At 37.0% G+C, this 51,701-nt stretch overlaps 1 protein-coding gene across 1 annotated transcript; it reads left to right on the top strand.

Moving 5' to 3' along the window:
- The first annotated feature begins 8,041 nt into the window (after positions 1 to 8,041).
- On the top strand, positions 8,042 to 44,966 carry LOC113507748 (zinc transporter ZIP11-like). The gene is made up of 7 exons (XM_026890694.1): positions 8,042 to 8,338; positions 8,429 to 8,663; positions 11,047 to 11,234; positions 12,179 to 12,372; positions 30,190 to 30,288; positions 36,914 to 37,072; positions 42,601 to 44,966. Exons 1-7 carry the CDS (start codon positions 8,231 to 8,233, stop codon positions 42,677 to 42,679), a joined length of 1,062 nt encoding a protein of 353 aa, XP_026746495.1. The 5' UTR covers positions 8,042 to 8,230; the 3' UTR covers positions 42,680 to 44,966.
- The last annotated feature ends 6,735 nt before the right edge of the window (positions 44,967 to 51,701 follow it).

Genomic DNA, 51,701 nt, shown 5'->3' with positions numbered 1-51,701 from the left:
TGAGTGTGATGTAAAAAACAATGTTTAGAAACAGTGGTGCTAAATTTTACTCGTTATTGCGATCCTAACAAAAACTCATACCGATACAAAGTGCAATCTATCTATAATCTAATATAATATAAATACATAGCCAATACTATGTCAACGTAATCAACAAGTTGTCAACAAAGTGCGTTGATTAATTGCAAGCAAATTATTCCACAGCAGTCTAGCCGCTTATGAATAATGCAAATTATACTGTAGTTTGCAGGAAAACATGTTAGAAATAGCGTTTTCTGTAATCTGAGGATTCGATTGTTTACCTCATACGTAATAAGCAGATTAATTTATCTAAATATATTTTTAAGATCGGAATTTATTTTTCTTAAAGCGAATGTAGATATCTGCGTCGAAAGCAAAGTGGTCTTAACTATGCCAATGAGCATTATGAGCAAAGTGTGCGTCGTGATATCAGCATAAGCCGACTACCGATGGATCACAAAAGGGCAAGTTCATCACTGCACGGATAGCTGAGTAGTCTGTTACCATGACAAACCTACTGAGAGTGACGTAACGCGGGTAAGATCCCGCGTGGGACAAGCGTTTGTATGATCAGCGAATGCTTTTTCTGAGCTTTTGTGTCTTTGTGGATGTGACTTGAATTTTTCTGAAAACCCTTGCGACACAAGGATTAAATTCCTTGGTGCAGTAGTCGTTATAAAAAGCTTAATTATGAAACAAAGATACTTATTCATTTATGTTTCACGTTTATTAACATTTTAGTTCACTATCTCGCTTCCACACTGACAAAAGAGCTTCAATAAGGACTCATTTAACTGGAATTGTTAGATCAAAAGCCTCTATTTACCTGTAAAATAGATGGCGTGTTCCCATTGCTGACTAGGAACCTAGGGTTGTCCCACACTCTGTCGCGCACGGTGGCCGCCAACCCTGCTTCGATCGCCTTCCGTAACGCCACCATGTCTTGTGGTGATGGCGCTTTGAAAGGAAACGGTTTCTCGCCCATGACCGCTGGAACAAATTAACTGTCGTTGTTACTTTTGCTATGAAAGTAATAGATAGATAGAATACTCTTTAATCTTTATTGTAAACCATAAGGAAAAACAAATTAGGTCAATACAAACAAATATGATGGGTACAAAAGGCGGTGATAATAGGGTCTAGCCTTTGCTTGTAGTTGTGCTAGACCAGCTGACGATTATCTTAGCAGCTATTTATGATTAAAAGTTAATCTCTTAACAACGTACCAATAAATATCAGTTTATACTTGGTTGTGATCAAGGCTATTAAGGGTGAGTAACACCTTTAGAACTAGTGATCAGATTCCAACATGGAGCCCATGGAAACATTCAACGAAGTCGGCAAGCCTATGTGAATTTACAGTGGTTATTCCTTATTGTAAAGTATTTACATGAGACTACTGAATATTTGGGCTTGAGTTATTATAGTGAATAATGAATCTCCAGATGCCAATAACAATAAATAACTTTCCCACAGATTTTATTATGATAAATTAACATAATTGGGTATTCACCGTTTTCGTCCACAGCGGCATATTAAACCGTGTCACAAATGGCCGTGACATCAAATTCTTTAATTAGGTGATCGCGTGCTAATGCGTTTAGTCCGACGCCCATTTTATGAGTTCTAGTAATAAAATAAGGCTAATTTTTGTCACACACGACTGCTTACCTATGAAAGTTAAATAGGCTAAAACGGCTTATAGGATTGTTCGTTGAATAAACTTACTTTTCTTTTATTAAAGCGGAGAAAGTAACTAACTCCGTATATAGAACGGCAACTTAACTTAAAAGCGTTCTGAAATTTCGGCAAGTACTTAAATCTAAGTGATGACATTATAACAGATACTTAAAACTGTCATTTTAGTATTAAGTCATAATTGCGGTGAAGACATTTGGTAAATTAAAAAAGCCGTAATAAGTATTTCCTCTGCAAAAAATATTTTCTTTAAAAAAGGCGATCTACAAAAGGTAATCTTGAAAGATAATTACGGATACAATCGACATTCGACATTACTTTCGCTATTTAATGAAAATTACAGTCGCGCTACATATTTGTAGAACGAAAGTCTGCTGTCTGGGTCAATGGCCTCATTATTATCGAGTTACTAACCCGTACCTACATATAATACTACCTACAATTACATTAAGTGGCCGTGCCACGTAGTTTCCTCTATGGGAGTTGTCTGGGTGTGAAAAGACGAGTATTCAAAAAAGTGTTTTTCTTTCTGTAACACTAGCCCCTACATCTAAGTTTCGTTATTTTAACATTAATAAGAAACTCAATTAAGAAATTTCCAATAAAAAAAAATGATTTTTCTATCATACAAATAAGATTTTTGAATTCCAAAAAAAAAACAAAACCAGAAATTATCGATACATCTTGTAAATAATCCCCGTGTGTCATTCATCAACTAGAACCAATATTCGCGATACAAAATCTTAACATAACAGGAATGCTTCACATCAAATACGACCTTATTCTTCACTTATCTGGTTGTAAACAAAAGGAAAGTTAAACAATAGCCGTTGCCTCGATGTCGTAATTAAAAAAAAATACACGTCAATCTGTCAAACGTCAATGTTTTCTTTTCCCGCGCAAATGATTGCGTCGAACATGGAAATTGGGTTACTGTGACGATTGTTAGAATCGAGCTGGCATTGTGACAACATTCTCTGGGCATGGGCATATTATTATGCGTCATTATTAAGTCCAATGTTTAATTGAGCATCCATCAAATCTGATTGCGGCTCGAAGATGGTCGTTCTATTTTAGTATTGAAAATAGATGGTTGATAAACTCTGTAGAGAAAGGCAATTGTGTCACCAAATACGAATGCAGCAAAAGGGCTAATACATAAATAACATTAATTTAGCCAACAAATAATCGAGCGGTCTTGATACAAAATATTTGGATTCTAGTTAAATATGCTCAATGAACACTACATTCTTGGGCTTTAGTCTTAAGTTACAGAAAATAGTACGAATCCAAAATTAAATATCATGTGTTTGATAACTAGATAATAATAAATGCAAGTGTTAATCCCGTAAGCTTTTTATATCTTGCAACAATAATTTTATTGATTTGCGATGATAATTAAGTATTAATCCCTATTGCGTGATGCTCACGTTTTTCTATAGTCTATATAAGAAATGAATAAGATTGTATTGCATTCCGGTTTATTGCAAAGTAATTGATCTTTTTTAGTTCACGCTTAAACCAGGACTTATTTCCCTGTACGAACGAGATTTCACAATGACAATACACGGCACAGAACAGCGTCCTGCTTACGTGACGGATGCACATAAGAGCTTTTGGTCAGTGATCGTATGTTTGGGCAATAATAGTAACTAACGGAAAAAGATGGAATCCTGTAACTAAGGCTACGCTGTCTGTCCATCTGTTCGTCCGTCTGTCACGAGGCTATTAGCTAACGGTTGATATACAAATCTAGTATTTCAGTACCTCTACCATGAGTTGCCATCGAAAACGTCAATGACGTTACTACAGTCGATAGCGTATAAACGCGGTTCGAATAGTTTACAATCGGACTCATACCATGAGTTTAAAAAACCTTGACGCGCTCGCTATCGAGAGCTCGATTGTTATTGTAGTATTCGTGTTGTCATACTTGTCATGTTGTCAAACGTGCCTAACTTCACGCCTAATGTAGTTGTTTCTTTCTAACGTTGCTTAAAAGACAGAGTAAGATATATATTCCCGAAAAAGCTTCAAATCTACATTAATAATTTCATGCAGGACTACGGTAAACTCGATCGGAACCTTATACGAATAACAAAACATAAAAAAAATATTGATTTTGACTCGACAACATATATCCGCAGATTTCGGATTATGGAGAATTTCGTTAAATTCCGATGGCAAAAAACAAACCGCTCAAGTCGCCATCTTTGCCGTTGAAGTTTCGCAAAGTGTTTTTTTTTTAAATTATGCGGTTGATGTAGATATACGAACTCTTTTGATATCACAAATAGATAGACACTTTTCTTCTTGCCCTTTTGGGTTTTAGTAATTTTTCATTATTAAATTGAAAGCGGTGTCGTGGGTACCTAGGAATGGTTATGTGGCGCAACTTTGGGGAGTACCTATGTCTTGCGATTGATCGCGATAGTTTTGTTGAATTGTTTCATATACCGATAAACTGTGCATCTATTGAAACTAATATTATGAATGCAAAAATTTCTCTGTCTGTCTGTCTCGCTTTCACGCCAATCCTACGGAACCGATTGTATTGAATTTGAGAGATAGCCTAATGGAAACGGGGACCGAACGCTATAAAAAGTCCACGTGGACGGAGTCCTGGGCTACAGCTAGTGTTTGAATAATAAAATCGTAGTTTAAAATCCTAATAATTTTAAACTTCATAGAGCATAAAATATTCAGTATATTTTAATATAATGTAATATTACTTAATGAACTATTGGTTGGGGTGGAGCCCTCTGTGAACGCTGACTTATTTCCAGCGTTTCCTTAATAATGAATTTATGTGTGTATGTTTCATTGTAAAAAAGTGACAGCGTGTATTCAATGTAAATTGACTTTTAACTAGTGCTACTTGATTTTAAATACTCTCTTGCCGACATGATTCTCACAAGAAATACTCAAAACTAAACAATTACTATAAACCGAATACCGTTTCACACCTTGTTTAGCAAGTGAGTTACTTAACTTCAATCGTAATGGTATTTGTCGATACCATCTGTCAAATTTGTGACTCATGGTACCGTTTTCTTAGAGAAACCACCGCAAAACGTTACGCGCTCGCTACTCGCTGTCGAAGCCGTTTTGAATGTTTCGATAGGTTTTATTTGTCAACTCATACTACCGATTTTAGTTTGTCAAGTGATCGCTAGGGGCGCTGTACATTTTGTCATAGATATTTTTTACGCAGACGCTAGCGAGCCCGGTCGCTCAAAACTCATGGTAGAGGTACAGGTCGGTATTGTCATATTGTTTTTTTACTATCACGTTATTTGAAATTACCGAATAAATATTAAAAGTACTCGATAAATACAATCGGTGTTTTCATTTATCACTTCATAAGCACCACTTAGTAAGGCGTTAGATAAAAACGTGAGTGTAATACTAAGAATGACGCATTGCTACGTAATCCTTGAATGGATCTGCCCACAATCACGCCACCCACAGATACAGTTTAAAAATAGCCCTAAAGTACTACAAAATAAGGTCGTTTATAACATGATAGGTAATAAAACGATAGCCGGACATTTCACGATGCAAACAAGCGGAAATCTTACATTTTCTCAAATTAGGTTACAAGTACTGGTATATAAAGTTCAATTTACATTGCAATAAAAATATATCCGCAAAGAATTTGGCACGGAACGGCAATCACTTTCCTCTGCACACTCTTCAATACTTGGCTTGACAAGATGGATTGTTTTGCCAGAAATAGTTACCTGAGTATTTTTATGATAGTGATAGTAAACAATATTTCAAAATAAATGTAAGGTATAATAACTTTTGTTAGAGGGAGACACGCACTGTACTGCGTAGAGCGGTCTTTCTTCTAAACCCTGGGAACTAACTCAGTTGCTAATGTCTTTGTCCAGTTACAGCAAACCTCTTTTTTGTCTCCCGCTTTCTGTCGAGGGAGTGGAAAAAAATCCTACTCCTACTATGTCTACTACTTCTGATTAATTTCGATGCCGGTTCCACGACGGTAAATCGTTTCACTGGGATACACCGACGTTAAGTACGGGTTGTTTATCATTTTTGATCCTGGTTTTCAGGTATTGCAATGTGTAGCGAGCTTGACCCATAAAAGTCTCGATAACCCCTAGACATTGGTATATTGATGTACAATCAATAACATTATGACGTCACTTGATCCTGAACCGCATACACTAAGATTACCATCTGTTACACTACAAGTGCAAATACTTAACAATTATTATTGTTATAAGTAACATGTGTTTCATCGTTACTCTAATATTATTGTAAGAAGTAGAAAGTGTTATCTATACATTTAATTTTAGACCTTTCTCAAATAATGGAGTTTAAATAAAGTGTTAAAGTTTCTCTCTTAGACCCATGGGTAGGTTACTACATCTAGTTAGGTCGTAAGCTAATAAAATGTTAGAAAAATAAGAATAAAAAAGAATAGCTAAGAAAATAAACATACCTATAAGAAGAGTTATACACGATAAAACAAGTCTTGTTGTTATACGATATTGTGATATTTTGAGTAAATAATTGCAAACGAAATACAGTACCTAATAAAAAGTAGGCTGCTAAGGAAACAGCGATGTTCAGTAGCTATTTGAGTGCACATATTTATTTATTTCTTAGAGTGGTCATAAAAGTGACTTATTTGTAAACCCAAGTTTCAGGCATTCAGACGCCGCGCCGACGTGACTGATATCTCATACCATAAAGTAAATAGGTAGGTTTACTGAAGGACTTACACGAGTGATACCATGTTTTAATTAATGCTATCTCATTATAACGGCAGTCGTTGCGACTGACTCATAATAACTTAACTGTTAAGACGGTTAAGTAGATGTGTATGAAATTCTGTAGGTACATAGTTCGGACGAAAATACACACTTTAGTAAATGATATCTGTGTACGTGCGTTACGTATTTAATTTATTTAGTTTACCATTATTAACATACTTTTTAATTTACAGTAACATTGTCATGTATGTACCTTTATAAAAATACTTTAGGGTTTCATAATAATGCAGATAAACGCACCCATAACATGCGGGTTTTGAATACGGTAAAATGAAATGGTATGTAGCTTTGAATAAATCGTAAATAACTTATGGAATACACTCTTGTCGCCTGTTTTACCCACTGACCGGGTTTATATGCACGATGGCATACCAACTCGGGCAATTACCTGCCAATAAGTAACGTTTCCGACGTCAAATGAACTTTCTTAGTACCTAATTCTCAGCAGACTAATTAAGAGTTATAAGCGATAAATGAGTATGATTTTGCTATTGGTGACATGCTGTTCGGAGAAAGGTTAGATCTCACTTACAGTTGACCTGATGGCTGATGGTAAACAGTGGTAGCTTAAACTATTAATAAGCCAACCAAATTATTATAAGGCTTTGGGTATGATACTCATAGCTAGCCACCTATCTTTCCAACCTTATAAAATTAATCACTCTTACCAGTTACTGGAAGTAAAATTAGACGTCGAATCACAGGGACAGTAATTATGTACCTATAATATCTGAATTTCTCAGGGTAGGCACATGACCTTTCCCTCCACTAATTATTTTAAATCTATCTGTAATATGACTCCTTAAATAAATTAATATTAAACACAATATCAATATCCAAATGTGTCAACCTGATACTTTTAGGCACTCTCAACATACCTAATATCAAATATCAGTCAGGATCGTAACAAAAATCATGTAGGTACTTATATGACCTTATAAAGTCATGTCATCTAACCGACCCTTCGGCATAAGAGTCATTGCCCTTTCTTTCAAATAATAGATACCTACTATATTAGTAAATACCTACTATTTCCGTGCGTTTCATTGAATAGAAGTATTGTGTTGAAAGCCAATTGACGAGTACTTTCGTTAAAATAATGTTCTATGAATCTTGCTAAAACATAAAATGGTTTGGCGAATGTCGGGCCGCATGCTCTTCTTTGACTTAAAGTCAGACTTTGAGATTTGATTTGAGATGTTCTAAAGTTTTGAAAATAGAAACTACAATTTTATATCAAAGCGGGTAACTATTAGTTATATATATTATTAATAATTGATAATAGTGACTATGGTGTATTCAGTGGTCGTATTGTCATTCATTGAAAAACGAAAAAAACGTTCGCAATCTAACAAACAATTTTTATAACATTTATTTTATCTCTAACAAGCTAAGGTTCAAGCGTGGTCTCTTTATAATTTGAAGATTGAAAAACATAATAATGAGTATTTAAAACTCAAGGATTTTTATGCTGGCAGCACTCATCCGTAGTGTCATATTTTATCTGTAAAATTCTGACAGACACAAGGTCACTACTACGTACGATAAAAACATGTGGAATGTATAAAAAGATTTAAGTAAGTCGTGACTCTTGTCGATAATATGATGGTGAAGTTTGTGTTACTTTAAGGAGCATTGTGCAAATATAATGTTTATGTGATAAAGAGTACTTAACTTGAAATCATTTACTTAGGAATATATTATACAAAATGATAGAGGGATACGGTGCTGTTACCCAAGCCCTTTTAGGGACTCTTTTTACATGGGGTTTAACTGCTATTGGGGCCGGCTGTGTGTTTTTTATCAGAGGAAAACATGTAAGTTTGTTTGGTATATCAGTTTCGATGTATTCAAACTTGGGGAACTTCCAAATAGACTTTAATTTGTTTGTTTTTATTTTTTTGTAGAGGAAATTACTTGACGTGTCATTGGGTTTCGCTGCGGGTGTGATGACCGCAGCGTCATACTGGTCTCTGCTAGAGCCAGCTATTAGCATGTGTAAAAGTTCAAGTAATTATGGATCTGAGGGGCAGTATGCATTTTTACCAGTTGCATTTGGATTCCTGTTTGGAGCTGTGTTTGTTTTTGGAACTGACAAGTTCCTGGATTACTTAGGAATAAACTCGACCAACATGATGATTAGTGAGTACATTATTTTACATTGTTTATTTTTTAAAGTAATTCCTTGTTATAAAACTAAATTAACTGAAAACCATGAAAAATATCTGAATTTTCTCAGGCAATTAGAACTACTTTGTTAAGTGTTACTATTTTGTATATCATTAACAATATATTTATTTGAGTATATTTCTATTTTGATATTTCTGGCATTTCATATTTTTCTAAGTCTAAAAGCCTGCAAGATTAGTCTAAAAACTTTTAAATTATCTAAATTGTACATGAATAATAGCTCATATTTAATTTTATCGCTAAATAATAGCTTTTGAGAAGGTGTTAAAATATTAAGTTAATAATGATGAAAGAAATTCATTTATTTGCATACCACATAAAAATTTTGATATCAAACAATCAAGACTGGAATGTATAAAATAATTACAAAAAAAAATGCTACTGAAAAAAATATTTATTTTCAAATCAACAAGTCATTTTTACTTAATTAATATCTATATATTATATTAGGATACATAAATATATATTATATTAGGATATATTACTTAATTAATATCATAAACATTCTGTAATAAATTCTTATTATCATTGCCAGACTTTATTAATTTATGTTCAATTATTTGATGAATGAGCTATTGAAATGAGAGAAATGTATGGATACAATCATTGCTGTAGTGATAGCTTTTATTACTATTGATGTATGCGACTATACTGAATATGGATCATTAAATCAAATATAAATAATCATATAGTATAACTCTGTCCATAGTGTGTAGGAATCTCTCCTACACACTATGGACAGAGTTATACTATAAGACTTAGATTAAGAACACTTTCAGTTCCAGTTTTGAGTGGTTAAGATGTTTTAATTATACTGGGTAGTAGAATTTTGAAATTATTTGATCCAAAATAATAATCTGACTTTTTAATTCATATTATAATAATATTTTTTGTTATTTATTTCTTTCATTATTGATAGCTAAAAACAATGTTTGAGCTGCTTATTCCTAATCACAATTTTTGCTACAATATTTTTTTAGATGTTTTAGTCTCTTACATTTTTATAAATAATAATTATGTTAATTTGTTTTAAAATAGTTTTTTCTTTTTGTTAAGAGTAACATTGTTTATCTTAACAGCGCTTTACAAAAATTGGCAAAAGAGTATATTAGCAATTCAATAAAACTTGGCGAGTGTGACTCTGAGGGATTCCGACGGCTCCAATACAAGTTTATTATTCTGCAAACTATTCCTTAACTGTAATTTAGATTTCGTTATTTGTTGTAGTAGGGATAACAGATGTACATCAACTGTGAAAATTTCAACTATAACAGTTCATGAGATGGAGCTTAGAAATATTACATTTTCTCATTTCATTTTAATATTTTTATCATTTCAATATCAGACTATCAAACACAAAAAAATTCAAGGCCACATACATGATAGCATTTTCTAAGACAAGGTAAATTTTTTGACAAAATCCACAGCTAAGAATTAAACAGTTCTTCACATTCAATACTTAACCAATACTGGTTTAACAGATGTCAATGATGTTCCTTATTTTTATGGAAATTTATTGGAAACCACAAAATTTTAATGCTATTTTAACACAAGTTTGTATTCTAGGAAGTATTTAATTAAAAACCTTGTTTATAGTCGCGTATTTGTTATCTTATACTCACCGTGCCTTTTCGATTATGTGCTCTCATTCTTACTTATAGGATTTGAATGTTATCTTGATGATATCTGAGAGACTTAGCTACTACAGCAAGTAAAATACATATTTAACATAATAATATACAAATTATAGTATGTATATTATGTCTAAACTCAATGGTGTTTCGTTATCATGTTTTACAAACAAGCTATTTATTTTATTTATGTAGGATTATATAACTTTAGTTAGCACTAAATACAGGCGTAATGTAATAGTGACTTACTTAACTTAATTACTTAGATGCACGTGAACAAATTAAATGCCTTGAGAGTTAGTACTTTTATGATAAAGTATATAATTGTAAGAACATGTTCAAAACCACGATTGCAGAGAGTTAAACAAAGGAAAACGATAACAAACTAAATGAGTAGGTACTTGTATGCAAATGTTATCAATAAGATGCATACGTTTTGTAAATATTTTTAATTAATAGCAATTCTTCACATTTTGATTTGTATTTCAGCTTACCTTGAACTATCAAACATAGAAAGTGTGTTGTAATGAATTCAAATTCTACTTCTAATCAACTCATTGAATGACATAATCCTTCAATTTTATCGCATTTAAAACTCTAAATTACATATTATCCTTATCCATATCTTTATCACAATTATCGTAAATAAGTTAACTGAATAAATTAAACGTTTGTGATCTAATCTTAACGATGTAACGTTTCAGCGATAACGAAAAGTAAAGATTCTAAGGAGAAATTGGAAGACCTGGAGATGATGACAGCTCTGAACAGGCGGCCGTCGAATCCGACCAGCGTGGTCACCATGGAGCAGCCCGCCGACTTCGCGGACTGTATCAGCAACCAGCACACTGCGCAGCGCCGCAGAGGACATCACCACTCACATCACTCGCTGGTCCGTCACTATACCATGCTATTTCATACATATGCTTAAAAGACATACAGACACAAATGTTATGCAACTTGTTATTGATCTACATTGGAGGGGTTGACTGATATAATATTTACATAAACAGATTTAAAGCGACTTAATTCGTTTAAAGTTGTTTACATAAATCTTTTTAAGTGTTTCTTATGCAAGCTAGGCAATTCGACAACAATTCGTCTTTTATAAGTCGCACTGAGAACTTAGGTAAAAACGTACACTTCAAATTAAGTTAGACGTGTTGAAACTCTTTCCTAGATGCAAAAGTCTAGTCTGGTTACAAAAGATCCTACTGAAAACAAAATAAATTAATGCGTGGTTAGTGAAACAATTTTAAAATATGCATTTTATGAGTAACTATAATAGTGATTAGTTTCAGTACTAACCATTAATTTTGTACTGGTTTATGACAAGTTTTAAATTTAGTCACGACAACCTTATCTGGTACCCTGGTACTGGTTATATAATATTGCCGTATTCTTAACCTTTTCGACTACATAAGTAACACGCAATAAACATCGAGTCTATCCAATATTTATTGTTTGGTCCAAATTTTTTTTATACTTGCGCCTCAATATAAAGGCTTGATAGAAAACGAGGTCGTAGACGGTAGGAACGTTATACATTATTGTAAAAATAAATATAAACATAATAAATATTGTACACTGGCTGTTACCCGCTCGAATGTCGGCTATTGCTGGAAAAACATTACCCTCTTTTCCCGACGCAAAAGGATTAGCGCACGTGGTCCTCCAAGGTGTCACTTACCTTCTTGCCAAATTTCATCGAAATCGGTCTATCAGTTTGAGTTTCAATGGTAACAAACATACACAGTCACGTACTTTGGTTACATTTAAAATATTAGTGTGAGGAATCAACGGTTTGCCGTACTTATAAATTAATATATATTTCAGAAAGTGGGTGAGAATGGTGAAGGTGACCGTCGTGATAGCGTCACGCGGTCGCTAGAAGCGCGGCAGTCGCAGTGGAAGCGAATCATGCTCCTCGTTGTGGCGATCACCGTGCACAACATACCTGAGGGGCTCGCCGTCGGAGTCTCGTTCGGAGCCGCCGGTTCATCGGACGAGGCGTCCTTCCACACGGCTAGGTAAGTAACAGGCTATTTATATAACTATTGAAAAAACCTCACACATAAGGAAAAAAAGTCAATATATCAACCTTATTTGAATTTTGTACCCACAGCGCCATCTACCGGTGCGGCTTTAAATTATCAACCTCGTTGATGAATTTGCATTCTAAAAGCAAAATCTAAACATGCTTCCATCTAGCGGGATCCACAGTAACTTATATCACTCGTTGTGCTCTTGCGTCAAGTAGACGTTTGTAGAATATTTTAGTTCTATTTAAAGTGGTATAGGTGTCGCTACTAGTAACGAAAATATTTTAGTTAATGTGATAGGTAAAATAAGGTATCAAAAGGAACTTCATAAAGAGATAACCATGCCTTGACAGACTGTTTTTTATTAAAGTGATGCATTTGGTTTTTTTTGTATTCAAATGTAACTTCTACGTATTTAAGTCTCTATCGAAACAAACCAATGTTAGTACATCATCGATTCCTAAAAATCGATTGTGTTGTGTAACTGTTCTTTCAAACGACATTTCGTAGTCATGGCACTTGATATTCAATACTTCTTGGAAATTATGTTTATTTAACGGCTTATATTGTGAGCCGTGTTAATTCTGCTAGCAAATTATTCTATAAATACTTAAATAGGATAAATACCTACGTATATGTGCTGTCCGCCATTTTGTTACGTCAGAAGAAGGAACGCGAGGCACCGTTGCGGCGGCGGCTGCGCAAGCATTTCATTGATAAGTTGCGGGCGCGAGCGGGATGCAGCTAGCCGTCTACGGCTGCACTATGGCTTGTGCATCAGACCCGCTAGCCGAGGTTAACAATACAAGCTTGCGCCAACTTTACTCTAATTTATTGCGATCTTAAACATCAAATACGTACCTATCTAGACCGGTGCTTTTATTAGTCGAGTTTGTCACTGATCTGTATTTAGTTTTTTCAAACTATAAATAAATACAATTTCGTATAAGATAAACATCGTCGAGAATTGTCTCGTTTCGACTCAACGAATGTTTGGCATGAGTCGTCACACGCCTACTTGCCTTTTGGCATGAGGATTGCAATTTAAATTAAAGTAATATTGCCAATTCATTATGAAACTTTTGTGTCTCGTTTATGTTAACGCCTTTTGTCCCTATGCTGTTTTTTGTATGTCTTGATCATTAAGGTATAAATTACTGCTGACTCTAGCTCTGTAGAAATCAGTCGAGCTTCAGACTGATATCGCAGTTATGGGTGTTAGGTTAGGTCCCTCCAAGTTTAGATTAAGCGAAGCAATGAAATGCAAAGCCACGGTGTTGGCAACGTCGTTCATTTGTAGTTGCGTCGAGTGGAGCCAAATCGCGTGGCCGCGGGGGCATCGACCGGCGCGCCGGCGCAGACGTTGCCGTCACCGCCGCCGAAACTGCCCGATGAAACTATTTCACTGAAAAATTCGGCGGCGCGCGCCGTATCATTGAAGTCAACCTTGGCGATTTGTCGCGTCGTCTATACTGACGCGTGGGTGCCTCTCGAGCATATTCATAACTGTTAAATATTGGCACCTCTCACTAATGTACGCGACGCTACCGATGTCTTCGAAAGATTCCAACTACTCTCATTTGTTACAGTTTCCCAGAATGTTTGGTAAATTCATCGTTGATGTCTATTACGGTCTATGATACTATTTTTGTCAGTGTTTATGGACACTCATAAAAAAAAATCAGTCCAAGGAATTACCCATATTAATTTCGTTTGTTATTGCTAACACTTATAATTTTTGGACAAACATAAACTATTGATGACAGATTTTAAAATTCACCAAAATTCTTTTTGATAGAATTGATTTTAGAAGTATTAAACTAGATGAAAGAATGCGATTTGTGTAAGTCTGCGCGCGAAGAAGTTCAGTTGGTCCGAGCGCTCCGCGTAATGGCAGGTAACGAGGCTTCGAGATACCACTCAACGATTCCTTTGTTCCCGCTTGTTATGCAGATTGCCCTCCCTCTTATTACGCTTATAATTGCGCTTTCTTTAACGATCTAACGTTTATTTATTTTTTGTACTTTTTTACAATAATATTATTGACCCCAATGAACTGTTGTTTATATTGTATAACAGTAGACATCGTTACTTGTAACATTTGTCTTCCATGGTAAAATTAATTTCTTGATAGCTGATAAGTACCTAGGAGGTTGTCACAATGGGTAGTATGGAAACTCAAAATGTAGGGCTGATCTAAACGGAAAGCCAGTTGGATTTATGTACTGTTAATGTAATTGACAGCTGCCTTTACAAACCTTTCGTAAAGTGCATGTTCAAGTAGATGAAAATACTACTCAAGGCCCGATTAAAAAAATTAAACGTTATCCATCACTTGATATTTTCATAAATAATCCGTATGAAAAGTGTGAGCGGTCGTTCATTACGATGGCAAGCGATAAGGCGTTGGATTTAACACCGTAGTTGGTGTGGGTAATCACGTATAGGTATTCGGGCGCAGAGCGCGGTGTGCCTGCAGGTCCGGGGCGAGGCGAGACGGGGGGCGCGCGGGAGGGGTGGCGCCCGCGCATAATGGGAGTCGGCAAGCGCTTTGTATCCGCCGCTGTTATTATGCAGATTAACACCGCCGGGAATTTGTTCAAATATCGTAACAAGCGCTCCTCCCGGCGCCGGCGCCGTTCGCAGCGCCGTAATTTACGATTCAAGCCTCGGGAATGTGTCGGCGTTCGCTCCTTCCACGGATACAGAGCTGTTTTGTCGATTTTATATTACCTCCTCCTTGCCAGAAAACGCCTTAACACGCTTCATATCTGATTAAACCTCATTTTAATTTTCACCTTTTGGCCGTTAACTTTCTGGTTTAATAAACATTAAAGTGTTTGTAATATCGTGTATCACCTTCCTCCTCTAAATAATGATAGAGTATACTACTTCGTAGTTATATTATTAGAAATATTCATTCATGTAAAGCTTTTAAAAATATTTATAGCGAACTTGTCAATTATTATTTTTAAAATATTAATGTCTATAGTTAGTTTTACTATAAAGTTACAAAAATATATTTCTTCATTATTTACTTACGTACGTTACTCATCAAATCGTGTAATTTTGAGCATGAACTCTCAAATTTGCGACAAAATGTTTCTGCGCATGATTCCTTCTATTAGATGTAAAGCAGTATATTTCAAGGAGTTTGAAAGTTCTGAGGTTGTGATTAAAGTTTACAAAGTCCATAAATAATGTTTGGCGCGGCGGTCGGTCGGGGGTGACGCGCGGGGCGGGCTGAGCGCCGCATTCCTGCGGAGCCTCCGACCCACCGCGTCCCGGCTCCTGCCGCTTTCCCTATTATAACCAATGCTATCTAAATACAACAACACACTACTTACATTACCTACAGCACTTCTTTCACTTCACTATCGCATACTTCCATTAATCGTAGTTGATTTTTATAGTATTTTGTTGGCTGTTGATTAACTAGGAAAACTTTGCAGGAAAATGGTAGCTAGGAAAACTTTTTTTTTCAAGTAAAATTTAATGGAGATCGCAAAACGTGTTACCATTAGGTAATTTCTAAGTTGCGAAACACTAAAATCGATTACGTTACGACTTTTTTATCTCATTAAGTTTCAAGTAGTCTGCTTGACAAATATATTAATAGAATGAAAGCAAATTATAATCGAGATCACCTTAGTTCCGTGCGACTTACAAGATCTTAGTACCATTTAAGTCGAGCTTATATCACGTTTCAAAAGAAGAATTTTTAAAATGGAGTAAAAAATTGAATTTTCCTTTTGGCTTTCAGTTTTGTTTGTGCTCTCATTGGTAATATTATTCAAATCAAATCTAATTTTTTAACGCCAGTAAGGTAAAGAAAGGGGGAGGTCTTTGTCCAGCAATAGCATCAGAAACAGGATGTACATATAAAAAAATAAAATTTCCCTATTTTCTTAAGGTTTTAATACGATACTAAACGATTTTCAGAAAAAAAAAACCAATTTGATCCGCAGCGGGCTTGGTTTCGGTTTCACCTGATTCTAAAAATCGATTTAAATTTGAATTTATCTTTCGAACGAAGCGCCACACACCATTAATCTTACGCCGTTCACAACCGCGTCGCTTAAAAGGTAGAGTCTTGTAGTTGGCTCACTTTTTTTGCGCATTGTGCAAGTACCATTCTAGTGTTAGTAAAATGATACTATTTCATTGAAAGACGTCGCGTTGGACTTACTGGGCTCGTTTCGGTAAAATGTGCGAAGGCAGTAGGGCCGGACGTTGCACTTGTTTTACGCACGCGCGCACCGTGTGGTGCATGACCCCATTGGAATGTACCACGTGCACTAGCCAATGGAATGCGCAACTGTTTGCTTTTTCATTTTTTCTCCGCCGCAACAAACAATACCTTTTCATACTATTTCATAACGAATTCTTTTCTAACGCGATACTTTCTAAAACAGTGTTCGCCTATACGTATTAATATATTTTTTTTTAGAATAGACTTAGTTTTTACTTTTAAAAGCTGGAAGATTAAAAAAGAATAGAATTTAGATTATTTCAACAATATTGTTTTGCCGCGTCTATAACCTATCCTAAAAGTTTCAATATGGATTGATATTTTTTATTTATAATTGGAACCTGCAGTTAAAGCTTGAGTATCAGCTATTAGAATTATATTGATCAGTCTCGGTTAGCATGGACTTGCAGTTAAAATATTTCTTCTTGTAAAATTGGCGCTCTTTATGACAGCGCCAAGAATTCACCGTAAAATTGTAATCCGAAACACTATTCCCAAAACAACGGGGCTTAAATCGGAATGCATGTCTAGCGTAATGTGAAATTTTGTAACAATGTGTGACGTAACGCCAGATTTTTATATTTTGGCTCTTAGCAGCTTTGAAGGGTCCCGTAACGATGTAGTTTTCTCAAAATAGTTGGGTTCAGTAAACGTTGCCCTCAATCGTAAAGTGAGCGATATGAGGCGGAAGTGTGCGCGAGACGTCGGAAAGCGCCTTAACGGAAGATGCGCTCGCGCCAATGATGCTCTATATGAGCTTTTACGATTTCCTGCCGGCCGTCGCCGCCGCCCGCTCGCCGCCCGCCGGACATTCGGCTCCTGAACTAAAACTGCTCGTCCAAGCACCGACTGATGTTTGTTTTGCTTCCATCCTAAATGTTTTTCTGTATGATACCTATTCGTTAACATTTGCAATATTATGTTTACAAGCATTTATTACTTTGCTCTTCAATTATTTATTGTTTTCATTATCCTAACATTTTAATTCCGGCTCTTTAAATATCTAATCAATCTCAACACACGATACCTTCAGCAAGGGCGTCGCCAAGGGGGGGCAGGAAGGGGCAGCTGCCCCCCCCTAGAGATTCTAAAAAACTTGCCAAATATCACGCAACCAAAGTCCTAAGTATTTGACTAGATTCGCTTGAAGTTCAAGCCTTGAACAATCATTCCCATGCGTTGAAACACGAATGAATTCACCAATTCCACTCTTAAGAGCCATTTCACAAAATGATTGCGCTCAAGTTTAGGTAAAAGAGTGCGTCATTGTCTATGTGTGCGTAGCGAATCACACGAATGCAATATAAACAGTGTAACATCAGTAACATGAGAGTCAAGACCGACGAAACAATCTTGAGCCGTTATTGTAATATGTTTTGGTAAAAATTATAGATTATGAAAAATTGAATATTTTATTTAGCGTAATGCGTTTACACATTACGCTAAATAAAATAAACAAAGAAACACTGATAGGTATTATGTAAAATATTTATAGCGAATGATACTTATAAAAAAATGGTTAAATAGAACACGGGGTGGATGTACAATGGGGCCGGTGTTTCCTTGTCGTCTACGTCGGATCAGATACAAAAGTGCTACCCTCTTCCATGCGGTTTAGACAGTTTCTCATTCTAAAATGCTAAAAAAATAACTATTAATTTCCGATATCTACGTATAAATCAATGTTAAATAGAAAAAAAGAGTATAAAAATAAATATATTTTACCAGACAACTGATATACCGACTTAATTATTGCAAACAATTAATAAAAAAATATATATAATTATTTTACAAAAAAAAACACATCTTAACAATATGTGAAAACAAACAAAATCTAACTTACGAAAAAAAAAATACAAAGCGGATCAGAATTATGTGGTCGTAGTATAATATTCACTTTATTTCGTGAGCGCTCGTAAATCGGGACGACGGAAAAAATTGCACGGGTCCTTCCACGACGGGCGCTCGCGCCGTTCTGATCGGTACACACTTACGTTTAGTAATTTATTGTGATTTAGACTGATGTTCAAATTGATATTTTGACAAAATTTATGCAAATATTGTCAAAATAACTATAGGGTTCGATTTTCTAAAGAACATAAATTATTTTGGAATAATTTTATTTTCACAATTACTTCGTATTTCAACTAAAAAACACGTTTAAAAAACAAAATAAAAGTGAAAAATTGGTCGAAGAATTTATTTTTTTACTCATTAATGGTAATAAAATTCAGGAATCTATTTCATTAAGCGACTACAAAAATACATGTCTGACCCTGTATGTATTTTTTTAAACATGGTTTAAAAAATGGTTTGGCCATGATGAGTGTGCACCGAAAACTTATACATGGAAACTTACAAGATTTTAATAATAAAGTGGTCGAGAAGTTTACAATGAATCCCCGAAAATTATATTTTAATTAACCTAATATAAACAAACAACGACCATTATAATATTAAAATCTGATAATTAAACAAAATACGCTGTACGCTGTACACTTATTCAAATTCAAACTCCTTTTTATTCTATTTTTCTAATAAATATTATTATAACTTATTTACAAGTTTTTTATTGCATAGTCAAGAGCTCGTGCTCCTGTAGCTTTACACATTGGACTCTGTACTGTCACAGAATACCTACAATTCATACCTACTTTTCTCATTCATAGAGAATGAGAAAAGTATGAATTGTAGTAAGTAAAGTCAACTTGCCCCCCCCTGCGCCATCGGCTGGCGACGCCCTTGACCTTCAGTATCTTGATGTAAATAATTATAACGAAGCTTGCTGCATATAACGTTCGCAATATGTTCTAGCCCGTTTCGTGCTAACATTGCACAGTGCACTTGATCATGAATTACATAAATTCATTGCAGTTTCTTACGCGGCATTGTTTAACTGAATCAATTAGTTGGTGGTTGGTGCGCGGGCGCCGGACGTCAGGCACGCACGCGCATGCGTTATGCTGCCCGCGCCCGCGTCACACGCCAATCTAATTGCCTATTAAACACACCGGTAACAAACAATTTATACTCTAGCATACAAGCATGACGTTACGAAAGTATTCTTTTTTTTTAGATATGTTATGTTACTCAACCAAAAAACGTTTATTTTATTACACTGTCAAAATAAAAGAACGAGAAATCAGTAAGTCACGACGAATGTAAATGCAGCGCCAATGCTGTCGTGTCGCGCACTCGCGCCCGGCTAAGGCGACTGGAACAGGAAAATCCGCAACTATTCTTATTATATGAATAAGTAATTATTTACTGCAGATATGCATGAGTCATTATTGTTTACCATCTTGGACCGGTTCTCTTCATATACACAATTTTTCCAAGTATGGTATGAATAAGTTGTATGATTATTCAGAGTTATTGGTATAAAATAAGCCTTTAGATAACTTAATGATGTTAGTGCTTGCCATCTTTGGTAATATGAATGGATGAATCACTTAAAGAAATATGCACATTGCTACAATAAATTCGAAAACCATTACGTTCTTACGTATTTTATGTACTATGTTCTCTATTCTAAGTACAAAAAACATTGTATTGAAATAATGCTATGGAAAAACAGACTATTGGCATTTGAAAAAACAAGTTAGTAGAAATTGTTGCGATTTAATTACTAAGATATTTTGGCACAGATAGGCACAATGCTTAGGTATGGATTTATTGATTCACACCAGTGTTTGTAGTAATTAGTAGGAGGCAGTGAAAATTGTTCATCAATATAATTTAATCGAATGTCGATGATGATGGTGTAGGCGTGCAAGCAGCCGGTGGCGCCTGTGTCACCCGCGGTCCTCGGACACGCACGTGGGCGTAATGACGTGTCCCATTCATAATTCACCTGTTCAACATGCGAACGATTACCTTCGCGCGATTATCGGTAAAACGCGGTGCTGACTAACGACGAAGGCTCGCTAGGAATGCTGCACCGCCGAAGGAAATCCGCAATGGCGCCTTCGCTCCTACCTACATACTCTGTATAGCTAGTCTCGTACTCGTCAGATACCAATGCATATTTCTCAGTTATGACATCATATTCGTTTGCATAGGTGATGTGATCGACAAAGGGCCCTGACATGAACGTTACGAAATTAGGTTTGTAAATTGTCTCTGTCTCACGATAACGCACCTAGAAGGTGGGAACATTTTACATATTAGGAACACGAAGACTAGGTAAATGGTGCATATCGGATTTTCTTAGTTTACATGTAAATGACTGATAGTCTAAACTCCGTGAGCAACCAAGCACATACGTAGACATTTTACGTATGAAAGAACAAATGAAATTCAAGATAATTGCGAACGCTATCTGCACGTTAAGTGTAAGAGACAGCTTTTTATAATTGTGTGAATACCGTGTCGCGGTATGCACTAGTCTCAATATATTGTAGAGCATTAGTCTTGTCGTCTGAGAGCATTCGAGTATTTATAAATGAGTCTGAACAGAAATAATCCCTGCACTCGTAGGTAACACGAGTTTTGTTTTGGCGAGACATCCTCATCTCGTTCACGGACAGGGAGACGAGACGACCTTATTTTTGAATTAGAATGCGGCTGTGTTTACATTTTTCTCCTTATTGTGACATTTTTGGCAACAATCCAGGTTGTGATATAAAATAAACTGCCCATCACACATAGTTTAAAGTGCAACCCACAGACAATACGTTTGAAGTGGTCACTTATTTTAATAAGCTTTAATTATGCTATTATGTTAAGTAGATAACTGCACTTGAAGCCAAGTTAAATTAAATAAATCTTTGAAAGGCTGGCAGTTGTCATTTGTTTAAAAAATATCTCCAATCTGCTGTTCAAGATTCAATAGATTCGTGAGCCGTTACCAAAGATTACAGAATTTGCTTGGTAGGTTGTTGGATGTACCTTGCCATTTAAAACAGCATTAATTAGCCTAAAAATATTATTTGGAGAGTCACAAAACGGAAACAGTTTCTTAGAAGAAAGTCTCATTGTTCATTTTGCTCCTATTTTTAGAATTCTCGCTATTGTATTGTGTACCTATGTTTATAGGCGGATGTGACTAAGCGTAACTGTATCGGAGCGACAATACTCTATTCTTGTATTGCTCGACGTTTCATGTTTCTAGATATTTGGAGCTGCTAAAAATTCTTGTCTAGTCCTTTTGGATGTTTACATCATTCACTCTTCCCGTAATTTTTCTTTTACTTGTCGTGTTGGGTTGACACCACAAAGGTTTCTTTTTCTACAGAAATAAGTTAAACGGAATAGTTTTTTTGTCGAAATTATCAAGAGCTTAGAATTGCCCATTTTAACTTGTGTAGTTTTGTGTCATATTGTATATTGTAGTTTTATTGCATTCATTGTCTATTAACAAAATACAATACCAACGTAACTGTTAGCCAATGAGGTAGGTAATGCTGGATATTGTTTGGCTGCCAACTATTGTTTACGTAACAAAGTTTATTGCATATAAAACGGTAAAGCAGACAAATCCTTATAGGCTAGGTGCAGTGCGTGCGGTCCGGACACACACAAAGAATTAACGGTAACGCACCGCACCACCTGACTTGACAAACAACCTGTTTTCTCACAGGAAACCAGCGATCGATCAAATCACACCGCTAGAGTATGCAAACAGATGCATCGGTAGATACTGCGCCGAAAGGATATTCTCCCAGTGAGTGACAGGGACACTGATATGCTTGGAAACGGGCGTGAGATGGAACGCAGTAAGTCTGGTAACAAATACGTGCGCGTGCGTCTACGAATTGCGTTCCCATACTGGGTAAAGCCGCTCGTCGCCTTTCTCGTTCCGTCCAGCGATCATGTGGCGACCTCTCGCTCATACATAGGGATTGCAATCCTATGCTTAATCTAATCTTGAAGAGCTAGATTAGCAAATAGGTTCTGATGAATTAGGTTGCGACTTAAACATACTTTTACTAACTTATAGCTAGTAGCTAGCTAGGCAATAGAACTTGTCTAGAATTCGATTTGACTGTAATAGGAAAATCCCGTATTACTTAGCGCGGGGATTTGATTTATTTTTATCAGATTGTATTAGTTTTTGCGTATCACCACTTAATTTCACCAGAGGTCATAAAGGACTATCTTTTATTTGAGGTGTATTCAAGTTGCGCTAGTGGCAGCCCTAGCTTCACGACATGAATGAAGGCGCCCGCACCATGGAATGCGGTCGCGTGACGCGAGCGGCGCCGCCGATCTCGATGCACTTCACCAAAGGGTTAGTTTTAACACAAACTGTTTTACTGCAAACATGGTACCTTGCCTTAATTTGATCGGAATCCAAGACTTCAAATGTTTATCTTATGCAAGCTCTTGTAATAGTAGAATTTGTATGATTTCCTTAAAATATGGCAAATGTATGTAAGTAATATACAAATTTTGAACTATTCTGATAGTTTATGTCGAGCCAAGCTGGGTTCTTAAATGTAGTGGATGGTGATAATCATGTATACCCAAGTTTTTGTTGTACCTGTAGGGGCTGAAGAGATGTTGCAATTACACATACATATATAATTGTCCATTTTCAAAAGGTTTAATACAGCTCAATAGCCCAAATGTATCGTGTCTTTGCCGGCCACACTAATACCTAATTAACCCTCTGGTTTTCTATCGTCAGTATTGTATAGCCTAATTTCGGGAACTTTTTTGATGCCATCAATGATAGAAATCTGTCAAAACTTTCCATATAAACCTACTTATGCTTTAGAACTGATTGTTTATATACATATTTGTGTTAATTGGTTATCCTTTCATTGTACTGGTATGCTGTGCTCGTCCTAAAGTCTTCAGACCAATAGTCAGTAGTACAGTTGGAAGAGCAGAGCTTGCAAGCGATTCGAGCGCTTACCAAGCACCGCAGAGGTTGATGGACCACTTACCTTAACCGGTCCGTGGGAGCCTTCTACTTCTCCAAAACGATCGAAACCTCTCTTTTACTAAATATCACAACAAGAATTAATTTTATTTCGAATAATTTCAATAAATTCCGACATATAATTAACATTTACTAGATTCTTGAGCGTCGATCGTTTGATTAGTCATTTTAATGATGCTTTTTTACAGTTAGTGATCTGAATGCGGTGTAAATTTTCTTTGGCAATCGGTTTGTCGTTATTGATGCTTCTCATCTGTCCCGCGGTGAAGTTGGTTAATATCCTGCTATTGATGATCGCCGCAACTGAATGCGCGTTGTAAAGGAATTCGTCGGCTCTCGTGTAATCTTTTACGCTTTCGAATGTTGATTATTAATTGCTCTCTCATTCAATAGATATTACATTCCTATCATTCCTAGCATATTATCGTATGGAAATAGTATGTTTAAGTAGGCAAGTATGGCAACATTCGGCATGCGCATCAGTGTCTGTTACGACATAGATTGTATGCGTATGTTACCGTACCACATGTACTACTCTTTCTAAAATATCTTTGCGTTTTGTTGAAGTTTAGGACAGTCACTTTAGAAAGGTTTAGTTCAAGTATTATTACCTAACAATAAATACAATGCATGTAAGTCTAACCGTCCCTTTCAATTCCAAGAGTATGAAAACGAGAACTATTACAAGAGAGAGTAGAGTTAGTCTATAAACAGTCTACTGGTTTACAAAATCGATTTCGATTTTTTAGATTATAAAACACATAGAATCTACTTACATTTATTTACAAATAAAATCGAAGTCAGTAAACGATATATCTATGAGATCATGATACTTGTTCAATCACAATTAAACGAACTATTTCATTTGAATCCGGATTATTTGTTCATTACTAAAGTCTAAGGCTTTGAAGTTTCATAAAAAACCTTTTATTCTTGAAGTAGCTTGAAGTATCCACTATACTTCTATCAGCATAGTATACAAAGCTTTTTTCTTTAAAAGTTCTCAGACATACCGTGTGAAGGTTTACGTGCGATATATCTTAATTACCCAAGTTACTGTATATCGGTATGCTTTGTTGGTATTCGTATTAAGTATGTTATTAATTGATTGCGCCTGTAGTTTACTTATTAGTACTTTACCTGGTTATAGGGAGAATATGCTGTTGCAACTTTTTGAACTTTACTATTTATTTTCTTTTAAACATTGAGCTGATCTTAGCCTGCCTAATCATGTTACTATCTTATAATAATACTTCAATTGTACATACGATGCAGAACTATGTCGAGCGTAATGTGCAAGAAGTATTTAATTCTCTTAGGTCAACAATAATGTTTTCACAAGCTAGTTAACACGTTCCTCGCTAAACTATCGTGTAAACGTGGCTTAATATGCAATTTTAATCAAAGTGGAGCAGCCTTTGCGTGGAGCTGTCGCGACGGTGAGCAGCGAGCGATGCAAGAGGCTGGTGCTAGCCTCCCATGCGGAGCCCCGCTGTCTGGCAGCCACACGCCCCCCCCCCTCGCGCGCGCCTCCATCCGTCCCGCCGCGATACCTAGCGCAACCACCTCATATTGCTAATTCATCTACCACCTTATGTTCACTAGGTACTGTAAAGATTCGTCGACAATTCTCTCATTGCCACTTCCCAAGGTTGACTAGAAACATCACAATATCGTTTCGAATAAGAATGTTTAGTCTTATATTCTAACCTACTTGCACTACTATTTGAACGTTTCTCTAGAGCTTTTGTATAATCTTATTTCAAAATCAACATTAATAATGTACAATTAAGAAATAAAGAATTCGTATAAACATCACCAACAATACTGTATACTTTTAAAGAGGAACCAAAGTCCTTAAAGTTTGAAGCTAATTTGACAATTGTTGTAATTGCAGGCTGGGATTTTGTGTTTTAAGATGGAAGGTCAATGTTATGTGATTAAGAGTCATGCATGAACGTGCGAATTTCACACATAAATTGGGGAATAATTATGACGGCAGAGACATGCTATTCACGCACGGACACTTGTAACTTGTCGCCTCGTCAGATGATCCTTAATCGTTGTAAGATGTTTAATAACTTTTTTATTTAGTCATCAATTAGGATTTTATAATTATCACTAGTTCTGAATTTTCGGATAAGTACTTTTATTTTGTGATAATTCTCTTTGGTTTATTGAACATAGATATTATTGAAGGCTCTAATTGAACAAGTGTGATGATGGTGGAATGACCTCGACCAGTCGCAGGTTCGATTGCGACAACGTCTGACACGAGTTGTGTAAGTAGTAGATGGAAATTCCGGTGTCGCCGTAACAGCGGCAAGTGTGCGGGCTAGAGTCCTGTGCGTGCGCACCGCTTGGCGAGGCCACGGTATGAATGGAGCTGCGGTATGTAGGTCACGGTGTCGTCAATGGGCCGTCGGCAGGGCCCCGCGCAGCCGCCTCATGCGCCCCCATCGTGCCGTGAAAGTTGCCACTACTTTCGCGACTGTCGCTCTCACATACACGACAAATTGCACTTTAGTGCAACACAACTGAGTTACTTTTGGAGCGACGCTTGCTTACGATCACATCCGCTTCGTCGTTTCGTGCGTGCCTCGAAGACTTTCTGCGTTGGATTGTTGCGAGAACTCTATGGTAGCCGTAAATAAGGTCTAGTTTCGTTCGGGTCGTTGAAAATTCGGCCGAGCTGTATGCTCGTGCTTAGGAATTCACTTCCGGGTAGGTCGGAAAGTGAAATGGACCCGTCTGTGATGTAATTGGAATTCGGATGTATCCGGAGTCAGCTTTACTCCATTCACTTATAAAATTCTATAGGTATTGGTTGACGTAATAGGCCGCGAACCGCAGCCGTTTCCGTGACACAGTAAACAGTTGAAGCGATGAAGCGTAAGATGACTTTTTCTACCGCCTGCATAAGTTATAACTTTTATTTTACATACCACACTATGGCTTATAGCCAAGCGCAAGCTAGAAGATACGGTACATGGCTAATTTGAATTTACAACTACTAACTATCCACCGTTTGTAAATGAAAGATAAACTACTCACACAAATATTCAGTAACCAGAGTTCACATTTACAGCTTTGTTACTTATTTATATAGAGCTGTATAATACCAACATATAAAGAGACTTATTTATTTATGAATTTTACTTAACTAATTAATTTAACCCTTTGGTATTTAATCGTAAATAAAATGAACACTGAAATCGTCGCAGCATCATAAATCCGCGAGAATATTTGTAGTCGTCGAGTCGTTTGTCTCTATAAATATAAATTGATGAAATATAAAATGTTAAAATTCTTATGTATAAAAAGATAATTGTAGGTTAGCTGTTAGAGGTTACAGGTACACCTTTACCTTTTGGTAAATAAATACATGGCTCTTTACCAAGAATTCCAAATTACATCAACAGCTTTCTGTTAATTTTGCAATATTGCTTTTCATCCTTTACGGTTTTTATAGAAATACACCCCCTATAAAGTCTAGACCGTAAATTCATTCAATTCTAAACAACTCCCGCACTAGTATACGTTATCCTTGTATAGCGGGAGGTTTTACAAATATTAAACTACAGTTACAAATAACAGAACCTCAAGACTTCGGTACCAGAGAGTTTCGGCTCAGTTAGGTAGGTACGCTCTCTCTGTAGTCAATGGTAATTGTCTGTATATTCTACTTGCTGTCAAACTGCACAGTAATGCACAGTAGTGAGAAGAAATTGCATTTTTAGAAACCCCAGATATCTGTAAATGTCTATGACAGAAGTCTTGAATATCTGCGGAAAATTCTATTGTTTCGGGTCAAATAGCAATTGGGTAATCCTAAATCTATATATAAAAATCAATGCCACTTTTCGTTGTTACTTTATAACTCAACAATGCCTTTACCGATTTGGCTAATTTTGGTCTTGAATTATTCGTTGAAGTCCAGAGAAGGTTCATACATAGAGAAAATTAAAAACAGAACTTGCAAAAGTGTAAAGTCAACATCTTTCTATACTCCCATATGCAAACAATTTGTACTAATACACAAAAGCCAATTTGACGTTAGTGCTGTTAAACAAATTTAATGTCATTTCATTTTATCAGCGATAATAATTATGGCTTTGTTGTGTTTATTTTTTCCAAAATATTGTTGAGTTATTGCTTTATATGTTTATATTTTCCAGAATTGTTGTTCGTTAGTCTTGGTAAAACTCGAGAACGGCATAATTTTAGTCTTGAAATATTGGAAACTATCCAGAGAAGGTTTAAACGGTGAGAAGAATTCAAATAATTGCCGGGAAAACCTTAAAAACAGCCCTTTTCTTTCCCATGCCAACGTTCTCTAACAAAAGTAGTAAATTTCAAAATGAGGATGGTACGAGGAGAGCAGGTAGTGTACACGAGGGTGATTTTGGGATGTCGATCTTGCGGAGATGCGATTCCCCTTTAATACGACGATGTAAGAAGACAGGCGGTACGGAGCCCGCTGAGAAGCTTAGCTGACAATATATATAAAAAAAAAAACTGTAGCAGAAGAATATTATGGTAAGATAAGTACCAGGAAAGCAGATAGTAGTAGTTCATCAGAGTGATAGCAGGAGAGCAAATAATAATAATAATACATGAGGGGTGATGAGCAGGAGAGCATGTATCATGAGAAAGTGGTACATGAGGATACCATTAAATCGGGCAGAAGAAGTCACAGTAGCAGCTAGATGTATGTGAAGGTGGTTTCGATCTTGCAAAAATGACGCGATTGGCAGTAACTAATTTATTCTGGTATTTTTGTCTGCAATGCTGTTATCGACTCTTAAGCGATACGAAGTTCGCCGGGAAAGCTAGTTAGTATCATAACGACGGAGGGTATAATAATTCCTTGAAGATTATAACTGTATAATAAGCTCGCAAATAATTATATTTATTCCTCTGAAACTCGGGCTGAAAGCGGATAGTTTCTTCCGATATCGGCATCAACGACGATTTGTCTTTCGCTTGCATCTTGCTATTACTGAAAAGGCAGTTATTTATTATTATTTAGTATGAGAAAACTTGATACATAGTTAATTGAAAAGTTAGGTTTAGAAACCAAATATTTTGCAAAAGCAAAAATACGTTGTCGACTTTCTCATTTCTGACACATTCCATTAGACTTTGATCTAGGACATGTTTCCTCGTTGAAATACTTTGGGCATTTCTATATAAAGTTATTAGATATAAAAGCGTATTTGTAAAGTGCCGTTCTAATATCGTTCAATACACCGTTCCTTGTTAGTACCATAAAGATTAAAACTCAGTTGATGAGCGGTATTCAGTGTGCGGCGTGTCTGCGCACGCGCAGCGCAGTTCGTAGCGGCCAGCTTTCACCGAGCTCAAAGGCTCGCGCCGCCATGCATGTTTATTAAGTTAACCATTTTAACAGGAATTCCAGAGGCTTCCGTTTACGTCGCTATTAGTACTTTTAGTTGTCATGGTGCTTCAAGGTGTCCCGTTAAAGTCACTTTAAATGAATACTTTTGTCGTCTTCTCTTCTTGTTCATGCGCAATGTTCATGACACGACATACTAGTCAATACATGTTTACAATAGTCATAAATCTTATTTTTCTGTACGTTTTATTCTATTACTATCCTTAGCATAAATGCAAATCAACAATCACGATATTATATTAGAAGTTATTCAAGGTAAAAAGTTGGTCTTAGCGACATGAAACCCTTACAATAAATCTAAGAATAGATCATTCTATAAACAAAAGAATGTGTGATTAAAATGCCAACATAGTAAACCTTGAAACGAGTACGCCTATACAAATACTGCGAATCGTGTATTATTACGTCATTAGGTAATACACGAATAGAGGTAAGTTTAAGCTGCATCGCGGGAACAGTTGAGCTTAACGGTGACCGAGGCTGTAGAGTACAGTTAGTCGCATTCCTAGAGCGGCTCGCGGAGTCGCGGCCAGGGTGGCAGCTGCAAGGGGGACGCGGCTCTCAGGAATGTGCCAGTGTCAGCACATATCCGCTATTGCTTGTATTTGTTACGATATGCATTAAGTTTAGCAGCCAAGTCTCATTATTGTGCACTTTGCTTGCTATATTTTATATTCGCTCATATATACTCGAATTTAATTATAAATCGTATAAATCTTGAATTGTAGGACAATCTGCTTATGGATGACTTAATAAGTATTATTTAAAAAGTTATCATTAACTTATATCAGATTTGATAATAAAGATAACTACGAGCGTTGTTTTAGGTACAAATTATAACATTCACATTCTTTATTATATTTGTAGACTTTAGAAATTTCTTCTTCAATAGATTTGTTCGTTTTCCATTTATAGACTTGCTGCGCTTCTACAAAAAAAACAAAAAGCGATGAGCCTGTAACGCTCGTGTATGCATTATTATTCTAAAATGTCTAGATCATTGCAAAATTTCAACAAAAAGGAAAACCAATATCTCGTATAGAAACCGCGATTACCGACACTAGGCTAATAGTATTTATTACGTAGGTCACTCTTTTTATACAAATCGACTATAATAGCCAAACTGTGGGCAGACAATAGTGAGCGCAATGTTTAAATGATTTTAGCATTTCTATACGAAATGTCTTGCGAAAGTGACAAGACATTGCTTAACTTTTTTTAATATAAAGTTATATTTGTCCACAGAAATCTGGCGCTGGGTATTGGCATCCAGAACTTCCCAGAGGGTTTGGCTGTCAGCCTCCCGCTACAAGCTGCCGGCTTCTCCGTATGGAGGGCATTTTGGTAAGGATAACTACGTAATTTTTCATGTATTTGCTCATATTTTTCTCTAATAGTTGTCCTTAACAGATTTTCGTGAAAATTGACGACTTTTCTCCTTTGTACCTAAAGAACAAAATATAATTATACCAATTTTGCTTGTCGGCCTTTAGGGAATTGACTTGTAGGTAAATGTATTCGCATGTGAAATGATAAACCCAATACACGAATCAAATCTATGTTATTCGTTCACAGTGCGGCTTTGTGGCATCATAGCTCGGTATTTTCAGGGGCCACTTAGCATGTCGTCAAAGTTGTAATTGATCAGTTTGACAACATTCCTCGGCTGATTCGTAGAATAGAGTTCACATGGTGGCAGCAAGTTTGCCAGTCGGCAGTTAGAGCGTGGCGCGCGGTTAGAGAATGCGCCCGCTCGTCGTTAGGCCGGATGCCAACGCAACCAGACTGGCCGACCCCATTCCTGTTCAGGCTAATTCATTTAGCGACTGTTGCTGGCCCGAGCAACTCGACTACATATGCCGAGATTTGTGATGCCCCTCCAACAGCTAGATGGCTTTGCGGTCATATCACGTCAAATGCTAAATTACGTAGAGCAGTACGTTTTGATATCCCTGCAACATCTTTAAAACATACTTTTATGAAACGTTTCATATCTAAATTATACTTGTGTTATTTATTACATTGTATGCTGCTTCATATTCAGCGGTCTTCAAAAGCATCCGTTTGTTAAGTGAACACACACTTAATAAGTTTAAATTGTCAGAGTAAAAGGTTACTTAGGCATTGTGCTACGTGCACGCATTGTAAACGTTACCAAATAGGTAAAAGTTGTAAATAGTCGCATTCCGTCGTGTTCTCGGAACCGCTGCCCTGGCGCCGCCTCGCCGGTGCACAGCCCGCGGCTAACGATCTACGAAAATGAACTGACTTCGTAATGGATATGCTTATGCGAAACTTACAAATTGTGTTTGGAATTTTGGATGAGTAGTCGTTCTGCATAAATTAAGATTCCATTCTAAAAAAGAAGCGTATTCCAAGAACTCGCAATTTTTTTTAACTTACAGTAAATTTGGCAACTCTAAAGCAGATTCGAGATTAGATGGCAACAATTATTCAAAAATTAAGTTATCTGAATCTTTTAAAGGGCGAAAAAAAATTTGACATAAGCCTCTGACATGATCACTAAATATACCAAAATAATCGAAAAATATTGAATTAGTTCACATACACAAGACTAGCTGATATCAAATTTAACGCATCCATATGCATATGAGCAGCATTCAAGTCTAGTGGCTACTTCGTAGCTCCTTAGCTGGCAGTGGCGGTAAGAATGTGCTCGAGTGGGAATCCTGGGCCGCAGAGTAGGCCGGGAATGTGCGCCGAGCGACGACCCCGCCTTGCCCGCTCGTGCCGTGTACCCCAACCTTAGTCACACACTAGGTACATACACTACACACGATGCACGCCACTACGGGAAATTAAACGATCATACTTTTTACAAGTAACCACTTACATTTCAAACGCAATTATGCTACAATTCATTAAATTCTTCTTGTTAATTAATTCCGACCAAGCTTACATGCTTCGGGTATTTGCTTAAAAGGCACATCAATTAGATATAGAGAAAGTTTTTTTTGCACTAAATAAATAACGATGTTTAGGGATAAGTATAAAATCGTTATTTCTATTATCTGATCATCTGAGTAAATAATTTAAATCCGATCGCTCAGTAATCTGGTTCGTCAATTATAGTTATTGTCATTGATATTCTGCGAACGCATAATATCAAGACATTATTTTTGAAAGGAATTTCCTAAGTAAGTCTCATCATAAAAATGATTACAGTATACGTAAAGACGTGTACGATAGGGTCTGCGGAATTTAAGGGGCGAGGAATGCGGACTGAGCAAGAAGTGCTCCGGCCAACTCGCATGCCCGATACGGGATCGCATTTGCCACCGTTTCGTGTATGTTAAGCACCTTTCGAAATCGTCTGTGCCAACTGGTTCATCACAAAGGTACACAGCATTGTTTAATTCAACTGAAACTTTGGTGTAGAATTAGGTTCTCGTAGCTGATAAAGTTTCTATTTTTGTAACATTCGTAGAATACAACCTTTATTTTCCCTTCATGGTTTAAGATGTAAAAGAACTGTGTTGATATGAAGCATAATATACATAGTAAAAATCTTTAACAGTTAGATAATAGGAGAACTTAATTTCAACCACGAATTATCATTGATAGTATTGTGAAATGTTTTAGGTGAACGTAGATGTACAGACAGCATTGTCAAACAAAACCGATTGATCTTTCTTCATCGATCAACATACCTACGTTAGATTACGTTCATGTTTTCTAAAGCACAGTTACGATCAACCTCAAAGTGGCTTGTGTACTTGATGAAATGGAATGTCAAGTTGTTATGCACCAATATTATTGGGATGCTTCATTTTAAGCAAGCATGAAAAATTTTATGGGTTTAAAAAAATGTTGATTCCTTTTACGTTTAAAAAAACTTCCCTCGGTTTCATGTATACCACTATACATGGATGTCTACGAAACGTGTGATAAAAATAAGTGGAATATACTCTTTTTATAAATGAAACCCACATGATTATCCTGTAAGTATCCTGGGGTCGTTCAGTAGAGAAGGATGGGAGTTAGATAAATTTATGGCCTTTGCCGGGGTATCCCTAAATAGACATACGCATAATGTGCATCTATCTGGACCACAGTTAAAGGACCCTGATTCGGAACATGAAAAATGCTACAGAATGTAATTGATTTCTAACCATAGCACTTTAAGATTTTTTATCTAGCATTGATTTTGCCAATTTGTCAATATATTTCTCTAAATATTCAGACACAAAGTCACTTGATAGGAGGTTTTTACATCTATTATTAAACAAATTCTCGTCATTTTGTCGAACCTAATTTGACGATAGTTTTTTGCGGCATGATATAATAGTCCAAGCACTGTAGTGATCCATTGTTGTAGACAATGCGCCTAGTCAACGTTTCTCACCGCATGCATATGACTCATAATGACGTAGCCAACATCATATTTACGCACCGTGCAGGTGCCTCATCCGTTAGAAAACCTAATCAATGAAATCATAATTGATTGGTTAAGTTTTGACTAATTTGAAAGCTACATTAGAGATTCTGCTATTCTATTTATAATATCGATGCTAGCAATAGTCACGAAATCGATTAACAAATATTAAATATGTTACATCGATTAAATTTTTGTAAAGTTTTCGCAAGTCCGGTGGCTACGGCGGTGTCGAGGCGGTGGTCGGCGGCCGGGGCGGCTCGGGCCCGAGTCTGCGTGTCTGGAGGTCGCTCTCGACGCTGTTTGGTCAGATGCTCATTGCTAACTGGACCCGAGAAAGTCGTCTATTTCGAAATTTGAGTGTTGCGTGAGCTCGGTGTGCGATGTGTCGCTGCGGTGCCGCGGAGTCTGGTGCGTTGCGCGGCAAGCGGACGGCGGCGCGCTGTCTGCGCGTTCTTCCGGACCGCACCCGTCGGACCAGTCGCAGCGCACCGCCCGCTGCCCGCCTCGGGCGATCGGCCTTCAGAGTTAAATAATTAAATCGAGAGAGCGACGCCGACCGCAGCTACCGCCGCGCCGCCGCCACCGTCGCCGCCGCGCGGGCCCCGAAGAAGTCGTCGCGGAAGGCGCTGCCAGCCTTGGTGGCGCTGTTCTGCGCAATCGAGGCCGGTTTGACCGCCACATATTGCGTTGTAGCCGCGCCTAATCTTCTGAGAACACCTTCCTGAATACTCGAACATACAGCAGCAAAGTTTAAAACGATGACATCGTATAACCACAAGATGACTAATGTGGTCTTAATATAACGTCAAGTCATACTGTTTGAAATCTAATAAGCTTTGCTTTGTTAGTTAACGGTCAAGTATTGTTAACATAAGTTGTAACAGCGTATGCACGTCTAGTTACATTTATTTCCTTCTGTCTACGAAAACTACAAAAATGTACTTATCGTGCCTGTGTTATCAAATAATGATTTCAAAATACCTTTTAACACAAGCTTGTAAACAAAGTTCTAGTAAGGAACTCAACAAAAACTTATTACCTGAAAGCTATACATACTTACTTAACACACAGACGATAAATTTCCAAAAATTACAATATAGGAACACACATTCGTGAGCTTTTATTTAAATTCAACGTAGTTATTGAGTGACGGGTATCCTGTTTTATGGCTTGTCGGCGGCTCAACAGTCGGCGATTCTGCGAATCAGTGGATATTGTCGCAAATTGCCGCTTTCGCCACCCGCTGAATAATGCATGCGATAACATAACATCACGTCGCGCACCCGGCGCGCCGCCGCAGCGCAGTCGCCGCCCGGCGCCCGCCCCGCGCACCTCACAATTTCATCAAACTCGTTTCCCCCTCGCATTCCGCCTAGCTATTGCCACTACACTTCTTGTTATCTAATGCTAATTCACCTCCCTACGTGCGTGTTATCACATCCTTATACAACAAACAAACTTTCAAATGTATGAACATTTCTTTCCGAGCTACTTTCTATTCAATATCTGTCCAACGTATTCCGCTAAAGTTGCCAAATTCATGATTAAACAGTGCCAAATAGGATTGAATATCTAGGTGGTGTTTGAAAGCGTCTCTCGGTGTGGTCCGTCTGAAGACGTAGGGCGTAGCCGAGTATTAGATTATCTCGTTGCATGTAGAAGCGGTGGGCAACATTGGCAGTCAGATACAGGCTGGTCGTCGTGTGGGGTGGCCCTGGCGGCGTTTCCCACAGCAGCGGCTCCTCGACCAGTTCGTCGGAATGTGGTCGCGGCACTGGCCCGCACTTTCACCAAAACAATTCGTTAGCGGCCTCTTTCGGCATCGCACCGCGCGCTTGCCTGTACCCCTCCACCCCGCCACCCGCACACGTGAAAATTAACAACATACTGATACATGACGTCGTGATCAGTATTTTGAATACACGGCCCTTTTGAAGTTCCGAGTACCTAGATACGGTGTTCATTACAGTTATGCTTTGAAGAATGCTAAAAACAAGATTTACCTCGAGCACAATGTGCTTTTCCATACAGGAAAAAGCTTTCAGCTTTCCTTTGTGCATATCAATATAAATTTAAAAAGTCAGGCCGTAGTACAGGACAAAGCCTTATTATTGCGTCATGAAATACTTGCATCTTTCCTGTTACACATTTTGTCACTTTCTCTAATTACGCGTATTCAGACTTTGAGGTATTTTAATGCAATCACCACTCAGTCTACGACGGCGTCTACATTTTCAGTTTATCGAGATTCCGACAATGTTAGGTACATTGATCAGCAGGTTTTAAATAATTTTTATTTATAAATTCAAAAGTTTTACAATCTACAAATCATATGATTTAATTATGAGCTGCCTGGTTTTCATTGCAGCAAAAAAGCTTTAAAGAGTTTTCTGTTTGAAGCGCGCACTGAACATGATACGACTGCCGCGCTTGCGCATGCAATGAGAGGAATTCGTTAGAAGTGGTCTTTGCCTAACGCATGTTAGATTTATTTGTCTGGACACACTACTAAGGCGAACATAAACAATATAATATGCTCCTAGATCAATAAAATGGCGACAGAAAGATTAACGAAGAACAGATAAATTATGTCTTCGCTTGGTCTAAATTTCAGAGAGCTTTCCAAGTTTTTCTTTTTAATCAATAATTTATTATAATTTGATTGTATGTGTCATTCTGTCAAGTATTGCAATATCACGATTACCAGATTAGCAAACTTGGACAGGATGCTGTGAAAGTTTTAGTGAGAGGCAACAATTGACCGCCAAGAAAGCATGACACCAAGCTAAAGAAATGAAAGATGAATCGAGCCATTTTCTATGTCCGTCTACATGTCCGCAAACTAAATATTTTAGTGGGATATGGTTTTAAGTTTTAAGTTTTTAATCTTATTTAATTTGACGTAAGAATTACACCGCCGAAATATACAAAGTACTATCATTCTATTTACTGGACTTTCGTATACACAGGCTTCAGCCTCATCACCAACGGCTAAGCGTTAGAACTCTCTGATCAAAGGTTCTTTAATAAAACATAACTAAAGACATTTCGTTTCTGAAAGGCTGATCAACACAAAAATAAGAAAATCATCTATAAAACTATTAAGCACTGTGGTTACTGGTATTATTTCAAAAACACTCAATCGATCGCCTTCCATTGACTAAGAGTTATTTAGATTTACAAACATACTAGCTTTTTCCCAACTACTGGTATGTTGAGGTCGGCATCCAGGCTAACCAGATTCACCTAAAGACCAGTGTTTTACAAGGAGCGACTGTGTATCTGAACTCCTCAACTCGGTTAACTAGGCAACATGATACCCCTTAGTCAGACTGGTTGTCAGGCTTTCATGCTTCTGACTACCCGTAAGTCGAATATGCGTAAATAACAGCCGAGACCCACAATTTAATGTGCCTTCCGGAGGAACTCGTGGACATAGATGATCGCTCATCCACGAATCGATCGTATCAAGTGTAGCTAAACCTGCAATCAGTCAACTGGTGCAGTTATAAGTTAGACATTAGCATTATATATATTGGGGTTATATAACAGATTGTTCCTTGTCACCAGGTACGGTCAGCTCTCTGGCATGGTGGAGCCAGTGTTCGGCGTGCTAGGTGCGGTTGCCGTGGCGGCGGCCCAGCCCGCGCTGCCCTACGCGCTCGCCTTCGCTGCTGGCGCCATGATATACGTCGTAGCTGATGATATTATACCAGAGGCTAATGCTTCGTGAGTATTATGGTTTTTTTTGTTTTTTTTTTTCTTACATTCCTGCCTCATGGCCTATTTGTTTGAGATCGGCAAAATATGTTTTACATGCATTCTTTCCTAAAGCTCTTTAAGTTGTCATTGACATTTATACATTATTTATATCCGTCTGATCTATCCTCAGACTGACTCTTCAGCCTTTTTTAAATTTTATCAATTGAAGAAACTTATCTCTTCTGGGTACTATCCTTAATTTTGGAGTTACAATTATTTAATACCTTTCTAGCAAGTTGTGTAGCACAATGTGTACTGTGAAAGAGCATATTATTGAGTACCTGACAAGCTTTTGTTTCAATAGATAATCAACAAACCGATAAGCTGTCTCGCTTTGATTTTTCTTTGCAGCGCTTTTTATAGGTCCAGAATGTACGTAATTGGAAGACGCGTTATAAATATTTGATCTTCTTTATTTAAGCTTGTGAAGTGTTCAAATTTGTTCATAATATCAATGATCTGATACAGTATTTACATATCTGAAAATGACTCATTTCGGCTTAAATATTGACCTATGAATATAAATATCCATATTTAAACCCTCTACAAAAGAATCACATGTAATTAGCCGGTTGAGGTACCAACTAGCCTTGAAATCTTAATAAAAGATAAAATCTTAAATTATCTTTTCATACTGTCTGGAAGAAATAATGGACCGTTCTGCGCACCGGTCTCACATTTTCCCCTCCAAACGCCGCCAAATTAAAAAGGTCGTCCTTGAAATGACCCAAAAAGATTCTAAGTACGAACGATTCTTTGTTATGAACCCTTGTGAAAAGATGCTTTACAATTATCGGCGGTAAAGATGACGATTCCCCACATTACACGTCTGCACATGTCCGTATTATCTGATTCACAGCACTGATATACCCTTTTCTAATGGGTGATGATAATTATCCATGTAGGTACAATTTATTGTTAACTAGTTATGTGGTATACCATTAATTTTGATCAGAAGTATGTATCCTGGATGCTGAAGCTAAGTGACAAATGTAAATGTTGTAGAAGAAACTGCATTCTAAAATGTAAATAAAACTAGATAGACAAAGGTAGAATGCCGCTATGGATTTAAAACTACATGTAGTTCGCTTTCTAGCATGGGATTCGCAAATTAAGGAATCAAATTATTAATATTGCATGTCTACTTTGTATTATGTCTTACGGCGTCAATGGACTGGACTCCATCAGTTCCATGACACGTGGCCAACACACGTGTACTTTATTGCCGTGGTACTCCAATATGTACAGAATGAAGCAGTACATTAGGTAACGTTACACATTGATATGTAACTGTACAATCAGCGTGCTCTTGACATAATTGGATTGACGAGGGTCGTCTTGTTTGGTTGTTCTGATTCACGTCAGTATTTCGGCCGATATAGATTGTTAACCGTCAATATGTGTGGACTCGTTAGTGTGAGAGCCGAGAACGCTTACTTCCCCTTAGTGATAGAAGGACTATTGTCCATCTGAAGCATTGTAGAGACCGGTTGCGACTCCCTTCCGGATTCGAGCCTGTCTGTCAAGTTACGTTATTGGCTAATTGTTCTCAAGTCCTGGGAGCGACCGAAAATAACAATATTACAACATGGCAACCACTTTGAAAGCGTTATTGTTTGTTATTGAACTTTTTTGAACCTTGAGGCTAGACAGAAGACACAATAGATAGATTTGCCTAAAAAAGTTTTTGTAGAACATCTTATCGATTGAAAGAGCTTGTTTGCCTGGCACTCAGCTGCAACATCTTCGTCGCTCAATAAACTTGTTATTTTGTTGTAAAGCTATATTCTAGCTTGTTCTGTTGTCATAGTCGTGTCCGTCGAGTCTGGCGATGTCTGTTCGTCTAGACTGATCTGCTATCAATAGAATGACAAGAATAACATGCAGATTTACTGAAAAAGATTTATCTGTCTGCACGGTTTTATTTCGTTTACTTTTATTATAACGATATTATTATTTAGGTATGTGGAGTTGAGAATCATGTCTTGTAGTTTTGTAAAATCAATAGTTGAATAACTTCCACAATCTATTAAGGTATTAAGCCTTTATTTGCTTATATTGAAATCTTAAATCCATCTTTCTATATAGGGAACCTTAATTAACCCTAAGTCCGTTGTATCCTGGTACTTTTTGCTTCTTCTAAGGAGAAAATGGAAGCACGGATAAGATATTAAGTCTTAACTAGCTTACAAGTACTATTAAATTTCGTATCCAAATCAAAATCGCGAATTCAATCGAAAGCTGTCCCAATTTTTCATATATTGAAATCTAAACCTTCATCAGTGGTAAGGTAACAAAAGCAAATAAGGTATGTGTACTGACTGACAGTGCGCGCCCGCAACACCTGACACTGCCCCGCGAAGCACGCGCGCGCATCTCTAAGCCTGATTAGCATTATCATCGGATACGACATCTGTTTGCTCTTTACGAGTGCTCTTTATACCTCTTACGATATTTAAAAAATATTTTCATAAAATCTGATCACCGCTCAAGAAGAAATCCTTTAGATATATCTGAATTTAAAGATTCGTTTGATCTTTTTCAGTATTTTAAGGATAGTTAACATCTCACAAGGATTGTTGAGACTTTAAATGATACCATTTTGTTAATTCAAGATTTCGTGCTATCTATCTGTAATTGACATAGAACGAAAGATCTTATATTTTACTTGAACACTCTTTGTAACATATTAGTCTGCAATAATAGCGAGTGAGACAATAGCGTTTTGCATTGCAAGCGGCACGTGTAGTGTAGGCGCGCGGCGTCGGGCGTCGGGACGCAAATACCCCGCCAGAAATAGCGGCGCGCCGTCTAACACCCCGGACGCGATGCCGCCGTGCGACGCGACAACACAGCCCGACATTTATTACCTACCAACCATGTCCAGCTATTTGTTACTCCACATAATAAAATTAAATTATAGCCACCTACTATCCAGACGACCGAATTTTTCACGATTCAAATTAATTCGCAATGTGCGTTCGAATTTGGAGCGCCACTAATGTAGATTAATGGGTTTAATGTTTAATTATTTGTTATACATTGTCGGGAGTCTGTGTTGTACTAAACAGTATCTAACACTTGGCACGATGGTTTATTCAGTCAGGACAAAGAGTCTCGGTGCAATTTGGAGACGAATGACTATGACCATAATAAAAGCTCAAATGAAATTTAGGACGCCCAATTTCCGTTCAGTACAATCTTCTGCATCATTAATATATTGAATACATTTACGTGATTCAAGATGTCTAAAATTATAAGGTCCTTCATAATAAAGTCATACTTACTGTCATTCTCTTTGAAAAAACTATTCTTAACCAAAACTCGCTGTCGCATTGCTGCTTTAAGCTTGTGTTGAATATATACAGGATCAAAATCAACAAAGTTTGTGAAGTATTGTTGTTAGTTTGAAAACTATTTATTAAATTTATGATGTCCATATTAGTAGACAAGGGGACGTAGAGGAGTACGTACCATTAGTAGGGTTGCGGGTGGCTCGTGATTGACGTTTGCGGTGTCTATTTGAAGCGGGCGGGCGGCGCGTGCGCAGGGCGGCGCGGCGCAGCCTCGCTCTTTATGAAGTAAATTCGGTGCGCCGCCGCCGCGCGTGGGCTTGTCACCGTCTCGCCACTGTCAATAACAATAAATATAAGAAATAACGCGTTTGTTGCTGGGATAAAGACGGTGACGACGCTCTAGTTTGTCTATGCGCTGACGTCACCGTCTGGGAATCCAGTGCGCTGCCGATCGACACTCCCTGATCTACCTCCAGATGTCACGGTGGATATAAACCCTGTATATCCAGTCCACCACCGCCGGATTCCACTCAATAAGCAGCTAGCTAAGTCGCCGCTCTCAACAACACTTATATGTCTAGGTTTAGCAGAACATTAAGTACTCTACGAGACCTAACTCAACAACAACTTAATTCATTGATTTGTATTCCATAGTTTACAACCTCAAGTAGTTCTATGGGATACCTTTTGAACATAAATGAAATTTATGGTAAAGTTGACGCTGATTGAAATTTCAACTACAAAATGAGTGAATTCCAAGCATACAGTCATCAATTAGTTTTCACATCAGCTTCGCATTCGTCTTCAAAATTCCTAAGATTTTGTGCGTGATGTCAGCGGTATTTAGGTGCATGTCGTGTCCAGGCGGGGTTGCCCAGCGCACGTGAACAGAATGTACGATGAGCTGTCATACTCGTTAACAAGGCTTAGACCGTACACCGCGATACAAGCCGGATGTCAAAAACTATACTCTGCGAAATAGATTTGATAAAGTTAGCTTCCAACAGTATTCCGCCTATTCCCGATTAAGTAAGCATCTATTAGGAATCATGTTCCATTTTGGAATAACCCGCCTAACATAAAGCGCTCTTTAAATTCGTTCGGCATTAGGTCACCTACAGACATTGAAATACACACGCAAACAGAATAATATGAATGTATTGAACAAACAAACATACGTTTACTTGAATACAAGGAACGTGTTCAGATATAAAGAAGATTCGTTATTAAGTGATTGAATTACACAGGTATTCATAGTTACATCATATCCAGCGTTTTGCATAAACGACATGTTTCTTAGTAAATCAATCTGTTTTGATTTCGAAATATTTATTCTGTGATACTTAAGTAACATGTGAATAATAAAGCTGGTTGCATTCAGTAAAAGGTTATTAATAAGAAGCGATGTGAGATAAGTATGTTCAGTTGACCAAATTAATTGTGTATGTACACAACGTATGGTTAGTAGGTAGGACCTAAGTACTAAGAATCGTTTTAATGTAATGGCCCGCAATTCCAGTAAGCGTATTCCGGACGGGCATTTTCTGTAAATCCGAGTGCGTGAGACGCAAGCGCCATCGGCGGCCTTTCCGATATCGTAATTTTGCTACCTATTTGATATTCAAATATCGTTTACTCGTTATTTCTCAATGGTTGGCATCGTATGACGACAGCATTTTATAACGGACCCCTATATGTTATTATGTACATACAATTATGTATATCACAGTCAAAGTGCGTCAGTAAACGTATTACCGCCTCCTTAACACGAGACATACATTTTAATGTGTTTATGATGTGTCCGTTTAAATCGTAAAATAAATTTCCGGCCGTCAAATTCAGTTTCGGTCCTTTTTTGTAGTGATTTAAACTTTTGAATTTGGAATTATAAATATATTAGCCGATTGAGATTGCAAATATTTTGCCGATTGATGAGAACTAGCTAAGACGCGACCAACTCTTGAAGTTGTTACTATCTTCAACATATCATATGTTTTCAAAGTTCTTATGTCTAATATGAAATTATATTATTCATTATGGAGACTTACTGATATTAAAAACGCACCTTCTTTAAGCATGTGTAAAAGCGTGAAGAATCCTACCACACAAGCCTTCTCACTATATATGATAGGATAAGGCTTAGGAAAGACAATGATGTTTGTTCAACGTGTAAGTATTAAGTGTGCGTTTCTTTCGCAGCGGTAACGGCAAGCTGGCGACGTGGGGCTGCATCATCGGCTTCGTGGTGATGATGTGCCTGGACGTCGGGCTCGGGTAACCGCCCCTCGCCCCTCCTCACGCCGTGCCTTCATCGCCGACTTATGCTGACTAGTATTACCGATCTAAGATAAACCCACTACCCCTGTAAGTTAATGTAGATATTTTTGTATAAACTCATGTGATCATCAACCTCTCAACTTTGGATACACGAATATCTATATATATTCCAACTGAACCAAATCAAATGATTCCCAACATGTGATATTATTTTAAAGTAATTCCATTACAACCAAATTGTTTTAACGCAGAATCTATCCATAATTCAATTGCATAATGAAGCGATCTCAAGTTGTTTTAACCGGTCATTAAAAGGTTAGGAATCCATCGGTCGAAATAGTTACACGGTACGCCGAGTGTGTACGTGTCTCAAATTTTGTACGTTTTCTATAATTGGTTGTATTCAGTACTCTAATTGGCTCGCTACAGGTAGCGGCGGCGTACACATGCCGATGATACTTAACTAACAAGCTAAGCTCAGTACCTATCAAAAGAAAAAGTTCCCATGTTTGTCATGAATGTCAATTGTATAAAAAATCATTTAGAAACGTCATTCTGATTAGGAATGGAATCATGCTCTATTTATGTACAGGTTGATGTAGCAGTAAATTTTATTGTTGAGTAATCTTTACTTAAATATGAATATTAAATAAAGTTCCAAGTATCGCCTTACGATCGCAACTCCTGGGGATCGTATGACGAGTCGTGTTCACTGTGTTTTATTATACTTAACGGGATCTTATGTTTACCATATTTGTAGGCAATACTTCATAAACCCTTAGAAATTATCTCTGAAATGGTAAAACATAATTATGTAATAATTTGTAGCTATGGAACTTAGCTGTCGCCAAATTATTTATATACATATGGGTGGAATTCATTGTAAATATGTAAAGTGTAATATATTGTGCGTGGTCCGGTGATCGTGCGTCGCCGCGGCTGCTCAGATGTACTGACATCCGTATTATACACGTGTCAATTGGTTTGAATGTAGATTTATTTCTATGAGAGATAGCTTCTGCTTGAATACAGTAGTTGTATTAAAAATATACAAGAAATGATTGTTCTACCAAGTGTTCAGACTGGGAGATGTTTGCGATTTATTTTGCAGTGCACGTAAAAGCAGTTGTACCTACCAAATAGGTACTATTAGGTGCCAAAACACATAATTTGTGTTTCCGTGTAAGTACTAAACGTACGCTAGAAATGTCTTTGCTAAACAAACAAACCCTCAGAAAGTCTGCTTATTTACGTTTGTTCGTCGTTATACCAGAACGAGTATCTAGTTAAACAAAAAGTGTTTCAAATATTCCAAAAATGATATTAATGTTATATATAAAAATATTGTATAATTAGTACTTGTAAGATATTATTATGGTATTCCGGTGATTATGGTTATAATAGTTAAATTTATGCGTAGTTACGAATTCCACCCGTTTCTGCGTCCCAAGTGTTGTTCTCGTGGTCTCGCATTAGTTGTTGTCTTGTCACTTTACTACGAGAACAACACTCGGGGGTAATTTAGTTGAATTTAAGCTAATACTTTAAGGCCTTTGTTCGTCAGTTAGCCGACAGCACATAATGTCATCTAAAGTTTCCCTGATACAAGTTAATACTAATTTGTTATTGGAAACATCGCTATCGATAAATATCGGTTAAAAACAATGAATTAGTTCGGTCATACATAAGTATCAACAAGGGCCTTAGATTAATTTTGTATCGGAATAGATAAAAAAGACAATATCAATGTTTTATAGAAAATAACATTAAATATTAATGTATAATAAATTAATTTGGAAAATGTACGTTTGAGTACATACTGCATGCATTTAGAGGTAAGTACCTAAGTAGGTAGTGTGAGTTTTCGGTCAATTTTAATGTAAAGCAGTTGAATTAAAAAAAAATCGTTAATAATGTAACAGTGGACGTTACTTTGCCTCGAAATATATTGAAGAAATGAGTACTTAAGTCTTAATCGTATTTAATACAATGGTATACAAAAGGTACCAGAATAGTACCAAAGTGTTGGAGCCCACATGCTTGTTCAAAACTCGCACTACTATATCTAAGAATACGCTTCGGCCATAGATTTCCCAAAAATATATTTTTAAAATGATAAATTGAAATCAATATTATGTTTCCCAAAGTTGAATAGATATAGTTTAATATTTTTGCATTTATTCAATAATGGTTGAATATATTGTCACAATAGCACAATATTTTAGTTTTGGTTTCATTGTTACTTAAAATTAATTTAATTGTTTTATATTATACAAAATGCAGTGTCACTTTGTTGTATTATTTCGAAATTAAAAACTCCTCTTAATACCAGTATCAATTGAAAGTATTATATTTGGTTAGAGAAACCGTATATTAAACGCGAGAAACCTACGAAAAACAACCTTACTGCCTTGAAATAAAAGCTGTGACAATTCGTAATGACGACTTGAATGTTTGTGAAAGCCTCGTAGCACAAGGATACAATTCCTTAGTGGCGGAATTGATTAGTTAAAAAAAGACTATTATTAAAGGCATCACACATCACTTAGAAACGACCAATTATCAAGCTATAGGTAGTATCCTTGTTACTTTTGAACTCGATTCCTATCCAAATGTGGCGTATATTCCATAAACGGAATGTGATTTTACCTCGTAACAAAAGTTTTCCTTATCGAGTGTATTTAAATGGAACGGGAGCAGCGATAAACGGGGCCCGGCCGGGTCGTTAATAAACCTGAGCGCAGATATGTACCCGTTACACTTCCTCTAGCGTTCCTCGTCACATGTCACCAAACTATTTTGTTGAGACACACTGGCACACACACAATCTGTATATGTATAGGTGTCTATATGTATAGGTACATACTTTAGACTATTGTTCCTGAGAAGAAAATTGAAATGCTTTATGGACCTACTTGGTTATTTTGTAAGGATGTCCAAGAGAATGTTCCTCAGATTATAAATATAGAACTTTGAAAAAAGTTCTTGGCGTCTACCGTGACATCTAAAGGTGATATTGTGGTGGTAGGTTTATTTAAGTAAATACATACTTGTTAGTGGTTTCCAGTCAGTGATTGAAATATCCATTTATTGTTTCTTGACATCAGTAGAGGTAGGAATCAAGGTTCAGTGCCGTCGGACACATTAAGAAGGATATTCCAATCACTGACTGGACACTACTAACTAGTATAGTAGAAGCGAATTTTAGCAAACCAAACATGAAATAAAACTAAATAGGCTGGGGCGCTAATTTGACGAGATTTTTTTCAATTCGTGACGCTACTTTTCTATAAAAAAGAACTAATTTTACAGAATTCATGCAATATTATTCTAATTTATTTATTTACTGACTAGTTTTTCGATAAAGTTCCTTTAGAAGCACTTATGGGGATGACTTCAGTCATATAAGATTTATGAAAAAAAAAACAAAAGCAATAGTCAGAATATAGATAAGAGTCGATGAAAGACATGTTCAGCCTTTCTGTACTACTTTTGCCCTACCCTTTACTAGAATAGGAGTTTAACATATGATGATGATAATTTCACAAACATTCAATGTAGCGTAAATAAGCAGCCAACGAACACCGCATACCCAGTAGCACAATCACGCTACAGAAGACAACAGATTTGAGTCAGCGGAAGTCCTAAAAAGAAAATTCCTTCGTAAAACATTACACTTTTCATTACATTTCATAATGGCGATGACAACACGTTCAGTTCACCTTTGTTTTCTGTTCCTAATAAGGTTTTTCGTAAACTCTACAACTCTACCATCATATTGAATGTCAAAAGTGCTTTGTACCGGCCGCTCGCGCTACAACAATGTTATATGGCCTTCTTTTTTAATTTTTCTATGGCACAGTCACCACTGACAAATATTGGAATCTGCAATCGCCATCACGCAGTTGGTAAGCTTCCTTGGTGATCAGAGCTCAAAACTTATGAGGGGAAGACTGTGCCCGACATCTAGAGAGAGATGCTCCAGATGCTCTCCATAATTTTAGCAGCACTCCGGAGATTGTGTAAATGAGGGTACTTTACAGTAAAATCAATTTACCGTTACTATAGTTTTATCCACTGTATTTAAATTGCTACACTATTTCAATATTTTTGGCATCCTTTAGTTTTACATTATTAAATTACCAAAATATTTAAAGAGTTGCATTACTTACTAAAATAATAAAACTTATTTCCACCCCGTTGCAGACATCGCAGTTGAATCCGCAGCGGCGCGGGCGCAGTAGCGACGCAGTACCTACAGTCCTTGCAACGTCGTCGTCTACGCATTAGAAAAATCGCTAAAAGGGCGCGCGGCGCTATACGGTCGTCGACCCCTCAGCGCGCACCCAAACACCCGAATACTTGCGCGTACGCAGCTCCTCTCTCCGCCGCCACCGATAAAACCCTCTCAATGGAATCCGAGGCATGCCTACATGTGGCGGCTGAGCACGCGCGCGCACTTATTTGTTTTGGAGGATCACACTTACGCCCGCATCATGTAACTCGCCGTCATGACTAAAATGAAATGCACGCATGTATACATACCTCTTTCTCTTTCAGTAACATGCAATACGACTCTGCTTTGCGATATCCGAAAAATATTGAGATGAGATTTTTTGGTCATCCTAAGAGCAAGTTCTGCAAACAATTAATGTCAATGCGAAAGCTTTTAGTTAAAAAAAAACTTTTGATTAAAAACCAAACAATAGTTTTGGCAACAATGACTTTATAACAAAACTTGCAAATATTTTGCCAACCTTTTGTCTATTTAACTTTATACGTTAGTTTTGATGCCCAAAACGGTTTATATTGTATCACGTATCAAAAGTGACTGCATTTGGAGATGGGACGGAAACATTTATGGGCGATGTAACGTGAAGAAGCCCATTCGAGTGATTTCCATTCATTTGTTGACAATGTATGGTGGTGGCGCGGTCAGAGGGCGCGGGGTGCCCCGCGTGCAGTCAGCCTCGCGCGCCCGCGCCCCGCGCACGCTGTACGCTGCACCGCGGGCCTATGCACCGCGCACGCGTTCTACACCCGTTTAAATTCCGACCAACTTCACACGACAACCCGGCAAACTAAACTCACCTCTATTTACTACGTGATAAGGACTACATCACCAGCATCTCCGAGCTCCACGAACTGCATCGACACAGCGCCACCATCGATCACTAGGTTCCCTGCACTCACCGATCGATGGACTATTACAGCTTTGTTTACGTACCGTCGCCTGCGCATAAACACGTAAGTTATGCATGTGTTACATGTCCCGTGTGTGCATTTCACAATGCGCTCGATTCGATGCGTGACTTGTTTGTTTGTTTACATACTGCGAAGCGTCGCTCCACGTCCTATTAGTTAATGTCTTGCGTAATACTGTGTTCGAACGTAAAGTGCTATCAACTATTCTCTGATTTCGGTTTGTTTTGGGATACATTAAACATTAGTTGCTTCATTAAAATTAAATCTAAAACCGTTAACGTAATGAAAACACGCGGTGACAATTAAGAATTAATAGTGGACTTTATTGTGATGGGTCGAAGGTCGGTTTTCGCGTCGACTAGTTGCTGTGAGAGTAAGTCGCAATTCGCGTTGCAGTCGGCGCTCGGCGTCGGAAGTGGTCGCCGAAGCAGGCAGGGTAGCTGAGGGGCTGCGCCGGCGCACACACCTGCCTGTCCCGCCATATTTGCCTTACAACGTGGATTATTTCGTTTATATTGTATACTAAGCGCTATCTGTTGCAACAGATGCGATGCGCCATTTGCGTCACTGCATATTTAGTGACGATTGCACATTCTTGTATACTTAGTAAGGTTATCTAGTTACTTTATTATTCTGCAATGCATGCATTAACTATAATATATAAATAGACAATCACTGCCTGAATGCGTCAGACAAACAACTTAGAAAACATCTCGTCTATTTTCGCTGTACTTTAATAAATATTACTATAATGGTACACTACTTAATCGTTTGTCTTGTTCGACTTAATTGAATGTCAGATTACACCCCTTAATGCACATCAATGTTAATTACAATAGGTTAATCATACTATTTAAACACTGTGATCAAGACAGGGGGTAATAAAAACCTAGAAATCGTCCTATAATTAAAGAGTCATTGTAGTACCGCTTCAATCGCAGTTGCCTGTCAAAAGTCTTTTATCCTTTGGCAATTGTTTTTCTTCGAAAAAAGTATAGACGGTTAGCAGGCAACTCTATTTAACCAACACTTGTTTTCCAAGCACAGTTGGAGGCGCTGCCACCTCACACATACTAAGAAATGAGCAAATTAAAACACATTATATGTTAAACATAAGTAAACAATGGGATATAAATCTGGCTAGTCACATTACAATGCCTAAATCTTCAAATCCATCATAATGTGTAGGTATTTATCGACTTTTGTTTAAAGCTAAGCGTGTCTTGCACTAAAGATGAGCACTATTCAATCCTTATTGGTTACAAGGACAGCAGTCTTATCAAAACTGCACATAACTTTATTCACTTAGCGGACGCATCAATTCGAGAATTCATCAGACCTTTAATACTATTGTAAAGATAGAACTTCGACCTTCTTTTATTATCTATTATTTTGAAATAACTGCTACCTATAAAGACCCTCTAAAGCTTCATGGTAATGTTGACATTGCATCGGGATGCGTCATTTTAGTGAAAAATTCGTATGGCAACTACATACTCTACATATTCCTTAATTAATTATGATATCGTTTTGAAAAACGTAACATCACGTTATATTCATGGGTCTTAGATGTTGCAGAAATGGTTGCAGACATTCTTGATAACCATTAATCTTTTGTGTAGTGCACCACAACTGAGTAGAGAGAGTCTGAGTAACATCGCATTAACACCTTCGAGTGCGTTTTGTGTGGCAAATCAGATTTGCATTCTTTCAATCAATAAAAGTATAACGTTGGCATTTGTAGTTAAATATGCAACTTTCGAGCGCATTTCCGCCCAAAATACGAGAAAACAAAAGACATCAACGCATTATTTTGGAGAAATTATTGGAATGTCCTTTTAAATGATATGCAATTTGCACGCATAGCGATATTAAAGACATCGTTCATTAGTACTAATTTAAATGTACGTCTTTGTTATAGCACAAACCTCTTCTTTATTCATACTTGTCTCTTTTTAAGAATGTGCGTTAGATTGATTTAGTTTTACGATAAACTTACTTCAATGAAATCTCGTGACACAAATTAGATACTCGTATTTCGCCATTCACTAACTTTAAGATTCCTCCGTTGCCTTCGATAAAACGACAGCTTACAGCTACAGCAAGATATTTGCTAATTGTAAAACTTGACATAGGCAAAGGTCTAAGTACATTTTCATTAAAGAATTTGAATGAAAATCGTGTCGATACTTATTTAATGGTACCTTATAGAATCTGTATTACAAGACGTCAAACGAACAAATTCCACAGACATGTAGGTACCTACACTACCTACCCACTGTAGTTAGGTATGTTTTGACGTCAAAATCGACTAAACGCTCTGTCGGGGCCTCCGCGCTAAAAACGCTAAGGTGATAATGAGATACGCAACAGATCGCGTCTAGGTACCGGCAGACCGACGACTCTCCATTAATTTGCAACTACATACTTGAAATACAGACATTTTCATGTAATCCTAATACGTACCTATTAATACAGATATTTATGCAAAGTAATTGATACTTAGATCTTTCAAGTTCTTAACTAAAACAAAGGAATGTTGTTTTTGGAAATTTGCTTGACTTGACTAAAGTTTGACCAAAAAAATGTTTTAAAAATAACTTTTTTACGGTTTTCATTTTTGATTTGTTGTAATTATTTCTTACAATATTTTAATTAGAGATCTATTTCGTCTATCTATCAATCACAAATAAGAACAGCGTCCAGCCCCCAATAAAAGCGACTATAAGTCAAAGTTATGTGGCTTGTCATAAGAAACTTAATTCCCATATATTAAAGCGATTCAATCCACGCTAACTGTTGTAGAAACTAGAAATGTAACTTAGATACGGTTCCAAATAAACGTTTTACACTAAAATCGGTTCCGAAATCGAATCACGCAAGTAAAGGGCATCGCGTTGAAACATTTCAAAAACGTGTGATGTAAGGTTAGTTATGTGGTAAATATCAAATAGGTAAGTTTTAACGTTATTACGCATACATTGCTAGTGCGTCACACACACGTACCTCCGCCGTTTATACAGAGGTACATAGACTTTAGATCTTGCAGTATTTATTATAAATAGAGCGCTTTATTATAAGCACTCTTTTTTCCAATAAATGGTCTCGATTTTTCAGGCAGTCTTTTATTAATAGTTTCAACAATAACTATTCGGCTTGTATATTAGATCATAGTTTTTTTTTATTAACTTGAGCTGGTTCCCGGTGCGAATTTCCACTGTAACGGAACGGAATATACCTAAGTAATTCATAGTTTTCTTTGTCTCGACTGATCAAAGGATTTTTCAATGATTATGTAGCCTGATGATGAGATTCAATCATTTTCTTTAGTAATATCTGCCACGCCCACTCGATTCGCTGTCAAAAATATCGCGCAAAAAATTACACAGTAGTTTAAAATACTTGAAAAGCTAGTTCGGCATGTTATTCTACAATAAGCAGTTAACAAGACTTCATAATCGTAACTTTTACAATAATTCCAAAACAAAAGTACTATGTTTAATTATAGAGACTACATCTTCGTCACATTAATAATAAAATACAGTCGCGAAAAAAAGTAATTTCATTTTTTATTTCTGTCGATATATTATTATTTACTCTCGTTACAATTACTTCGATATATATTTAAAAGTATGACTGTACGTTTACCAAAACGTATTTGTACAACAAATCAAATGTATTTTGTTTTGTAACTTAATTCGTTATATTTGATGTGGAAACAAAACTTTACAATGTAAATATTTTATGTGTAAATGTGCTGTGAAAATCCGAATACGTCTTTTTATCATTTTGTTTGTTTTACTGCTTTCAGTCTGTAG

The sequence above is a fragment of the Trichoplusia ni genome, unplaced genomic scaffold, assembly GCF_003590095.1.
Source record: "Trichoplusia ni isolate ovarian cell line Hi5 unplaced genomic scaffold, tn1 tig00003119, whole genome shotgun sequence".
Lineage (NCBI taxonomy): Eukaryota > Metazoa > Arthropoda > Insecta > Lepidoptera > Noctuidae > Trichoplusia > Trichoplusia ni.
This window is presented reverse-complemented; position numbering and strand designations above follow the sequence as displayed.

Coding starts and splice junctions, on each gene's coding strand:
- LOC113507748 (XM_026890694.1), top strand. CDS start 8,231: ATGATAGAGGGATACGGTGCTGTTACCCAAGCCCTTTTAGGGACTCTT. Junction 8,339..8,428: donor TTTTTATCAGAGGAAAACAT/GTAAGTTTGTTT, acceptor ATTTTTTTGTAG/AGGAAATTACTTGACGTGTC. Junction 8,664..11,046: donor CTCGACCAACATGATGATTA/GTGAGTACATTA, acceptor GTAACGTTTCAG/CGATAACGAAAAGTAAAGAT.